Source organism: Monodon monoceros, unplaced genomic scaffold (assembly GCF_005190385.1).
Source record: "Monodon monoceros isolate NGI ecotype Baffin Bay Population unplaced genomic scaffold, NGI_Narwhal_1 Super_Scaffold_12, whole genome shotgun sequence".
NCBI lineage: Eukaryota > Metazoa > Chordata > Mammalia > Artiodactyla > Monodontidae > Monodon > Monodon monoceros.
In genome coordinates, this window is record NW_021703768.1 from 152,360,136 (window position 1) to 152,431,189 (window position 71,054).

Below are 71,054 nucleotides of genomic sequence, written 5' to 3' on the forward strand. Positions count from 1 at the left end.
ATTCCTATTTTTTTAGTGTTTTTATTATGAAAGGGTGTTGTATTTTGTCAAATGTGCATTCTGCATCTATTAAGGTGACATTGTGGATTTTGATTTTTAGTGTCTTTATATGTATACTACAACAATTGATTTTCAGATGTTACACTTTGCATTGCTAGAATTTATATCTCTTGTCATGGTATATAGTTATTTTAATACATTGATGGAGATGATTTGCTAGTATTTTGTTGAGTATTTTTGCATCTATATTTGTAAAAGACATTGGGGCATAGTTTTCTTTCTTTGTGATGTTTTTGTTGTTTGGGGACCAGGATAATAATGGCCCAATAAAATGAGTTGGTAAGTGTTCCTTCCTCTTCTATATTCATAAGAGTTTCTGAACTATTGGTATTAATTCTTCTTTAAATGTTTAATTGAACTTACTAGTGAAGCCATCTGGGCTTGAGTTTTTTCTTTGTGGGTAGTTTTTTATTCCTCATTCAATCTCTTTACTTATTATAGGTTCTGAAGTCAGTTTTGATAGTTTGTGTCTTTCTGGGAAATTTTCCATTTCATCTCAATTATCTAATGGCATACAATTATTCATAATATTCCTTCATAATCCTTTTTTTTCTTGTAGTTCAGTGGTTATGCCCCATCTTTCATTTCTGATTCTACTAATTTGCATTATCTCCTTTTTTCTTAGTCTAGCTAAAAGTTTGTCAATATTGCTGATCTTTTCAAAGAATCAACTTTGGTTTCATTAATTTTCTGTTGTTTTTCTAGTCTTAATTTCATTAATTTCCACCATAATCTTTATTATTTCTTTTCATCTTCTTGCTTGAGGCTTAGTGTATTCTTATTCTAGTGTCTTAGGGTAGAAGGTTAGGTTACAGGTGAGATCTTTCTTCTTTTCTAATATGGGCATTAACAGCTATAAATTTCTTTCTAAGCATTCCCTTAGCTGCACCCCATAAGTTTTGGTGTGTTGTGTCTTCACTTTCAATCATTTCAAATTAGTTTCTAATTTCCCTTTTGATTTCTTCTCTGACCCATTGGGTATTTAGGAATGTGTTGTTTAATTTCCACGTTTGTGAGCGTCCCAAATTTCTCTCTGTGATTGATTTTTAATTTCATTTTATTGTGGTTAGAGAACATAATTTGTATAATTTAAATCATTAAAAATTTTATTAGTATATCACCTCTTCTAAAGACTCTTACATCTGATCTTGAGAAGAATGCATGATTCTGCTGTTGTTGGGTAGAGTGTTCTATATGTTTTATGGGTCTAGTAGGTTTATAGTGTTGTTCAGGTCTTTTATTTCCTTGTCGATCTTGTGCTTACTTGTTCTACTCATTATTGAAAGTAAGTTATTAAAATTGTTAACTTTGCCATTAATAGTCCCTTTATTGCTGCCAGTTTTTTATTTATATATTTTGATGTTCTGATGTTAAGGGCCTCTATGTCTGTGATTGCTATATCTTCCTGATGGATTGATTCTTTTTTAAAAAATTAATTAATTAATTAATTAGGCTGTGTTGGGTCTTCATTGTTGCGGCTTTCTCTAGTTGTGGCGAGTGGGGGTTACTCTTCATTGCGGTGTGCAGGCTTCACATTGCAGCGGCTTCTCTTGTTGCAGAGCATGGGCTTTAGGTACGCGGGCTCAGTAGTTGTGGTGCCCAGGCTTAGTTGCTCTGCAGCATGTGGGATCTTCCCAGACCAGGGCTCGAACCTGTGTCCTCTGCATTGGCAGGAGGACTCTGAACCACTACGCCACCAGGGAAGTGCCTGGATTGATTCTTTAATCATTCTAAAATGTTCCTCTTTATCTCTGGAGACATTATTTATTGATTGATATTTTAAAGTCTGTTTTGTCTATTAGCATAGCCAGTTCAGCTTTCTTATGGCTGCTATTTACATGATATATCTTTTTCTATCCTTTACTTTTAATCTATTTGTATCTTTGAATTTAAAGCATGTCTCCTATAGATAGCATACAAGTGAATCTTATCTTTTTATATAGCCTGACAATCTCTGCTTTTGGCTGGATCATTTAATCTATTCACAATTAACATTATTATTTATACAATTGGATCATGTCTGCCATCTATTTTTTTCTATATGTCTCATGTCTTTTTTGTTCTTCTATTCATCCTCTACTTTCTCTTGCATTACGTGACTATGTTACGTTATGTAATATTTAAGTTACATGCTTATATATGTTACATAATTATGTAACATTTTAAGTTCTTTAATGATTTTTTACACTATATTTTTATTTCCTTAGTGATTGCCCTTGGGCTTACATATACATCTTAGTCAATCAGAATCTATTCAGATATATAGCAACTTAATTCCAATGAGATATAGAAGTGTTACTACTATATAGCTCTATTCCTTTTCCCCTTTTTTATGGTATTATTTTTATACACAATTTCATCTATAAATATTAAAAATATAACAATATATTGTATAATTATTACCTTATATAATTTTATGTCTTTTAAACAAGCTGAGAAAAGAAAGGAGATCAAAGATATAGTTAATAGGGCTTCCCTGGTGGCGCAGTGGTTGAGAATCTGCCTGCTAATGCAGGGGACACAGGTTCGAGCCCTGGTCTGGGAGGATCCCACATGCCGCGGAGCAACAAGGCCCATGAGCCACAACTACTGAGCCTGCGCGTCTGGAGCCCATGCTGCGCAACAAGAGAGGCCGCGATAGTGAGAGACCGGTGCACTGCGATGAAGAGTGGCCCCCGCTTGCCACAACTAGAGAAAGCCCTCACACAGAAACGAAGACCCAACACAGCAAAAATAAATAATAAAATTAATTAATAAACTCCTACCCCAACATCTTCTAAAAATAATAATAATAAAAAGATATAGTTAATAGCTTTTGTCATATTAGCCTTCTAATTTACCACTTCTGGTTCTCTTATTTGTTCCTGTGGCTTCAAGTTAACATCTGCAGTCATTTCCTTAGCCCAACAGATTTGTTCCCATACTCCTCCTGTGAGCTATTGTTTCTATATGCTAAAGGACCAAAACACAAATATATACACATTATTTTATACAAGTTTTTTTAGTTCTGTTAGGAGTAGAAAGAAAAGGAAATATGCATTTATACTATCTTCAATATAATTACCTTTACCGGTGTTCTTTGTTTTTTCATGTGGAATTAAATTACTGTCTGAGATTACTTGCTTCCAGCCTGAGGAAATTCCTTTGGTATTTCTTGTAAGATGGTTTTTCAGGAAACAAATTCTCTCAGATTTTGTTTATATGAGAATGTCTTTGTTATGTCTTCATTTTTGAAACATAACATTCTTGGGTATATGATTCTTGGCTGACAATTTTTTTTTTAATTGAACACTTTGACTATGTTATCCAAATGTCTTCTGGCATCCATTGTTTCTGCTGAGAAGTAAAGAAATCTTACTGAGGTTACCTTGTAAGTGATGATTTATTTTTCTCTTCTTGATTTAAAGATTTTCTCTTTGTCTTTGGCTTTCAGCATTTTTCCTGTGATGTGTCTGCTTGTGAATCTCTTTGTGTTTATCCTACTAACAATTCATTGAGCTTCTCAAATGTGTAATGTTTTTCCTCAAATCTGGGAAATTTTCAGCCATTTTTTCTTCAAATATTTTTTCTGCTTTCACTATCTCCTATCCTTCCAGCACTCTCATTACACATATGTTGATGAACTTAATGTTGTCCCACATTTCTATGGGCTCTATTCATTTTTATTCTTTTTTATCTCTATTCTTCAGCTGATATAATTTCTGTTGATCTATCTTCAAGCTCACTAATTTTTCTTCTGATAGTTCAGATCTGCTGTTGAGCCTACTATGGTGAATTTTTCATTTCAGTTATTATACTTTGCTCTAGAATTTCCATTTGATTCTTTTAAATCATTTCTACCTCTTATTGATATTTTCTATTTGATGAGATATTGTCAACATACCTCCTTTACTTTAAGCATGGTTTTCTTTAGTTCTCTGAAGATATTTATAATGGCTACTATGAAGTATATGTCTGTTAAATCACACATCTGTCCTTTCTCCAAGCAGTTTCTGTTGCCTGCATTTTTCTCCATGTAATGGTCAGATTTTCCTGGGTTTTTTTTTCCATCTCATGAAATATTTTTGTTGGAAACCAGACATTTTAGGTAATATATTATAGCAATTCTGGGTACTGATCTCTGTCCTCCGTGTCCCCAGGACTTGTTGTCATTACTTGCTGTTTATTTGTTTAGTGACTCACAATTTTAGTGAAAATTTCTCCCCTTCAGTGTGAAGACTTGGAGGGTGCAGCCTTAGGCATGTGCAGACTCACCCTGGGAAAATAATGATTTTAGCCTCTTTGTCTCTCTCCCTGCCCATACCCAGATGTTGAGCTACACTAATGCTGACTGATTGCTCTGTTGTTTTTAGTAATGCCCTGGGGTTTAAATTGCTGCACAGTCTGATCAAATTAAATTTGGGTTCCTGAACAGGGATAGATTTTGAAGTCGGTGTTTGAGATTTGTTCTGACAACAAAGAACCTAAGGAGAGCTATTCTTAGTGGTCTCATTTCCTGGTTGTCTCTGTTAAACTAGGCACCCTGTGGCTTAGCTTATAGTTCTAATAAATCTAGCAGTGTCCCCTTTTATTGTTTTTCACCACAAGCTCTATTATTTTTTAGCATAATGCTAAACAGTCTTTAGGCTTGAATAATCCTACTTTCTGTTGCAAATAAGCTCAGTTCCTTTTGGACAAGCTTCAAAGTATTCTGTTTGACACCTACCTCTCCCTCTGAGAAAAATCTTTGAGCCTCAGCTCTAGAGCTGGGGGTGGGGACAGTGGCATGCTTTTCTCTGAGAAAAACATCTGCTTTAAGAAGAGGGTACTCCGTGGAAGAGGAGGGCAAGCTGCAGCCTCTGGTCTTGGTTTGCCTCTCCTGGTATGGAATCTGCACTTCACATGCTAGCTGGGGTGAGGGCCATTAGGGCCATTGTAATCTCAGTGGACCACACTCAAGGTAGAGCCCCTCTTGTACAAGTAGAGACTAAACAGAATATGGGAGCCCCCACCTCTTGACCACATTCACCAGGAACTTAGCTTCTACAATGGACAGCCAAGGGCAAGAGGAGAAATGTTGATGCCCTGCCCCTCCCGGGCCTCCAGTTGGGGGATGAGGAAGAGGGTGCCATGTGTTCTTGGCTGCACTGTCTGGAGTGGAGTTTCCACTGGGGGAAGGGGGCTGGGGGAAGGGAGGGAGGGAGCAGGTTGTGCTTCAGTTGCCATAGACTCTCACTGTTTTTACCAAATTTTAGCAGGTTTTCTTGAATAAATATTTCTTCCTTTTCTGTATGCTTCAGGCCATTTCTAAAGAATTTAAATGTTTGTTTTAAAATAATTTTCAATAGTGTCCATAGAGCTCCTCATACTGCCATAACAGTGGAATCTGTGCTACCATTTTTACTTGGTTCCTATCTTTTGTATGTATCCCTGATGAAGTTTTTGAGTGTTATGCCCCTGTCCCATTTCCCCCATACACTCTATGGTTTCAATTGTGGAATTTTTGTATGGAATGATGAATTTTAAGAACCCATATGTTGAATTAAAACAGAGTTGATTGTGGGTTGGAAGTAAAAGATAAACCACACAAATAAAAAACAACAGAAAGCAGGTGTGGCTATAACAATGTCAGACAAATTATACTTAGTTAAGATGTATTTCAAGAGTTAAAAGTTACAAATATTATACACAGCTAAAAGGGTAAATTCAATAAGAAGATATAAACAATCTTAAATTTGTATGTCTCTAATAATATTCTTTCAAAATACGTAAAATTGATGATAGGTGCTACCAAGTCACACTGTAAAGGGCATGGATAGAGAAGTAAAGGATGGTGACCACCCTTGCCATCTATCACATTAATAGAAGAGAAAAAAAATAATAAAAAATACTTGATTAATCCATTAAAAAGCAAAAAAAACTTCATTAACTCATAGAAAACAAATACATAAACATGTAATAATATAAATTGAAATTATGTAAGGCAAAAATTAACAAAACTAAAAGGAAAATTGACAAATCCTAATTATAGTTAGAATTTTAGCATACCTCTTTCAGTAATTGAAAAGAACAAGAAAACAAATAGAAAGTTAAGGAGATAGAAGATTTGGACAGCATGATTAAGCAACTTGATCTAGGAACGTGTATAGTGCCATGCTACACAAACAACCTTTTCAAGGTTGGTAAGTTTACCAAGATATACCACATACTGAGCCTAAAGGCAAGTTTCAACAAATTTCATAGTATTGAACTCAGTGAGAATACATTCTCTGATCACATAAAATTAAACTAGAAATAAAAAGTCCCCAAGTATTTGTAAATTAAACAACATACTTCTACATAACCCATAGTTCAATGAAGAAATAACACTGGAAATTAGAAAATTGTATGATCTGATTTACAATAAAATAAAGGAAAACTACAAAACATTATAGATATAAATAAAATAAAAACTAGATAAATGCATGGGCATACCATATTCATAAGTGAAAACTGTTAAGATGACAATTCCTCAAAATTCCTCAATGTAATTCCAATCAAAGTTCTAGCATATTTTTCATTTTTTAAAATTGACAAGCTGATTCTATAGTTAATACAGAAATGCAAAAAGCCAATAAAAAGTAAGACACTCTGGGAAAAAAAGCATGTATTTCAAGGACAAACACTACTACATATTAAAAGTTATTATAAAACCACAGTAATTACAGCTGTGTGGTACTGGGCAAGACAGGTAAGCAGACAAATGAAACATAACAGTCCAGAAACAGATTAATCCATATAAGGTGACATGGTTTATAATAAATGTGCATCTGCAATGCAGTAAGGAAAGGCTGGTTATTTCCATAAAATAATCTAAATCAACTAAATAGCAATACAAAAAACTCTTGATACCACTCTTACACCATACACAAATCAATTCTAGATGAGTTGTCAATATAAATGTAAAAAGAGAAAACTAACACATTGAGGAAAAAAGTTGAAGAAAATACCTTTATGAGTTTGGAGTAAGCAGAAAATTTTTAGAATAGAACACACAAAAGTGCACAACAGAAAAAATTATAAAATGTACTACATTAAAAATAACTTCCATACTCCAATAAAAATTAATTTAATAATAACTTCCATTTACCAAAGGTAATGTTAAAGTAATGCAAAGGCAAATCACTGAGTAGATGATATTTGCAATGTAAATGCTTAACAAAGCATTTGTATCCAGAATACGTAAAGAAGTTCTACAGATTAAAAACAAAAAAACAACTACATAAAAAAATATTCCAAAGAACTGAACAGAAACTTCAAAACAGAGAGTATCCAAATAACCAATATACACATAAATGCAAATTCAGCTAAAATGAGAAGACTTCCAATTCCACCATGACAAATTATCCCTCTGACTATAAACAACTAGAAAACCATACAAAATGTATCAAACAATGCTTTTCAAATATTGGACAACAAACCAGGTGAGTTCTACAAGTAGTCCAACTGTCTGACTGGATGAGTCATGCAAAATTTTCAACTTTCTAGATCATGGCACAAGGAGAAGAAACCCAAAAAAAGCACAGTAGACCTGCTGAGTTAAGACAACATACCTTAAAATTAGGGAGGCCAAGGCAGCTTGAATTTGTGGTACAGGGTTCAGGACAAGATTAAGTTATGCATAAGAAGTACTCCTTAAATCTGTAAATGAGTCACCTCAAGTTTTTTGCTGAGTGTTAAGCTGCCTTTGCCTTTGCATAGGCAAAAATCCAAGAGGCTGGGAAGAGGGCTATGAACCAAGCATTTCCAAGAACACACAAAGGGCTGGAAGCAACAGCCAGAAGAGACCTTTTTGAACACTTGAGACATTCAGTAGAAACCCGAAAATAATAAAGCCTTAGTAAGAGAATACTACATCTCCATAACAAAGCTTAAAAATAAGTGTCAAAAGAAACAAGATGATCTACAAATAACTTGACTGTCTACCAGAACAAATATTAATACCCTCAGAAGGAACATAACAAGCCCAGACATTCATAAGTATAATATATAAAATGTAAAACATCCAATAAAAATTACTAGACATGCAAAGAAGCAGGAAAATGTGACACAAAACCAAGAGAAAAACAGTCAACAGAATACAAACTCATAAATGAGAGCAATGATGGAATTAGCAGACAGTGGCTTTAAAAGTTATAAATAGAGAGGAACCAAGACGGCAGAGTAGAAAGATGTGCTCTCACTCCCTCTTGCGAGAACACCTGAATCACAACTAGCTGCTGGACAATCATCGACAGGAAGACACTGGAACTCACCAAAAAAGATACCCCAGGGCTTCCCTGGTGGTGCAGTGGTTGAGAGTCTGCCTGCTGGTGCAGGGGACACAGGTTCGTGCCCCGGTCCGGGAAGATCCCACATGCCGCGGAGCAGCTAGGCCCGTGGGCCATGGATGCTGAGCCTGCACGTCCGGAGCCTGTGCTCCGCAACAGGAGAGGCCACAACAGTGAGAGGCCCGCATACCACAAACAACAACGACAAAAAAACGATACCCGACATCCAAAGACAAAGGAGAAGCCACAATGAGATGGTAGGAGGGGTGCAATCACAGTAAAATCAAATCCCATAACTGCTGGGTGGGTGACTCAAAAACTGGAGAACAATTATACCACAGAAGTCCACCCACTAAAGTGAAGGTTCTGAGCCCCACGTCAGGCTTCCCAACCTGGGGGACTGGCAATGGGAGGAGGAATTCCTAGAGAATCAGACTTTGAAGCCTAGTGGGAATTGATTTCCCCCAGGACTTCGACAGGACTGGGGGAAACAGAGACTCCACGCTTGGAGGGCACACACAAAGTAGTGTGCGCATCGGGACCCAGGGGAAGAAGCAGTGACCCCAGGGGAGACTGAACCAGACCTACCTGCTAGTGTTGGAGGGTCTCCTGCAGAGGCGGGGGGCGGGGGGGCTGTGGCTCACCGTGGGGACAAGGACACTGGCAGCAGAAGTTCTGGGAAGTACTCCTTGGCGTGAGCCCTCCCAGAGTCTGTCATTAGCCCCACCAAAGAGCCCAGGCAGGCTCCAGTGTTGGGTTGCCTCAGGCAAAACAACCAACAGGGAGGGAACCCAGCCTCACCCATCAACAGTCAAGTGGATTAAAGTTTTACTGAGTTCTGCCCACCAGAGCAACAGTCAGCTCTACCCACCACCAGTCCCTCCCATCAGGAAACTTACACAAGCCTCTTAGATAGCTTCATCCACCAGAGGGCACATACACAGCAGAAGCAAGAAGAACTACAATCCTGCAGCCTGGGGAACAAAAACCACATTCACAGAAAGACAGACAAGATGAAAAGGCAGAGGGCTATGTACCAGATGAAGGAACAAGATAAAACCCCAGAAAAACAACTAAATGAAGTGGAGATAGACAACCTTCCAGAAAAAGAATTCAGAAAAATTATAGTGAAGATGATCCAGGACCTCGGAAAAAGAATAGAGACAAAGATCGAGAAGATGTTAGAAATGATTAACAAAGACCTAGAAGAATTAAAGAACAAACAAACAGAGATGAACAATACAATAACTGAAATGAAAACTACACTAGAAGGAATCAATAGCATAATAACTGAGGCAGAAGGACGGATAAGTGACCTAGAAGACAGAATGGTGGAATTCACTGCTGCGGAGAAGAATAAAGAAAAAAGAATGAAAAGAAATGAAGACAGCCTAAGAGACCTCTGGGACAATATTAAACTCAATAACATTTGCATTATAGGGGTCCCAGAAGGAGAAGAGAGAGAGAAAGGACCAGAGAAAACATTTGAAGAGATTATGGTCGAAAACTTCCCTAACATGGGAAAGGAAATAGCCACCCGACTCCAGGAAGCGCAGCGAGTCACATACAGGATAAACCAAGGAGAAACACACCGAGACACATAGTAATCCAACTGGCAAAAATTAAAGACAAAGAAAAATTATTGAAAGCAACAAGGGAAAAATGAAAAATAACATACAAGGGAACTCCCATAAGGTTAACAGCTGATTTCTCAGCAGAAACTCTACAAGCCAGAAGGGAGTGGCATGATATACTTAAAGTGATGAAAAGGAAGAACTTACAACCAAGATTACTCTACCCAGCAAGGATCTCATTCAGATTTGATGGGGAAATCAAAAGTTTTACAGACAAGGAAAAGCTAAGAGAATTCAGCACCACCAAACCAGCTCTACAACAAATGCTAAAGGAACTAGAACAAATCATCTCAAAATTTGTATGGAGACACAAAAGGCCCCGAATAGCCAATGTAGTCTTGAGGGGAAAAAACGGAGCTGGAGGAATCAGACTCCCTGACTTCAGACTATACTATAAAGCTACAGTAATCAAGACAATATGGTACTGGCGCAAAAACAGAAACATAGATCAATGGAACAAGATAGAAAGCTCAGAGATTAACTCATGCACCTATGGTCGACTAATATATGACAAAGGAGGCAAAGATATACAATGGAGAAAAGACAAATCTCTTCAATATGTGGTGCTGGGAAAACTGGACAGCTACATGTAAAAGAATGAAATTAGAACACTCCCTAACACCATACACAAAAATAAATTCAAAATGGATTCTAGACCTAATGTAAGACTATAAAACTGTTAGAGGAAAACATAGGAAGAACACTCTTTGTCATAAATCACAGCAAGATCTTTTATGACCCACCTCTAGAGTAATGGAAATAAAAATAAACAAATGGGACCTAATGAAACTTCAAAGCTTTTCCACAGCAAAGGAAACCATAAACAAGATGAAAAGACAACCCTCAGAATGGGAGAAAATCTATCTATCTATCTATATATATATATATATATATATTTTTTTTTTTTTTACGGTACGTGGGCCTCTCACTGTTGTGGCCGGAGCACAGGCTCCAGACGTGCAGGCCCAGCGTCCATGGCCCATGGGCCCAGCCGCTCCGCGGCATGTGGGATCCTCCAGGACGGGGGCACGAACCTGTGTCCCCTGCATTGGCAGGCGGACTCTCAACCACTGCGCCACCAGGGAAGCCCGAGAAAATATGTTTAAATGAATCAACAAAGGATTAATCTCCAAAATATATAAACAGCTCATGCAGCTCAATATTAAAGAAACAAACAAATCCAAAAATGAGCAGAAGACCTAAATAGACATTTCTCTAAGGAAGACATACAGATGGCCAAGAAGCAAATGAAAAGCTGCTCAACATCACTAATCATTAGAGAAATGCAAATCAAAACTACAATGAGGTTATCACCTCACACCAGTTAGAATGGGCATCATCAGAAAATCTACAAAAAACAAATGCTGGAGAGGGTGTGGAGAAAAGGGATCCCTCTTGCACTGTTGGTGGGAATATAAACTGATACAGCCACTATGGAGAACAATATGGAGGTTCCTTAAAAAACTAAAAATAGAATTACCATATGATCCAGCAATCCCACTACTGGGCATATACCAGGAGAAAACCATAATTCAAAAAGACACATACACCCCAATGTTCATTGCAGCACTATTTACAATAGCCAGGTTATGGAAGCAACCTAAATGCCCATCGACAGACAAATGGATAAAGAAGGTGGAATATTACTCAGCCATAAAAAGGAACGAAATTGAGTCATTTGTTGAGACGTGGATGGACCTAGAGACTGTCATACAGAGTGAAGTAAGTCAGAAAGAGAAAAACAAATATCGTATATTAATGCATGTATGTGGAACCCAGAAAAATGGTACAGATGAACCGGTTTGCAGGGCAGAAGTTGAGACACAGATGTAGAGAACAAACGTATGGACACCAAGGGGGGAAAAACTGTGGTGGGGTGGAGATGGTGGTGTGCTGAATTGGGCGATTGGGATTGACATGTATACACTGATGTGTATAAAATTGATAACTAATAAGAACCTGCAGTATGAAAAAACAAACAAACAAACAAAAAAACAACTAATACTAAAGTATCTTTGGGTTATTTGTATGGAAATATGTTAATATAAATGTTTCAGACATTACATGAAATTTCTAAAAATATTATTTGTTCTGATATAATGTTATAAGTCTTAATTCTAGTTATTACGTTAAAATGCATATCTCAGAGATAACTAAATTTCCTTGACAAGGAAAGATATATTGACTATTACATTATTATGAACTTTCATGAATTCTTTAACCGTGGTCATTTTTAAGTCTTTTGGCATTTACAGACAGTTCTGGGTGTATTCTGATGCTTTTGCAAAAATGTTCCTATAAAAGGGACAAGGAATTCATGGAAAAGACTCTTGACAAGTACAGGTGTCTGTTAACTGACTATACTGCTGAACTGCATGAATAAGCATTTTCAGAACTCTAATGGAAAACTGATGAATTCATAAAAGTGCTAACAAAAGACCAAGATGAAAAATAAATTAATTACATGGGACTGAGTGAACTGATGAGGATGATTACAATTTCTGTGACTTTCTGGGTTTTTTTCTTTTTGTTTTTGCGGTACGTGGGCCTCTCACTTTTGTGGCCTCTCCCGTTGCAGAGCACAGGCTCCGGACGCGCAGGCTCAGCCATGCTCACGGGCCTAGCCGCCTGCGGCATATGGGATCTTCCTGGACCGGGGCACGAACCTGTGTCCCCTGCATCGGCAGGCGGACACTCAACCACTGCGCCACCAGGGAAGCCCTGTGACTTTCTGTTTGAAAAAAAAAAAAAATCCCACAAGGACTCAAGAGGCAAAAAATATACAAATCAATTTTCACTGCAAAGTAAAGGAGCTGTTACAGTGGAGGATTACTGGACTGAATGTCAATATTATGACATAGTGTGAGTGTGTTTCATGTTTGGTAATTGCAATCATTGTTGCTTTTGTTGTGGTCATCCATTTACAATGCTTGGTGTCAGTTTATTTATCTCTTGTAAAAATAAAACACGGTGTGTGTGTGTGTGTGTGTGTGTGTGTGTGTGTGTGTGTGTGTGTGAAAAAATAAAAATACAACATAAATTAATTTAAAAAGTTATAAATATGTTGAAGAATTTTAAAAGAAAAACAAACAAACACAATGAGCATGGAACTCGAAGATATATAAAAATATCAATTGGAATTCTGGAGCTAATAATTATAATATCAGAAATGAAAATTTCGTTGGAAGGGTTAAATAGCAAATTAGCAGAAGGAAAAAACAGGGATCTTGAAAAACAATAGAAACTATCCAACTGAAACACTCTAGAAAAAAAAGGCTAAAGGAAAAACAAACAACCCCAATTTTTAAGGTGGGCAAAAGACTTGAATAGACATTTCTCCAAAGATGTACAAATGGCCAGTAAGTACAAGAAAAGATGCTCAGCATCACTAACCATGAGGGAACTGCAAATCACAATGACAAGAAGATACTATCTCACACCCGTTAAGGATGGATACTATCAGGGGAAAAAAAAAGAAATAATAAGTATAGACGAGGATGCAGAGAAATTGGAAGCCTTGTACACTGTTGGTAGGTGTGTAAAATGGTGCAGCTGCTATGGAAACAGTATGAAGTTTCCTTTAAAAATTAAAAATAGAATTATCATAGGATCTAGCAATTCCTTTAGGAATTTAAAACAGAGACTCAAAGATATATATATATATATATATATATATATATATATATATATATCTTTGATATATATGTTCCAGTGATCCCACTCCTGGCCATATATCTGGACAAAACTATAATCCAAAAAGATACATGCACCCCAATGTTCATAACAGCACTATTTACAACAGCCAAGACATGGAAGCAACCTAAGTGTGCATCAGCAGGTGAATGGTAGCAACAGGTAAAGAAGGTGTGGTATATATATACAGTGAAATATTACTCAGCCATAAAAAAGAACAAACTAATGCCATTTTCAGCAACATGGATGAACCTAGAGATTATCATACTAAGTGAAGTAAGTCAGGCTGAGAAAGACAAATATCATATGATATCGCTTATAAAGGGAATCTAAAAAGATGACGCAAATGAACTTATTTACAAAACAGAAATAGACTCACAGACATAGAAAACAATATTAAGGTTACCAAGGGGAAAGGGGGGAGGGATAAATTAGGAGTTTAGGATTAAAATATACACACTACTATATATAAAATAAATAACCAAAAAGGACCTACTGTACAACACAGGGAACTATACTCAATATCTTGTAATAACCTATAATGGAAAAGAATCTAAAAAATAAAATAAAATATATATATAGATCACTTTGCTGTACACCTGAAACTAACACAACATGGTAAATCAACTGTATTTCAATAAAAAATTTTTAAAATAAAAATTGAAAAAAATTCTAAATTTTCTGTTTAGTGTATTTTACCACAATTAAAAAAAAAATAAATGGTTAGAAAATAATGAAGAGACTCTCAGGAAACTATGGGGTAATATCAAGTTGTTAACATTCATAATATTCATATCATCAAAGTCCCAGAATATAGAAGAAGAAATACTTTTCAGACATACCAAAGCTGAAAGAATTCATCACTAGCAAACCCAGAGTAAAAGAAATGTTAAAAGAAGTCCTCCAGGCAGAAGGAAATTGATACCTGATGATACCTGATGAAAATATGAGATCATAAATAATAAATATATAATATTTTTCTTTTTATTTAAATGTCTTTAAAAGATAAGTGACTAGCTTATACAAAAGTAATGACAATATATTGTGGGGTTTATGATACGTACAAATAAAATGAATGACAACAATAGCATAAAGGCTGAGAGGGAAGAATGGAGGTAAACTGTTGTAAGGTTTTTATATTATACATGAAGTGGTATATTTATCAGTTTAAGGTAGACCACTATGAGTTAAAGATGTATACCATAAACCCTAAAGTCAGAAAACAAAGAGATGCACAGCAATGATAACCAGAACAATAATAATGAGAAGTGGCAAAAGACTCATATCCAGAATATATAAAGAACTACAAATAAATAAGAAAAAGGTAGTACTAAGAAGCAAAAGACTTGAAATCCAAATGGACCATTATAAAAATGTGCTCAAACTCAACATTAATTAAGGAAAAGCTAGTGAAAATCATAAAGAGATGCCACTACAAACCAACTAGAATGGCTAAATTTAAAAATTAAAACTGACAGTAAGTGTCAGCGAAGATGTGGAGCACAGGGAGCTAGTTATACTGCTGTGGAGTGCAAAATGATACAAATAATGAAAAAGATAGTTGGTACCATCTACAAAGTTGAAGATACATATACTACGACCTAATAGTGTCACTCCTAGACACATAACTTAGAGAAGAGGGCACATGTACACCAAAAAACATATAAAAGCATGTTTGTAGCAGCAAAAGTTGGAAACTGGTAACAACTCAAACTTCCATCAACAGTAGATGGACAAGTGAACTATGCTGTATCACACAGAAGACTATGCAGCAATGAAAATGAGTGAAGTATAGGTTTTCATAGCACTACACATTAATCTCACAAAAGATGCTGAGCAAAAAAATATATGTGTGATGAATCCATTTAAGTAAGGTTAAAAAACAAGTAAAACATATTTGGGCAATAAAATGATAAAAGCAGGGAAAAGATAAAGCCAGGATTTGGGGGTTAGGGAGGGCTTCTGGAAAGCTAGTGCCATTCTATATACCTTGATCTGGAGGGTTGAAACATAGGTGTTTGCTTTAAAATTTACATTTATAATACATTGATATATACTCTCCATATATTAAAACTAGACAAAAATTGAAAGAAAATCAATATATGGTTGAGAAAAAAAATCTAACTTCGTTTATTTGGTTGCCTACTTTCCCCAACATTACTTATTAAACCATCTATATGTGATTACAATTTAATATATTCCATTCTTACTTGCACTTGAGATTTGGTAACTGTTGTTATCAACAATAGTTTTTGGCAAGGATGAATGGACTTTTGCGAGGGGTGGGTAAAGGGGAGGGATAGTAAAAGTGTAAATAAAAAAGCAAGAGTGGGAGATAGTCATCCTCATGGGATTTGTTTTTAAATAGGAAAATTCTAGAGACAGAACCGAAAAGAGAGAGGAAGCCTGTGAGAGGTTTGCCAAGTCAGAGAGCAAAGTGTCACCTGATAAAAGGACTTATGAATGAGCTCAGAGCAAAACTATTTGGAGGAAATCTAAAGAGGACATGCCTGCAGGATGGAGGTTGGTTATACTGGGTGCCTGGCCCAAGGGTACAGCCTCCATCTACACCACGTAGACGGTAACATAAAGTTTGCTGAATGTTCTCAAATATTTGATATATTGCTATTTTAAAATATGTTTATTGCTCATTTTTCTTACTTTAAACATAGTATTTATTTTTTAACATCTTTATTGGAGTATAATTGCCCTACAGTGGTGTGTTAGTTTCTGCTTTATAACAAAGTGAATCAGCTATACATATACATATGTCCCCATATCTCTTCCCTCTTGCGTCTCCCTCCCTCCCACCCTCCCCATCCCACCCCTCCAGGTGGTCACAAAGCACGGCGCTGATCTCCCTGTGCTATGCGGCTGCGAGTGGCATGGACATATATACACTACCAAATGTAAAATAGATAGCTAGTGGTAAACATAGCGTTTATTGATGGAAGAAAATCACAGAAAAATACGTAGTGCCACATTTTGTCCAACCTTGACAGCAGGATTCATTCCCTTTTTAGCGCACAATTTAGGACTGGTCGGAGCAGCCCCAGGGCTGGCATGAAGGGCTGCGGTTGATTTGGAAGTGGGGCACGGACCAGCCTTCCCTCCACAGTGCAAAGCCAGCAACCCTCCTGTCTAGGCGGGATTCTCCCTAGGCTGCAGGGCGGGACTGAGAGGTGCGAGGGCTGCTTTAGGTGCCAGGCCCTTTCCCGGGAGCCCCGCCCAGGCCCCGCCCAGGCCCGGCCGCAGCCCCGCCCCGGTCCCGCCCGCGCCTTGCAGCGCGCCCACACTCAGAGCCCGAGCCGCGGTCGCTCATCTGACCCGAGCCACAGCGGCCGGAGATGCAGCGGGGTACCGCGCTGTGCCTGCGCCTGTGGCTCTGCCTCGGACTGCTCGACAGCGAGCGTGGTGAGCCCTCCGCCTGCCCCAGTGTACAGCTGGCCACGAGGGGGGACATTTTCCCTGGGCAAATGGTGGGACCTCACCGATGGGAGACGGGCGGGGGACAGGGCCCGCGGGACCCTCCGGCACGAGACAGGGTCGGGAGCCAGGGATTCAGACACCGGAAGGAGCACGGCGAGTCGGGCCGGGCTTGCCGGGATGAGGAAAGGGCGGGGACGGGGCGCGGGGCTGCACCGCAGCTTAGAGGTGGTGCTCAGTCCCCGACTGCGGTCCACAGTCTGTAGCTCAGCTCCCTTGGACCTGGGCCCCTTCGCGCTGCACCCTCAGCCTGGATCCTTCGCTTGCTTACACGCTTTCCCGCGGAGTCCAGGCACCGTACTGTTCTGTCCTCGAGCCCGAGAGCACTGGGGATTGTACCCCCGCGCAGAGGCTGCAATCCCCGCCGGGTCGTAGACCTGGGTGCGCACTTCCTGACACCTCTAGTCTGCGCTCGAGATCGGTCCTCCAGAGGGAACTCTGGTTGGTGTCTACCTTCCGCAGGCCAAGGACTGCGGGGGCAGGGGCTCGGGATCGTGGGAGATAGGCGCTGTGTGGCGGATTGGGCGCAGGTGCCTGTTGGAACTTGAGGAGAATCTTGAGTCGGCAACTCGTAAGTGATCAGCATGGCAGAAGAGGCAGAAGGCCGGCCCTCGCCGTGTTTGAGGGGTAGGACCCTGGAAGGCCAATCTAAGGATCTTGGATCATAAGGCAGGGGCCGACAAGGACGGGTCTTAAACACAGGAGAGGCAAGGTCTGATTTGTGATGGGAACATGACTGGAGGTTGCTGCTGAGGGATTGGAGGGAAGAGAGTGTGGTGGATGACGGAGGGAGCAGAGGCGTATGGTTGTTCGGAGATGTCAGGATAAAGCAGCAGGAAAAAGGGGAGGATGAGCTGGAAGCCCATGCAAGATCTGGTGACCGTGGAAATCAGAGGGTGGAGGAGGGGTAATGGGTCCCCAGTGGTTGAGGGAGGAGTTCTGGGAGGTCTGAAGGAGAGATGGGGACCTCGCTATTTTTAAACACCATGGGCATTGAATAGTGGCTTTACATGCTTCATTTCTTTTAATCCTCACAAGGGAGTGTTAGACCCGTTTTACAGATGGGAACACTTAGACCAAGGACACTTATAACTTCCCCCAAAGTCCCCGGGAAGCCAGTAGTAAGGGAAATTGTCAACCCAGGTCTTTGGAATAACAGAGCTCTGTTCTCTGTGCCTATATGGGCTGAAGAGCTGAGGATAGTGGAGGTGAGGAAGGCGTGGGTGAACCTAGGGGGAGGAGGAGGGAGGAAGACATCTATCTGGCCTCCAAGTCAGGGCAGGTCTGAGCAGAGGGGCTGCCACTTGGCCCTTCCTCGCTTCCCTGCACCCTGCCCAGGACCAGGCTCTCACAGGTGCTCAGCATGTGTTAAGTGACTGGATGAATGTGGGGAAAGAGTTGAATGGCGCCATGGCTGGGCTTTGGGGCAGAGGAGTGGGAGATCCCACCTTGAGGCGACATCCAGCAAGCACTGGGTGTAGTGTCCAAGGCTCAGGAGAGAGGCTGGGCTGGAGAGCTGGAGAGGAAGCAGACCAAAGGGTCTAGGATGGGAACCTCTCCCCCAAGGAGGGGACCAGAGAGGGAGAGGCTTCCAGGGAGACGGGAAACATTCGGCATGCAGGGTTTGAGGAAAACCAGGAGAGGCTTGTGTCCTGGTGCTCCTGAGTGGAGCAGAGTGGGAGTTGGAGGAGGGAGCGGGGATGAGGTCAGTCTTGCAGTGAGTGCAGGTGATTCTTACCAAAGTTGGGCAATGAAGGGGAAGAGAGAGAATGAAGCTAAGGGGCCCATGGAAGGGGGTGGACTAGGTCATGGCTCGTGGGGAGATGTCCCATGGAAAACAGACCATTGCCGCTGTCCCTGAGCCTTGCATTTGTACCACCCATTTCTGGGCTGAGGAGGGCCCTAAGAGCTGCCAGCCTGATGGGGGATACTGGAGCAGAAGCATAAACACTCCAGTGCAGCCAAGTGTCAGTGCAGCCAGAGTAGGAGGCCAAGTGCTGGCAGGTGAGCAGCCTGGCCGTGAAGCTGACTTCAAAGATGTGATGTTGGTCCCAGAGCGAGACTCTTGTCCTAACTCTACCCCTAAATTCCTTGCTATATTACCTGGGCTCCTCTCTTCCTTTTCTTGTGCGTCAGTTTCCCCATGCATAGGAGTGCAACAAGCTGACAAGCACTGAGGGGCTGTGCTTGGGGTTGGGCTTTTTGCCCCAGTAGTGTCCCTGTAGAGAAGGTAGGTGGCAGAGGTCACCTCCAACAGACTTTGTCTCTTGGAGCTTAGTCTAGAGTGAGGCTATTTGTGCCTCTGAACAGTGGGCAGTCAGCTCAGGGATATGTTGGGGAAGGAGGCAACTGCTGGGAAGCTTGGTTGGCCCAGCCTGAGGATGCTGGCTCCTGCCATGGGCTGAAGCACACATGACCATCCCAGCTCTTCGCTGTCCCTGCTCCTCAGCCCTGAGCCAGACCCAGGTGTGGACAGAGGTGTGGGGGTGGGGGTTGTGGATGCAAGTCAGTGCAGGCAGAATGTGGGGGCTGGGCTCATCTTACTTGGTGCCTGTGGATCAATGGCTCAGTGCTCTGGGGACTCAAGTGTAGGTGCTGCTCACATCCCCAGCATGCCGGAGGCACCGGGTCAGTGTGGCTGAAGGCTCTCTGCCTCCCCAGAGCCCAGTGCCCACGTGGCCAGGCACCAGACTGGGCATGAGGTATACAAGGGGACTGTCTGGCCAGCTCCTTGCTGTGCCATCCCCACCCTGACCCCCATGCAGTGGCACCCCAACCTGGGGAAGGGGACTGCAGTTCTGTGCAAGTTGCAAGGTATAGTGTCTGCTCTAGGCAGTCTAGGGAGGATTTGGACCAAGCACATCCTGCAGGGGTTTCCTGAGCACCAGACTAGCAGGAACACAAACATGGTATCGTAGCCCAGGGGCGAAAGTGCTCAGTGACCCAGTGGGGCCCAGCTGGTGGCTCTGGGCTGCTTCTAGCTTGGGGCTTCCTGGAGGGGTCTGCAGACTCCAGGGAAAGGGATTCCAGGTAGGGCAAAACCCCCTCAAAGGCCCAGAGGCAGAAGAGTCAGATGGTGATCAGATGAGGCTAGACTCCTAGGGGCGGAGGGATGAGATGGAGGAGACAGGCAAGTGGAGGTGGCAGGAGCCAGCAGCACACCTGGAAAGGGGAGGTCTGAGCAGGGAGTCACCTGGTCAGATTCCCCTGAAGGCATCACCGGAGGGGTAAAACCAGATGCAAGCCCACAGCAAGGAGGCTGTGGGTGAACCCAGGAGATACGCCAGGGAAGGAGGTAGCAGGGGATGGTGGAGAGAAAGGGACAAGTGCCAGTCTCTGGCTTAAGCAACAGAACAGGTCATGAAATTGTTTACCAGATGGGGACCCTGAGAAGAGGAGGAAATGTGGGGAAAGATGAGACACTCCACTAGGGAGGCAGGGCCTCAAGTTGAAGGCAGGGAGGAGGAAAGTTGGGAGCACTTGAGTGTGATGAGGCAGAGGGGAGTCGGGGAACCCAGGGAAATTAAGTGGGGTCTCAGCCGTGAGGGGAAGTTCTTCTCTTTGTCTAGCTTACACCCCCCCCGCTGCCACTTGGGTGTCCCCCCACTGCCCTGCCATTGTAGATTTCTCTCCACTAGGGCCTAGCCTGTGCCCCACAGCCCTGAGATACCCCTCAGAGAGGGGGGATGCGTAGGGAGAGGGGTCCGGAGAGCCTCTCACACTCCTTGCACCGACCTCTGAGCAAGACACAGCCGACGTGTCCAGCTGGAGCCAGGGATTCCTGAGTTTCGATCCTTTTCAGACACTGGCTTCCTCTGGGATCTCGGTTTTCCGGTCACGCCAAAGGGAGAAGCCTGGGAGCAGGAAGATGCGGGCTTTGGCTCTGGCTGCCGCTGAGGCTGGGTGTGGCTGACAGCAGGCACGCTGCTGCCTGGCTCTGGTGCCCCAGGCCACCCCCATCCCCGAGGCCTGGCTGGGGTGTGGGTGGTCCAGTGAGCAGGCACAGGTTTCAGGGTGGCAAGTGGGGGAGCCCCGCCACGTGGCCAGCGAGGTCAGCATGGGTTCATGGGAAAGGACTTGTCAGCCACAGGAGAGGACATCCTGCCTGCATTTCCCTCTTCCTGCAGCAGGAGCCCATGGCCCAGATTTAGCAGCGCTGGGGGGCCACCTCTGAGCCAGCTGGGCTGTCTGATAACACCACCCGTCCCGCTGCCACAGAGCAGAGCCCTGATCCCAGAAAGGCCAGGGCAACTGCCTGGCACAGTTGGCTGCACCCACAGCTGTGCTGCACTGGGAGCTCCACATCTACCAGGGTGCCCTTCCTCCCCATCTCACCCCCAGGGGGTACTCAGGCAGCCCACGGTCCCACTCAGCCTCTCCAACACTCCCTGCTTCCCAAAATTGCCTCTATGCTGCTTCAGCAGGACCACTCTAAAACAAAGATCTGAGCCTTCCTTGGGCCACCCGCCCCCTCCGGCCCCTCTTGGGCTGATAGTACAGGCCCTCCTGCTAGGGTCCCAAGGGCAGCCGTATGTAGCCTGACATCCACCTAGCCTGCACCCATCACATACCCCAGCCTCAGCACATGACCTTTCTCCTGCTCCAGATACGTGCAGAAGCCTACTGAGAATTCCAGGCAGAAGGTGATGCCGCTCCAAGTGGGAGGGGTCTACTAGGGCAGGAGTGGGGCTTCATTCCCACTCCCTGTGTGCCCCAGGAGCACAGAATGTAGGCTTTCAGGTAGGTTCAGGGGAAGCTCTTATCCTTATCCAACCTAAAGCACCATCCTCAAAGCTATCCTGAATTCTACCAAATGGAGTTTCGTTTGTATGAAGCAGCACTTATGTGCACACATACACGCACACACACTTGGAGTGTCTACCAGTGAAATGGTTAATCAAATTTCTTCACACTAGCGTGTGTGAAGATTTTAACCTTGTGACATAGGCTATTGTGCCCATTTTAAAGATTAGAAAATTAAGGCCAGAGGAATGAAATGGCTCATTAGATGCTAGAGCAGCTTTGAGGGAAGTGACAAGTGTCTGGTGTCTGGTGCTAGATGGCACAGGGGCTGAGGGGCAAGAAGGGGCAGGCGTGGCAGGTGTTGTCCACATTCCCCAGGGAAAGCACTAGAGAGGTGGGCATGTGGGGTCCTAAATTTCTGACCACCTCATGGACATTTTCACCTTGATGTCCTGTACAGCTTTCAAAAGCAGCATGCCACTAGACACATTGCTTTCCCCCAGGCCTACCCCTGGCAGATGTGCCTACTTCAGGGCAGGACATCTGCACCTCCATCCCTCGCCTCCACACCTGCCCACACACTGTGTTCTGTCGCTTTGTTCCCTGGATCCTCAAAGCCAGTCAAGAGCAATCCAGGGTCAAGTCCATGCTGGGGATGCCACCCTGGAAAGGCTCTCATCCTTGCACTGAGGAACTGTCAAGTGCAGTGAGTCAAGCCGCTGCATGAAGCTGTGGAAACATGCAGAGAGGCCCCTAGGAGGGGACTTAAAATTGCGACCCTGGGGCTGGAGCAGGCACCAGGCAGGTGACGAGAGTGACTGGTGAGTCCCTTGAGAAGATCAGATTCCATCCCTAAGTAGTGGAGAGGCAGGAAATTGTTTTAGGCAGAAGAGTGATTTGTGTTCTAGAAGACTCCTTTGACCACTGGGAAAGGCCTGGACCAGTGGGGAGACACTGGTGTGGTGAGCCAGAGGAGGGATTTTGAGGCTGGCCAGGCAGTGGGGTGGCAAAGAAGGGGACTGGAAAAGGCAGCCCCAGAATGTCTAGGGGTGGCACTCAGGCTGGAAGGCATCTACTGCTAAGCATCTGAGCTCTGCGAGTGCAAAGCACTTTGCCAAGTGGCAGGGAGAGGAGAGGGGCAGGCCTGGTGCTTCCAGCCACGCTGCTGTTGGTGCTGGTTCTGAGGAAGTATAGAGTAAATAGCAGCTTCCCATAATCCTGTCCCCCAGAGATAACCTCTGACTAGCAAGTTAACCTCTGTGCCTTCGTTTTCTCATCTGCAAAATGGTAAGAATAGTACCCACCTCAGGGGGGCAATAGAGGGGTGTGGTATGCACAAGTGCATAGGCTGTGCTGGCATACAGAAAATGTTTGCTCTTGTCTGTTGTTGTAACAGGGTATATTGAGGTAAGCAGAATTTGGGGGTCAAAGTATATGAGCATTTTTTTTTATTACTGTGAGTGCCTGTTTGTCCACATCCTTGCCAACACTGGGAATCCTCTATACTTTTAACACTTGCTCATCTGTGCCCTGTGGCTCATTGTTCTCCTCAGTGGGTGGTGTGGTATGAGGGCTGGGGGCGCCTGGCAGGAGACATCTGGGAAGCAGAGTCCTCTGGGGCTGGAGCTCAGGAGAGCTGCCAGGGAGGGTGGGGGGTTCAGAGGTAGGCTTGAAGCCCTGGGGTTGTGCCACCTCCAGGAGGAAGGAGTGCACCTTGAGCAGCTCCAGTTAAATGAGCCACCAAGAGCCTAAGGCTGGACCTGTGACCCGGGGCCTTTCTCTGGGGCCTCATTCCTCCACACCATGCTCCATCTGTTCCACCTACCTGACAGTCCAAGGTCACCTGCACTCTGGTCTTTGCACATGTCCCTCTGCCCTCTGTGCCCTCCTCCTGGGCCAGCAAGCTCCTGTTCAGTCTACAAAGCCTATTTCAACTCACAGGAGCACTCCCTCCCACTGGCAAGGCTTTCTCTGACCGCCCCCCACCTTGGCACTTTGACCAAAGCACAGAGTCACAGTGAGATGCAACTGCTGTGACATGCAAAACAGTGGACAGGCAGTGACAGTGAAGGTCTCAGTGTGCCTGAGCCAACAACAGTTTATCCTTACAATGGTTCTTAGTGTGGTATTATGGTGGTCTGTGGTTCCCAATAATCTTGGGGACAATTCTCATAAGTTTGGAGCAGGAGAAGTGACTTGCCCGAGGTCATAGTCAGAATGACATTGTAGGGTGTGCAGCTGGGCTCACGGGGCTTCGGGCACTCTCTCTAGGTACAGCCCCTCCCATCTCAGCCCTTTCAGTCCTGCAGGGTGGGAGGCAGGAGGACTGATGGACTATTGACCTCACCCTTGACCTCTGGAGGCACAGAGGCTGCCATCCAGGTGGTGGTTGGGGGGACTCCAAGACAGAACACCCCTGAGCCTTCTTCCAAGGTCTATGCACAAGCCTGACCCCAAGAATGAAGGGAGAGGGCCTTAGAGCCGGCTCCCCAACTCGGCCCAGCCCTGGGACTGATGCATGGAGACCCCAACCTGGCCTCACCTGCCCCCAATGCTTTCCCCTCAGCTTGCCTTCAGTTTGCAGCCATGGGCCTGGCCCTGGCTGCCTCTGTCCTCCAGGGCACAAATGCTAAGGAGAGTGTGGACCAGACTAGCAGGACTGCAGTACAGCGCCTGTCACCCACCAGGTGACCATGACATTTCCTTGAAATAAGGAATTGCAAATGCAAAAACCACTACTGCTACACTCTGCCAGAGTATGTAGGGGCACCCCTGAGCTTACACACCATCCTGACATCATCCCTGGGTTGGTTGCGCTGAACCTGAGGACAGAGCCATGGGCCAATGACATCCTGGCCCCCAGGAGCCACACAAAGGTACAAACGTTCCGCGTGTGGTGGGTGAGGGCCTGGTGTGCTCAGCAGGTGGATACTGGGTGTGGCTGGTGTCTTGACTGTGTGGCAGAAGAATTGGGAGGTGAAGCTGGTTAGAAGGGGTGGCCTGTTGGGCAGGGCATCACCCTGGAGGCCGGGCCAAGGGCATTCACAGCTCCAGAGGGCCACAAGGAGCCAGTGAAGGTGTCCGCTGGGCTGAGCGACAAATTGGAGGCCAGGAAGGAGACTGCTAGGGAGCAGAGAGGTAGGGAGACTGGCACTCGGGGTGACAGTGGGAGAGAAGGAGATGGAGAGATGTGAGGGCTGAGTCCCAGGCAGGGATGGGCCTGGACTTGGCCAGACTTGGGCTCCTGCACAGCTGCTGGTTATCACTGATGTGGAGCCTGGAGCCTCAGTTTCCTCATTGCTGACTGGACTCGTGATCCCTCCCTCCCTCCCAGGCTACGTGAGGATCAAATGAGGCAGTGACTGCTGGGCTGTGGTTCAGTGCCTAACCCACAGGACTTCCCACCCCTCCTGCCTGCCCCTCACCCAGGATCCTGGTGTGCTGCTTCCACAGCCAGCGCCTGTGGCTGACCCCAGGGTCCCACTGCCCAAGGCTGCTGACAGCACAGAGAAGAGGAGGTATGCTCTCTGGCCTCCCTGACCTCGGCCTGGCGCCTGCCCGGATTGCTCTGCTCAGGCTAGGGGGCCAGGGCTGCTGGCCAGGGGAAGGAAGAAGCCAGTTCCTGGGTCAGGAACAGGAAGGCAGGGGGAGTGCAGCAGAAGCCAGGATGACAGTGCTTCCTGCTTCGGGAAGGGAAGGACAGCGGGGACAGACAACAGCCAGGCAGGAAGGATGCGCCTTCTTTGGGGTTTCAGGTGGGGGCTGGGCAGCACAGAGCCTCTGGGCATGGCAAACCAGGCCTGAATCTGCCCCAGCTGCTGAGGAGCCTGGGGTACAGATGGTCACCAGGGAGCCTGGCCTTTAAATCCAGAAACATCTTTTCCAAAGGAACAACAAGGTTTGACAAAGTTCCAACCCAAAGAAAGACCTCAGAGGTTTGTTTAGCCAACCAGTCAGCCATTCATCCCTCCTTCCATCCACCCATTCTTCCATCCATCCATCCATTCATCCATCTATCCATCTGCCTGTCCATCCATCTATCTGTCCATCTGTCCTTCCATCTAGCCATTCTTTCTTTTTTCCACCTTTCCATCCATCCATCCATCCATCCGTCTGTCCATTCAGCTAACCATCTTTCCACCCATCCATCCATCCACTCAACCTTTCATTCGCCCACTCATCCATCCATCCATCCATTCGTCCATCTGTCCATTCATTTATTCATTCAACAAGGATCTATGGAGCCTTGACTCTCTGTCAGTGCTAGGCATGGAATGGGGTAGAAAAGAGGACTGTTTGGGTCCTAACCCCATTGAAACTGTCTAGTAGAGGAAATGAAAAAACATAACTTAAATAAAAAAGTAAATAACAAAATTACATATTGTGATAAGAAGAATGAAATAAGCAACCAGGAGGTTAAGGTGGAGCTTAAAGGAGGACTTAGGTTTTGGAGGGGGTGAGGAGGTCACGTCTAGCTGAGGCCTGAAGATGATAAAAAGCCAGCTGTTCAAGGCATGTGAGAGGAGACAAATCAGGAGGAGAGGTGTGTGTAAAGGCCCTGGGGTAGGAAGGAGCATTCCATGTCATAGAACAGCCTGGAGGCCATGGTGGCTGGAGGACAAGAATAGGACGTGAGAGTGGACCAAGAGGGTGTGGAGGCGGGAGCGGGGGCCAGGCCACGGTCAGAAGTTTGGATTTTCTTTAAAGTGTAGTGGAAAGTCACTGATGAAATTTAAGCAGGAGCATGATTTGTCTCCTTTGCGTTATTAAACTATCACTGTCAACTGTGTGAAAGATTGGAGGAGGGCAAGAGTGGGCCAGGGGCTACTGTGGGGGCGAGTGCAGTTGGTTAGGCTCCAGCAGGAGAGTGGGGGCTGGCTCTGGGATGCTTTGGTGGTGGGTGGATGGGCCGGGGTGGGAGAGGTGGGCATCCACAGGAGCTCCCATTTGGGGAGATGGGAGCTATCAAGGAGATAGCTTTGGCAGGGGTGGAGAGGATGTGAGTCTGCAGTTCAGCAACAGAAATGTGGAACTCAAGGTGTCTGTGGGATGACCAAGTGAAGTGGCAGCTGGATACTTAAGGCTGGAGTTGAGCAAAGGGGTCTGGGCTAGAGGTAGAGATTTCGCAAGTATATGGACGCTTAGGAGAGAGACTGGTAGAGAAGAGAAAGTGAGGAGCTGCAGCACTTGGTGTTGGACAGAGGGGACGGAGGACGAGGGGAGAGTGAGCTCACAGAAGCTAGCAGAAGAGGGAACAGCTCTGCTCCCTGCCCTGGAGGGCCTCCCACAGCAGCATGGAGGTCACAGGATACCTTGACCAGTGGCTCCATGAAGCAGGGGAGGGGGCTGCACCCCGTGGGAAGATGAGCAAATGTGAGAGCAAGGAGTCAGCGAGCAGAGCTTTTGCTAGGAATGGGAATAGAAAAGAGGAAGGGAATATAGGATCAAGGAATTGAAGAGTTTTTGTTTGTTTATAAGATGCGGGATGATTCCATAGAGAAAAAGTGGTAATCAGGAAAGAAAGAAATTATCCACAGTGGTCAGATCTGGGGGGTTGGGATCCCTAGCTCGATGGAGGGCTTTGCCTTGGGAGCAGGAATGTCAGAGAGTTTCCAGGGCCTAGGGCAAGGGTGTGGGATTTAGATGTGGGAAGATGAGGTGTCTCCATCTGATGGCTCTACTTCATTAGTGCTGAGAGTGAGAGAGAAGGGAACCCCCTGAACTGCAGCCCGGGGGTCATTTAGGGTCTGCCAAAAGGAAAAGAAAGGAGAGGCAGCAGCATGGGGCTCTGGCTTTGTGCTGCAAGCCGAGCCACTGAGGGACATGGGTGCTGCAGGGTTGTGGTGGAGAGCAGGGGCAAGGGAGCATTCAGAATGATGGGCCATGGGACATGCAGTGCCAAAAGAGAGGTGAGGCCAGGAGGAGGTAGCAATGCAGAGGGGTCCTTGGCCTCAGAGTTTTGATGAGGTTGAAGAGCTTAGCAGTGGTGAGACAGTAGCACCTGGCAGGAGGCAGAGGAGGCAAAGAGAGAAGTGTAAGAAGATAGGCACTCAGTGATGGCACAGATTCTGGTGGGGACCAAGTCCAGGGTATGCCCAGGAAGTGAGGGGCTGAAGGGAGGAGGGAGGACAATGGAGATGAGGACTGCAAAGGCCAGGGTGCTGGTGACTCACCCGTGTGGATGTCGAAGCTATGAGGAATGGCCTGAGTTGGGGTGGAGGGGCCTGAAGAGCCCAGAGCAGAGAATGAGGGGAAGTGACCAGGACAGCAGCTGATGGCAGCTTTAGTGGGGAGTGGTGGTGCTGCTGGAAAAGGGGAAGTGACCGCAAGGAGTTCTCTGATGTGTGCAAGGGGAGCAATAATCACCCCAGGGGCAGTGGTGTCCTCAGGAAGCCAGGTTTCAGTTAAGGCAGGAAGGATGGAGGAGGACAGTGATGTCTGCAGTGAAGACTACTGATCACACAGGGTCCAGTGGAAGTGACTGAAGAAAGAGAAGCACTGGGGAAATTCAGGGCATGTGGCAACAAAGGAAAGGCTCTCTCAGATGGGTGAGATGGTTGGCAAACACTATGGATCTTCCCGTTTAGCACACTGATGGAGATGCTTCCTTTGGTGGTATGGTGGCCTCTAGGGAGGAAGCTCCTATAGGCTCCATCCCCCATCCATCCACTCAACCCACCCACCCTCCCACATATCCATCCATTTATTCATCTGATCATCCATCTTCCATCCTACCATCCTTCTATCCATACCCTCAATCTTTGGTGTTCACCTCTTTTGTATTAAGGTTAGAAAGATGAATAACATACAGCCTCTGTTCAGGTGTGACCAGAAAACCACAGTTCAGTCCAATAAGTGTTCTAACACCATGAGCCTAGGAGGCCAACACTGCCTGAGTAACAGTGACTGCCCCATAGAGAAGGGACTCATGAACTAGACCCTAAAGAGGGAGCTCCACAGGAGGGAAGGAAGTACAAATGTCCAGGGCAAAAAAAATTAGCAGACAGAGACTTCAAGATATGAAAAGCCTGGCACTTTGGGACAATGGTGAGAGGTCTGTCCCTCTCAGATGTGTCAGGAATTGAAGCTGGAGAGAAGGGGAGTAGGCAGAAGGGAGAGGGCTGGGGTCCCCCACTTTATCTTAGAAGCAAAGAGGAGTTGCACAAGGAAGCTGGGCTGACAAATGCCATAGCTCTGTTGCCAGGGTGACAGGTGTGTGCCCTGGAGGAGCACCCCAGAGAAGGGGACCCTTGCTTGGCCTCCCCAGGGGCCCCAGGGCAATGCTGCAGGCCTCACCATGCAGGCATACATAACCCAGGGCAGGTGGGTCCTGGCCGCTGCACCTCTCCTCTGGTGCCCACATGCCAGCCTCAGGCCCGACTCCTGACTGGTCCACAGGGACAGCGAGTTCTTTCATCCCCTCACAAGTCCAAACCCAAGTCCATCATTCCCCTCTCCCCCCACTTATGTAGCTCAGAGGCCAGTTTGCCTGGCATGGCTTTATTCACTTTCCACTGCCTGGAAAATCCGACTTCTCTTTCAAAGCCCATCTTAGTGGTGTCAGCCTCAGATTCCTTCCTGACCCCTCAACACCAGAGCAGAGCCCACCCACTGTGGGGCTCCTCCACCCCAGCAGCCCTGGGGGTTCATGGTGGGGAGGTGTGATGCGGGGACTGGTACCACCCTGGGGAGGAGTGGACCTGGTGGCAGAGCCCAGGGCTACTTTCCCATCTCGGGGCCCCAGGGTGGGGCCACTGTCCTGAGTGCCAGGAGTGGGTGCACTGGATTCGAGTTAAGGAGAGACTTCAGTGTTCACAGCATCTGGCTAGATGGAAGGGCTGCCTTCTTAGGGCTGTGGTGTAGTCCAGCTGGAGGGTCTCAATTTCCCTGGCTGTACTAGATACTAGTGGGATTAGATGCTGGATGAGGGCCTTCTGCCTCTGACCTACGGTGGTGGGGTACCTAGAAAAGTTTGGCCAGCAGGAGGCACAGAGGGAGAGGCCAGCCAGGCCCTGGCAGCCAACTTGTCCAGGTGATGCTGAAATGAGACCTTGGGGTGCAGAGTGTGCCGTCCTGGTGCCTCTTCCTAGGGCAGCTTGGGGTCAGGGTGGTGTAGAACCAAGTATGGTGGGGATTCCCCCAGCCTCTGCCTCCCACAATTAGCTGCCAGGGCAAGACCCCAAGCCTCAGGGAGCTGGGCTAGAAAGGGCAGAGGCGCTGAACCTGTAGGACTGGGGGCTGGGGCAGGATAGTGGGCTGTGCCCCCCAGGAGGACAGGGACTTGGGGGAGGGACAGGACGCAGCCCTGGGCCTCCGGCCACACAGTCCTCTCTTCCTGTTGTCTCAGGATGGTCCTGGCAGGATGCATCTGCTAGAGTTCCAGGTCCAGACCTCCCCTGGGGCCTGCTCCCACCCTCCCCCAGGATCACACACACACACACACACACACACACACACAAATTCACATGCGTGCACACGCAGACATGTCAATGACACACACACAAAAGTCACACACAACACTCACATATCAGTCCTATAAACACAGATCTATGCACACACAGAGACAACACACACGTGTGCATGTGCACACACACATGCAAACACTACACACACTATCCTGCTGGGAGGAGGATGGGGAGTAAGGAGCTGCGTGGGCAGCAGGGCCAAGGTCCTGGAGGGCCGCAGGAGGGTGTTTAACCAGGCGAGGCAGTTATCTGTTTGGGGATTAGCCCTTTTGGAGGAATGGGGGGCTGAGACAGGGAGAGCAGGGAGAGGAGAGCTGGGGCAGCCAGAGGGCGCCTTGGGGGTGAAGAGAAACTGATGGAACCAAGGACATGTGAGCTGGACTCAATGGGACATGGGAGAGGGCGAGGTCACAGGCAGAATTCCAGGGAGAAACCGAGGCCTGAGTTCTGGGCATGTTTGGCGGTCTGCACTGTGCAGGTCTCCCTCACAAACAGTAGCTGTGCATCTGGGGGGAGGAGCCTTCAGGCAGAAATGTGGGGGTCGCAATGCCGAGGAGATGTGCTCCAGGCCTCACCCAATGTAGGATGAGGCCTGTGGTCTCCCCTATTGACTTCACCTTGACAGCTCTGCTCATGCGGGGCTAGAGGTTCAGTCCAGGGCTCAATCAGGGCTCACTTGGGGCTCGGCCCAGTCTGCAGCCAGGGGGCAACCTGAGGTGGAGGTTACCAGTTGTCTTGGGGCCTTATAGGTACTGCTCAGGGCTGAGAGCCTAGGCAGCCCCTGCCCGGGGAGGGGCCCATCAGCACCGGATGGATGTCATCATGTGAACTCATGACCCAGTCCCATGCTAACCCTATCTCACACCCCAGGCCTGGCGAGTGGCTACTCCATGACCCCCCCAACCCTGAACATCACGGAGGAGACACACGTCATCGACTCCAGTGACAGCCTGTCCATCTCCTGCAGGTATTCAGCCCTCAGCCAGGAGGGCAGGGGACTGGGTCCCTCCTACCTGGCAGGCCAAGGAGACTACAGAAGGCCAAGCAGATGGTGGCGGAGCACCCAGAAGGCAGCCTCTCCCCAGGGCAGAGGCCTCGAGGCTTAGGGTTGCTTCCAAGTGGCTTGAGTTGTAGGTGCCTGGAGGCATAGACCATCCCCTGCTCTGCAGACACAGGCACCCTGCACCCACCCCCATTTCACCCATACCCACCCCTCTTAATTTCATATGGACCACAGATCAGTCACCCTGCATCCACCCTTGGGTCACCCCACACTGACCCCAAGCCACCCCATGCCCATGCCCAGGTCATCCTGCATGGACCCCAGGTTGCCTGCACCCACCCTCAGCCACCCTTCACTGGCCCCAGGCCCACCCACACAGACCCCAGACCTGTTATCTTCCCTGCAGCCCCAGCTATAATCTGAGGCTCAGGCTTCTCTGCAGGACAGCCTGCCACATGCAGGCCCAGGAGCCAGGCAGAGGCCCCAAGGGTCTCAGGGAGCACCCTGCCCCAGGTTCATGGTATGTGCCCAAATGCTGGTCTGCCCTGACCTCTGGGTGAGATAAGCTATGGGCCAGGCTTGGCTCCTGAGGAGGTTCCACAGGGACTGTCCCCCAGGGCTGCAGCCTGGGCCCCTCTTGATGTCCTGCATCCTCTGCCAGGGGGCAGCACCCCCTGGAGTGGGCCTGGCCAGGGGCTCAGGATGCACCAGTCACAGGGGAGAAGGACGGCGAGGACATGGGGATCGTGCGAGACTGTGAGGGCACAGATGCCCGGCCCTACTGCAAGGTTCTGCTGCTGCAGCAGGCCCACGCCAATGACACGGGCAGCTACCGCTGCTACTACAAGTATATCAAGGCTCGCATTGAGGGCACCACTGCAGCCAGCACCTACGTATTTGTGAGAGGTGAGAGGGGTCCAGCACTCACCCATGTGGCCACTCAGGAGCCACAGGCAGGGTCCTGGGTCCTGGAGGGGTGGCTGGCACCTGCACCCCCACCCCCAGCCTTTGAACCCCATGGGGCTGCCCTGCAGCCTCAGACCTGGGCAGAGACCCCCCCTGAGCCCCACCTTCCCCTCCCACAACATGCCCCCTCTCCTCAGACTTGGAGCAGCCATTCATCAACAAGCCGAACACACTCCTGGTCAACAGGAAGGACTCCATGTGGGTGCCCTGCCTGGTGTCCATCCCCGGCCTCAACGTCACGCTGCGCTCGGTACAACCCCACGCCAACACCCACCCTGGATCTGGCCCTCCAGTCCTGTCCCTGGGAAACTGCTGCTTCTCTGGCCAAGAGGAAGGGGGCAGCTGGGCGCTGACAGCCACCATGTCTCTACAGCAAAGCTCAGCACTGTGGCCTGATGGGCAGGAGGTGGTGTGGGACGACCGCCGGGGCATGCGTGTGCCCACTCCCCTGCTGCGCGATGCCCTGTACCTGCAGTGTGAGACCACTTGGGGCGGCCAGGCCTTCCTATCCAACCCCTTCCTCGTGCATATCACAGGTAGGGGCTGCCTAGGGCTGTAGGGCCCTCCCCCAGCAACCACTCCCTATGTCCTGGGAGGAGAACTGCAGGAAGAGGACAGGGACCCCCCATTTCACAGTAATGAAGCTGTAGGTGCCATGGTTTGGCTGGTCTCAGTGGGTGCCCTGTACTCTGTGCACGTTGTCCTATGAGGGACATGGGGGTCACTGTGTGTGTGTCACCAGGAAATGAGCTCTATGACATCCAGCTGTTCCCCAAGAAATCACTGGAGCTGCTGGTTGGGGAAAAGCTGGTCCTGAACTGCACTGTGTGGGCTGAGTTCAATTCGGGTGTCACCTTCGACTGGGACTATCCAGGGAAGCAGGTGAGGTCAGCAGCCCTGCCAGGGGCTGTGACTGAATCATCCCCAGGAATCCCCATCACTACCCACACTCACCCTGGTCAGGCACACACTTACCTCTGTGTAGAAGAGGTGCAGACTCAGTCCTGCCCCAGGAGCCCCTGTCTGATACAGAAGTTTTCCTATCCTGAGGAAAACTCTGGGTCTGGGTCCAAGGCTTCTGGAGCTATTGCTGGCTGGGCTGGGGTGTGTGCCTATGGGGGTTAGTTCTCTCAGAGCCAGCCTGCTCTGACCCTATGCTTCCCCTGGTCCTGGGCAGGCAGAGCGGGGTAAGTGGGTGCCGGAGCGGCGATCCCAGCAGACTCACACAGAGCTCTCCAGCATCCTCACCATCCACAACGTCAGCCAGCACGACTTGGGCCCATATGTGTGTCTGGCCAACAATGGCATCCAGCAATTCCAGGAGAGCACTGAGGTCATTGTGCATGGTACGGCCTGTCAGGTCATTGTGCCCAGCATGGCCTGGGCTAGGTCAGTTGTCAAGCCTGGGGAACAAGGGTTCTTGTGCAGTGTGGGCCCAGGGTCATAGGTCATGGTGCACCTGAGCAGTGTGGCGTCCAGCCAGAGGGAAGGGAGGGCCGTGAGTGGACGGACTGCCCGGTTCCCACACCCCAGAAAGCAGGACATCTGGCCACTGGGGGTGGCTGTGAATCCCTGGGTGGTGGTGGGTCAGCGATGCTGGCCCCAGCTTTACCCTGATGCCTCCCGTCTGGCAGAAAAGCCCTTCATCAGCGTCGAGTGGCTCAAGGGTCCCATCCTGGAGGCCACGGCAGGAGACGAGCTGGTGAAACTGCCCGTGAAGCTGGCAGCATACCCCCCGCCGGAGTTCCAATGGTACCTCCCTCGCTCCTGCCCCTCACTACCCACCAGGTCCAATGCAGAAAAGAACCACAGGGAGGGAAGGGCAGCATTCTCCCCATCACGGCCTACTCCTTGAGACTTGGATGGGGAACTGTCCCCGCTATCAGGGCCTGCACCCTGGGCAGGGAACCCTTATGAAGATTCTAAGGAATATGCACATAATGCGATATTTTGGCTAGAGGAAAGTTTGGCCTGAATTGCCGCTAAACTGTGAAAGAGTGTAAATACCGGTCTCCTGTTATGTGTGGGTGTGTGTGGGCACAGCATAGGGCTTTATCTAACTGTTTCCTGCACCCACTCAGCCTCTCTGAGGGCCCCCGCTGGAGGGTGTCATAGAGGGATGACTTCAGGTTTCCTAGGCCCCTCTCCAAACAGGTTGCCACACCCAGGATCCTTCTAACCAGAATTTTGGAGATGTCACAGGGGTTTCACAAATTATTATGGTGCTGGGCCCTGGGCTGATCTGTGTGGCAGTGAGCTAGAACTTCCGGAAGGCCTTCAGGCTCCAGATCCCCAGTTCTGATGTGTGACCTGAGAGTATGGTCTCCCTTGCAGGGTATGCCAAGTGTCAGTGAGGGGTCCCTCACTGGTGGCTTCACCCTCACCGGGCACTCCCGGAGATCTCCCAGAGAGCTCAGGAAGGCATAGCACCCCACCATGCACCCTTCGGCCATCTGAGCAGTCCACTTGGCCTGACCCTGGGAGGTCACACTCTAGCCTGACCCTTATCGTACACATGAGGAAAACAGGCCAGGAAAGGGGAATGGCATTCCTGCCCAAGCCCTGAGCCTCCTGGGAGGAGTCTGCTCCATTCTTTCACAGTTGGCCAGAGGAGCCTTGCCTTCCCAGCCAGGAGCACCTCCCACCAGGCAGGATGACATTTGCTGAAAGCCTGGAGCTGGGCAAGCAGAAGCCCAGACATTCTCAGCCAGCATCCCACTTCATTGGCCATAGGCTGGAAACAGGCTTCTCCTGGGAGAGCCCCCAGATGCCCTGGGCCTGCGCCTTCTGTGACCCTACCTCTGAGGCCACAGGCTTTGGGGTCCATCAGGGGCATCTGATGCAGGACCGGGACCCTTGAGACAGGGTCCGGAAGGGCGCTGATGCAGTCTGGAGCCTCCCTCACAGGTGCAGTCTCTTGGAGATGCCTAGGGCCCAGTACCCTGCCCTCCAAGGCCAGTAGTACTGACCCTGTCTAGGAGGGTGGCCAGCTCTGTTGCATCAGAGATCTGGCCCAGGCCTGATCCTCTGGCAGCTGACTGCCTCTCACCATTCCCACCACATCTGGCCTTTCTTTTCTCATTTGGCCAATACCTTCCTCCAAGAAGTGCTCAGCTGGGCCCACTGTTCACTGAGACACCTGCCCCAGGGCACTAACGGTGACCATAGCTCCACAGGGGCCAACTCTTCCAGGTAATCGTGTGATGATTATGAGTAAGTGAATGGATGGATATCTAGTGGACAGACAGACAGGCTGGTCCTGGTTCCCAAAGCAGCCTCTGTGTGTCCGGCATTGGGCTGACCCTAAAGGCCATATCTTGGGTAGGCCTGATGACACCTGCAAGAAGGTTCATTTGGTTTCCCTGGTTTTCAGATGAGGACACAGGGGCTTGGGTCAGTGAAGCAGTTCACCTTGGATCACAAATGCGGCAGGTGGCAACCAGGATTCTGCACCAGAGACCAGCAGGCCTCGCAGCCTTGGTCCTGCTCTGCCCTGTTGTGTGACTCCTGGCAAGTCACGTCTCTTCTGACTGGGCTGTGGTGTTGCAGCTGAGGGTCAGACCCCCGCATCCCCCTCACTGTTACTCTCTGCCCCGAGGGCTGTGCTTCTCCTAGTGATCCTCTGGCTTAGTAAACCAGGGTAAGGCACCTGCCTAAGGGAGGGCAGCTTCCAGGCAGAGTCCAGAGCTTGGGTTGCAGGAGCACTGCCTGCAGTACTGGGGAGGAGTCTCCTTTGGGATGTGAGTTTATTTATTCATTCACATGTGCGTCGAGCACCTACTTGTGCTGGGCGCTGCTGTGCGTGTAGGGGATATGGCAGTGAGGTGACAGTCCCGGTGCAGCTCAGTAGGGGAGACGGACAGTTAACAGACATACGTGTGAACACCAGCGTGCAGATGAGCAGGCACAGGCCCGAGGGCCGGCTCCCGGTTCACACAGCTTCTCTGACGAGGGGGTGACATGAATGTAGGAGAGAGGGAGACTTGCAGGTGTCTAGCATCCAAGCAAGGCAGGACAGTGAGTTGCATAGCCCTGGGGAGGGGGCAGGGCAACAAGAAGTCCCCATATCTGGAGAGCTCCTAAAAGGGCAGAGCCAGGGTCAGGGCTCCTGGACCCCCATGTGGTAAGGAGCTGTGCCCCTTGGGGACTGCACCTCCACCCCTTCACAGCACACACCGGTGAAGCCTATGAGAGACAGACAAGGCCCCCTGGGGACTGCAGTCGTCCCTGAGCCTATAGGTGTTGTGAGACCCGGTAGGTTGAGCCCGGAGACCATCCCCATAGCATTTAGGCCATCTGTTCCCCAGTCCAGAGTCAGCTGCCGCAGCCCGCACCCCTACTGCTCTTCCCAGCAGCCTGGTCTGGTACAGGAGGGGCCTCTTGCTCCTGGCCACTCCTGCCTCCTGACAGTATATCTCAGTTGTAGGGGCTGGGGTGCTTCATGGAAGGAGTGCCAGGACAGGGCCAGGGTGGTGTCCGCAAAGCCCCCTGAACTCCCTTCCTGGTCCAGGTACAAGGACAGAAAGGCAGTGTCAGGGCGCCATAGTCCACACGTTCTGGTGCTCAAGGAGGTGACAGAAGCCAGTGCGGGCATCTACACCCTCGCCCTGTGGAACTCCGCGGCCGGCCTGAGGCGCAACATCAGCCTGGAGCTGGTGGTAAATGGTATGTGTGGGCAGGACAGGAGAGGAGATGGTGGATAGGCGGGTGTGGTGGGGGAGGCTGACTGATTGGCTGTCTGCCTGTGTCCCCAGTGCCTCCTCACATCCACGAGAAGGAAGCCTCCTCCCCCAGCATCTACTCCCGCCATAGTCGCCAGGCCCTCACCTGTACTGCCTATGGAGTGCCCCCTCCTCTCAGCATCCAGTGGCACTGGCGGCCGTGGACGCCCTGCAAGACCTTCACCCAGCGCAGCCTGTAAGTGTGGCTCCACCCTGTCTCCCCTTACTTCCCAGCCCAATCTCCAACCTCAGTCATAACCCCCACTTACTGTCCACAGCCCTCCCCAGACCCCTGCTCTAAACCCGAACCCTATCGCGATTCAGGGATTGTAGCCAATCCCTGACCTCACCTCGCCTGAGCAAGGCTCGCTTATATCAGTCAGGCCGGGCTGGACACTGGGGATGGTCCAACCCACCCACCTCCCTTGAAAGCAAAGCCCTCCTGACACACAATTGCATATCTGGAGAGGACCTCTGGGCACCAGGGAGGACACCTCTCACGAAACAGGCAGACCTAGGCTAGTTTTGTGAGACTTGTACCAAGCCCCAAGGCACACTAAGTATGTCCAATGCTCATCAGCTCATCTGTGCAGCGCTCACCATGATCCCTTAGAGAGGAGAAAAGTAAGGTCAGAGAAGGGATGTACCTTTCCTGAAGTCATGGAAAAATAAGCAGCAGATCTTGCCCCACTGCTGGGCCACACTGCCCTACCTGACTGGGCTCCAACAGGACAGTCTGGGAGAACAGAGAAAACTTGGACAAACAAGGACCTGGAATGGAGGGGCCAAGGTGGTCAGTGGTCTGGAAGGCACTAGAGAACCAGTGAATGGTGTTGAGCAGGGGAGTAACTAGTCACATTTGCCTTTTAGCAAGAGATCCTAATGGGCAGGGTGCAGGGTCACAGGCTAGGGAGAGACAGGAGCTGGGAACCCAAGGGAGACAGGGTGGCTTATACCGGCAAAGGGGCTGTGGCCCTGGCATGATCAGTTAGGAAGGTTCAGTCAGGGTGGCCAGTCCACAACATTCAAGGCTCATAAGAGATTCTTCTAGACCACGAGGTTGCAGGTCCCTGGCACCTCCAAATGTGCTTCCCTCTTACGCTCTACCGTTATGCTCTGCATGATTACAGAACCCTGGGGCCAACTCTGCTCCATTAGGGACAGACAAGAGCCTCCCTTGGGCCACCCCTTCCCCCCAGACCCCCATCCCAGCAGGAGACCAAAGGTGCTGGGATGCACAGCCAGCCCAGGGAGGGGCTGCAGCTCTAGAAGGGGTAGGGAGGGAGAGGGCTTCCTGTAACAGGATTGGTGACTTTGCTGCCCTAGGAGATCTGGGTGGACTTTGCAGGAAGGGACACATGCAGGTAGAAGCAGGAGGCACAGCAGACTAGAGGATAACCACAGAGCCACGGGCTTGTGGTGCTCTGCAGGCGCAGGTCCTGGCTTACTGGGGAAGGCTGTCTCTGGCAGCTCATGCAGGATGGGTCGCCAGGCCCTGAACAGTGTCCCAGGAACAAAGCCCCCCCACCTCACTTCAGCCCAAGGGCCAGCCTTACCCACCATGATGTGAGATGAATCTGAGTAGGAGAAAAGCTTGACCCTACCCCCAGTGTGGGCCCTCTCTGCCTGTATCCCTGACCTGCCCTTGCCCCTTCTTGTCTTTGGCAGCCAGCGGCGGCAGCAGCGAGACCAAATGCCACAGTGCCAGGACTGGAGGGAGGTGACCATGCAGGATGCTGTGAACCCCATTGAGAGCCTGGACACCTGGACTGAGTTTGTGGAGGGCAAAAATAAGGTATGGGCCAACCAGGCCACTGAGTGGCTGGGGGAGAAGAAGAAAGGAGGTGGGGTGGGGCCCTCTCCTGGCCTTCTAGGTTTCCACTGGGCTTGCAGAACTCTTGCGATAGTAGCTGAGAGTCAGTAACCTTTCTGCAGTGTCTCTGGGCATCAGTTTCCCTGCCTGCATGTAGACTGTGGGGGCCAAACCTCCAACTGCTTCCTAGACAGGGAAGCTGAGATTCAAGGCCATGGGCCCAAGCCACCCAGGGCTAGGAGGGTTGGGGCTGGGGGCCGGCTCCATCCTTACCAAAGGCTGCTGAGCTGCTGGCTCAGGCTGGGGGCAATGCCTAGAAAAGGCCAGGCAGGGGAAGGACTGAACAAAGGCACCCACTTCCTACAGTCACTTCCTGTTTTCCTACACACCTCCAGAGCCTCTTCCTGTTCCAGGCTGGCCAGGAAGTGCCCGGCTTGGGGTGGGGGGGGTGGGGTCTTTGGATGGTAGGCAGGGCCTATGGCCCTCTCTCCTCCTCTGCTTCCAAGCTTCCTACTCCCCCAGGCCAGAGTCCTTCTGGAGCCCTGGAACCCAGCCCCTCCCCTTGCCACTACCCAGGGCACTTGTGGGCACATCACAAAAGCCCTGGGGCATTCATGGGCACATCACAAGGATCTCACACAGTGACCAGCTTCTCCCCTTGGACCACAGGCTGACCCTTGATGTGACCAGAGCATGAATCCTAACTCTGGCTTGGACCATCCCAGTGCTACCAGGCCCCTGTCCCCTCCTCGATATGGCCACAGCCTGAGCCCATCCACAGCCAGAGGTCTCTCTGGTCCTGCCTAATGCTGCCCTCTGACCTCAGCCACAGTTGAGGCCAACTGTCCATAGTGCTGTTCCTTGGGTTTTCTGGGGAGCCACCTCTTGCTGCTGCCCAAGGGTCTCACCACCTTTTCTCTGCCTCACCATTCCTGGTACTGTCTCTGAGCTTTGGTCATCTCCAGCTCAGAGCCTCAGTTTTCCCCATTACTCTGGTGGGCACAGCAACCTCCATGCAGAAAAGGAGGTTGGGGTAGGGGAACTCATGCAGGAAATGGATCCTTATGCCTGACACATGTCCTGTCCAGACGGTGAGCAAGCTGGTGATCCAGGATGCCAATGTGTCTGCCATGTACAAGTGTGTGGTCTTCAACAAAGTGGGCCAGGATGAGCGGCTCATCTACTTCTACGTGACCAGTGAGTGACTTGGGCAGGCCTGGATGGAGGTCAGGAACCAGGTGGACACAGGAGGAGAACAGGCCTGGGAGAAGATGATATGCCTAGATTGGGGCCCATTGAGTTCTGGTGACCTTGAGGCACCCAGGAGAGATATCCAGGGTCCACTGCGCCCCTGGGTCTGGGCAGGAAGGATAGATTTGGAGGTCATAGGCATATGGACTGGGGTGGTAATCCACTGGGATGGATTGGCACCGTCTGCCCCCAGACCTGGAGTGCCTCCCCTACGGGTGCCCTCTCGTTCCCCACAGCCCTGCCTAACTCCACTTCCCTCCCACCCCCTTCCTAAGCCCTGGATCCTGCACAGCAGCTGGTTCCTATGTGCGTTTTGCCCTGGGGGGAAGGTCCATAGTTTCCTCAGATTTTCAAACTTGTTAGTGACCTCAGAAAAGCTAAAAAGATCATGGAAGGACAGTCACTGGGCCCAGAGGTGTAGACGAGGGCATGTGGAAGAAAGATGGATCCAAAGAGAACACTTTGGAGGGGAGAGGAGCCCGTAGGAGCTTGACAATGAATGGCCAGAGGGACAAAAGGAAATTGGGAGGCATTGCCAAAAGCTAATGAAACCAGATTGTTTCAAGGAGAGGACAGTGGTGGGGAGTGTGGTCAGCAGTGAGGGAGAATGGGGACTTAGGCCCCTGCTGAGCCTGGTAGCAAGGAACTCAATGATGATCTGGGATCCTGGGAGAGGTAGGGGCAGCAGCCAGTTGGGGCTTGTCTAGGAAAAAGCTAGAAGGAGGCAAGGCCGGAGGAGACCCTGGTGGAAATGACTTCAGAGAGCTAGTCTCTTGTAAGTGAGAGGGAGAAGAGGGCTCCAGAGTGGTGTCCCTTGCCCCAGATACATGTGATGTACACCCTTAGTTGAGAGCTGAGTGAGTCCAAAGGCCAATGAAAAAGGGAGAGAGAGCCCCTGGGCAGGGGGTAAGTGAGCCAACACTGTGACACAGCTTCATAGTAGTTCCTCCTCCCTCCCCAGCCATCCCCGATGGCTTCAGCATAGAATCGGAGCCATCAGAAGATCCTCTAGAGGGACAGGCCGTGCGCCTGAGCTGCCGGGCTGACAACTACACTTATCAGCATTTGCGCTGGTACCGCCTCAACCTGTCCACGTTGCATGACGCTCACGGGAACCCACTGCTGCTCGACTGTAAGAACGTGCACCTATTCGCCACGCCGCTGGCCGCCAGTCTGGAGGAGGCGGCGCCCGGGGCGCGCCACGCCACGCTCAGCCTGACCATCCCCAGCGTGGCACCAGAACACGAAGGCGACTACGTGTGCGAGGTGCAGGACCGGCGCAGCCACGACAAGCACTGCCACAAGAAGTACCTGTCAGTGCAGGGTGAGGCAGGCAGGGCCTGAGGGCAGGGCAGGGCGGCGCTTCCCAAGGAGCCTTCACCCCCAGCCCAGCATGCGCCTGGGGGGTCCATTACCGAGCCGGAGCCTGCAAGAGCGTCACCCTCCCCAGCCCTTCTGTGGAGGTGCGCAGCCCGGCCCACCCCCGAACTCAAATCCTGACCCTTCAGCTTCGAGAGTTCCCAGCCCTGGAGGGCCCCTTCCTGGAGGGCCCTCCCGCTTTCTGAAGCTCCAATTAGCTCCGTCTCCACCCCGCCCCCAGCCCTGGAAGTCCCGCGGCTCACGCAGAACTTGACCGACCTCCTGGTGAATGTGAGCGATTCCTTGGAGATGAGGTGCCCGGTGGCCGGGGCGCACATGCCCAGCATCGTGTGGTACAAAGATGAGAGGCCGCTGGAGGAAGAGTCCGGTAGGGGGATGGACGTGGGTAAAGGAGGGAGGGGGTCCGGAAGCTGGTGAAGCCAGGCCCCAGACCTACCTGAACTCGAACCTGCACCCCAACTCGCTGCAGGAATCGACCTGGCGGACTCGAACCAGAGGCTGAGCATCCAGCGCGTACGTGAGGAGGATGCTGGGCGCTATCTGTGCAGTGTGTGCAACGCCAAGGGCTGCGTCAACTCCTCCGCCAGCGTGGCCGTGGAAGGTCCGGCCTCCCCTTCACGCCCCTCCACCCACCCTCTGCCTGCCCTTGGCGCCGTCTTCTCGTGGCCACCTCACTGCTAGTTGTGCCCACCAGAAGGGGCACTTCCCGCAAGGTGCACCCTCTCCCTCCTCACAACACGCACACACTAGCCTCTTTCTGCCCACTCAGGCTCCGAGGATAAAGGCAACATGGAGATCGTGATCCTTATTGGCACCGGGGTCATCGCCGTCTTCTTCTGGGTCCTCCTCCTCCTCATCTTCTGTAACATGAGGAGGGTGAGCACTCCTCCCCCAGCTGAGTGTCTCCCCAGCTCCTCATGGGGTCTCTCTCCACCCTGGCTAGCCCTTAAGTTAAGGAATATTGTTCCACGTGGAAGCCTTGTATCCTGGGAGGCCTCCCTGTCCCCTCCATGCTGGGCTCTTACAGGACCAGAGGTTGTCTGTCCATCTGTCCCCTCCTATACTGAAAGTCCCTAAGGAGCTCCCATCTGTCCCAGGCAAAGTTTTACCCAAGCCAGGGTGGTATGGCCAAGTCAATGAGCTGTCCCCATCCACACCCCCAGCCAACCCATGCAGACATCAAGACCGGCTACTTGTCCATCATCATGGACCCTGGGGAAGTGCCTTTGGAGGAGCAGTGTGAATACCTGTCCTATGATGCCAGTCAGTGGGAGTTCCCCAGGGAACGGCTGCACCTCGGTGAGACCCCGCACCCAGCCTACTTCACCCACCCTGTACTGCTGGGCAGAGACAGCTTCAGCTGCTATGGGGCTGGGCAGGCTAGAGCCTTGAAATCCCTCCATTCTCAGAACTCATGCCAGAAAGTCCCACCTAGCCCCCACCTGGCCCGACCTGTCCATCTAGGCATGCATCCCCAGAACAATGATTGGGGCTCTCAATTCCCAGGCCCCCGAGGTCACTTCCTGCTGCTCTAAGCAGGGTGGGCCCATCACACCTGCTGGGAGAGGATGCAGGCCTTCCTGTCTGCCTCTCCTCTCCCTCTCTTCCCACTCCCACTCCCCATGCACTTCCTGTTTGGCAGAGGGGAGCCGAACTTTCCTCCGCCTCCTGGGCCTTCCTTCCTGGCCCTCCACAGGGGTTGTCCCTTCTGCCCAATCCTCTCCACCCTCACCCCCATACAGCTCACCTGGAACCGGCTCCCTGCCCCCACAGGGAGAGTCCTCGGCCATGGGGCCTTTGGGAAGGTGGTGGAAGCCTCGGCCTTTGGCATCAACAAGGGCAGCAGCTGTGACACTGTGGCCGTGAAAATGCTGAAAGGTGTGGGGTCAGCTGGTAGAAGGGGTGGCTGAGCTGGTGAGGATCAGCAGCTCTGGGTGGGCTGGTGGGTCTGTGGTACAGGAGGGGAAACTGAGGTTCAGAACAGATTCTTACCCTAGGTTCTACAGGGAGTCCATGGGAATTAGAGCTGAGCCTGGGGCTCATCTCTGAGTAATACTTACCAGTTCCACCTAAACCCTTTGCCTCAGAGAGGCAGGTGGGATGCGCTGCGCCCACACCAGCAAGAGCACTGGCCATGCCTCAGCTAAGCTAGTGGTGCAGAAAGAGGGTCGTGCAGGGGCTGGGTGGTGGGCTGGGCACCACGCAAAGCCCCCATGTTCCCTCCAGAGGGCGCCACAGCCAGCGAGCACCGTGCCCTGATGTCAGAGCTCAAAATCCTAATCCACATCGGTAACCACCTCAACGTGGTCAACCTCCTGGGGGCGTGCACCAAGCCCAACGGTAAAGAGCTCGGGTGCCCTGGCGGGAGGGTGAGTCCCCCAGGGTGCTCTGTCTTTGTAGGTGCGAAGGGCCAGCTGCGCTGGGAATGGGCGGGGATGAGGAGGGGCGCAGGAGGGCTTTGGGGCAGGGCCGTGGCTGTGGTGCTTGCCCTCCAGCGTACCCTCAGTCACCAAGCTCCTGGCTCCTGCCCTGCCCCAGGCCCCCTCATGGTGATCGTGGAGTTTTGCAAGTACGGCAACCTCTCCAACTTCTTGCGTGCCAAGCGGGAGGTCTTCAACCCCTACGCGGTAGGTAGGCGCCCCACCAGGGGCCAGAGCTCTGCTGGTGAGCAAGCAAGGCTCTTAGATAGGCTGGGGAGAAGGTGTGGGGAGTGCTTTTGCAGTAGATGGCCAGCCTCCTCCCCCTTGGACCTGCTTTGTGCATCACAGGAGAAGTCCCTTGAGCAGCGAAGGCGCTTCTGCTCCATGGTGGAGGGTGCCAAGGCTGACTGGAGGAGGCCAGGGAGCAGCGACAGGGCCCTCCTCACAAGGCTCCTGATGGGCAAGGGTGGAGCAGGACGAGCCCCTCCGGTCCAAGAAGGTAAGAGTCTGGCTTCCCCTTGCCTGAGTTGGCTGGCACACTCATACCTCATGATCAGGGACCCTGGGATAAGCCAGCCTGGGGCCCTCCTGGAGAGACTTATGTGGGAGAGCATGTAATGCACTCTGCCTTAGGAAGGGAGGACACCTCAGGAACAGTTTTCACAGAGACTTTTGATGTTTGATTTGGACATCTAGACATGAACAGGAGTTTGCCCTGCAAACATGGTGGGGAGCAGTCCAGGCAGAAGTAGCAGGAACAGAGGTCGAGTGTGGCAACAGTATTCATTGCTCTGGAAAGTGGTTAGTGGGTGTCACAGAGAGAATGGAAGCTGAGGGGCAGGAGAGGGGGCCAACATGCTTGTTATGCCTGGCCAGGAGGGATGCAGCCAGGTTCAGTGAACAAATGCTCCCTTTGGGGCTGGGTGGAAGATGGGAGCCATGGATAAGGACCCTCCTGAGCCAGCCTCGCTTCTTTGTGCAGCTGAGGACCTGTGGCTGAGCCCACTGACCATGGAAGACCTTGTCTGCTACAGCTTCCAGGTGGCCCGAGGGATGGAGTTCCTGGCCTCTCGCAAGGTGACTGCCCCGGCAGGCTCTTCAGAGGGGAGAAAGGCCAAAACTCACCAGCATGTCAAGCTTGGTCCCAGCTCACCCCACAGCACAGCTATGATCAAGGCGCATCTCTCCCACTTCGCAGAGTTATAAACTGAGCCCAAAGGGTGGAATTGACTTCCCAAGGTCTCCAGCTAGTCAGAGGCAGAGCTAGATATAGAATCAGTCTGTCCCGCTGCATAGCCTCTTCTGCTGTCCGCACGGTTCCACAAGCTCTCTCCATGGCAAGTCCTGGGGGCACACAGAAATCTGTTCTCAAAGAGCAGGGCTCAGGTGGGGCACCCTGGAGCTCTAGGTGTGCGTGTGGCCCCAGGGGCCTGCACTGATCACTGCATTGCACCTCATTGCACCCCTAGTGCATCCACAGAGACCTGGCTGCTCGGAACATCTTGCTGTCAGAAAGTGATGTGGTGAAGATCTGTGACTTCGGCCTGGCCCGGGACATCTACAAAGACCCTGACTACGTGCGCAAGGGCAGTGTGAGTGCAGACCACAGAGGAAGGATGGGGGTTGGGGGCCGTGGAGCAGTGTGGTGGACTCACTGCCATCCACGTGGAAGGTCTGAGGGCCTGCGCCTACAGGGGTTCTGGTGACCTTGCTGAGGCACCTGGAGCAGGTGAGTGGAGACAGGAGCTGACAAACAGGGACCACAGCGCTCCAACTGGCTTGTGTTTGGCCCCGTACCTTGGTCCATTAGGTGGGCACTGACTCCCCATGCCTGCCTACTAGGGGCTGGACATGCAGAGGTGGACCCTACATGGTGTCTGTCTTGGAGGTGGACAGACCTGGTGTAGCAGGGTCACAGCAAAGTACATGGGTGCTAGGTGCAACTTGTGTCTCATTGGTGGTGCTCAGAGGCAGGCATCTGAGCATCCATAGCTGATTAGGGTTTTGCCCCAGGGGAAGAAGGAAGAGGCTTAGAGGGAGGTCAACAGGCAAAATGGGTCCAGGCTATGAGAGGCCCACCGTGAAGGCTTTTGTCCTTCATTCTAACTGGCAGGGGTGTGGAGGTAAGAGTCAGGTGTGTGGTCCAGAAGCCCCCCCCCCCCGCAGGCTGTGAGGAGAGGGGAGTGGGGGTGCTGGGGTGGAGGCAGAGGCAATTCTGGAAGGGCCATGGCCCTCAGGGCTCCCAGGTAGAAGCCATAGGAGGAAAAGCACATCAGAAGCCACAGGAGGAGGGGTCAGGAATGATGCCATGCTTCCAGCTTGGGGACCAAGTGAGTGGAGAAAGGTGGAGCTGGTGAGGGTGTGCAGGGATACAGGTGTTCCTCAGGATGCTGGGCCGAAGGGTCTAGAGCTGGAGGAGGGCTGCAAGTCTTCCATGGGAGAGCACAGAGGAAGAGAGGGGCCCAGATGGACCCAGGAGAACAGTAGCAGGGCAGAAGCCTTCAAGGGAGGAATGAAGGCCTCTGCATCCTACCTGCAACATGGGGGAGGGGGAACAGGGCAAATTGCAAGAGCCATCTGAATACACACAAGGTGGATGTAACCAAAAAGACTTTCTTGGGATGTGACTCCACAGAGTCCTGGGGAGACTGGGGGCAGGAGGAGGGCTGCCCAAGGGTTTGGCCTCTTCCCTCTCTTCCCTCTCTTCCCTCCCCCACTGGGGACACATGTTCCTCCCCCAGGCCCGACTGCCCCTGAAGTGGATGGCCCCCGAGAGCATCTTCGACAAGGTGTACACCACACAGAGCGATGTGTGGTCCTTTGGGGTGCTGCTCTGGGAGATCTTCTCCCTGGGTGAGTGCAGGGCAGGGTGCAGGGGAGGGGGGAGGCAGGATCACAGGTTCCAGGTCACTCCACCAGCCCCTCTGCACAGGGGGCTGCGCAGCCCAGAGGTGCACACCTGGAGCGAGCAGCCCAGGTCATTCTGAGGCAGGTGGTTGGAGAGCCCCCTGCCTCTCCCCTTCACCTCCAGCCTATGCCAGGGCAGAACCCTGTGTTCACTCAGCAGCCCCTGGGGTCAACACAGGTCACAGACGGTAACACCATACGAGTTCCCCCAGATCTCTCCCTCCCTGGCTGAGCCCCTTCCTCACCTGCCATTAGGGATGCTGCTCCTGCTTTGGCAGGGCTGGGAGCAGCTGGGAGGAGACAGGTGCTCACTCAATGACCACACCTGCAAGAACCTCACATGGGAACCTGGGCCCTGCTGGGACCAAGGTGAAGCCCCCCCGCACCAGGGTAGGGGTGAGGCAGTAAACAAGTGGGAAAGTGAAAACACTGAATGGCAGCCGTGACTGATGCTGTTACTAAAAATAAAAGAGCATGGAAGAGCGCAGGAAGGACAGCACTGTGTGTGAGCCAGAGGGGCCAGGAGGGCCCAGGCTGATGAAGGTGGGTGGAGTAGAGGCAGGTGGGCCTGGGAGGATAGCAGTCCAGGGTGAGGGGTTAGCCATGGCCATGGTCCCCGCGTGTTGGAGGTGGACATGGTGTAAGCAGGTGGCATCGGGAGATGCAGTGAGAGCTAGGAGAGGTGGCTCATGCAGCCTCTGCAGACCCGCTGGGATGAGGACCTGAAATTTAAGTCTACTGGGAGCCATGCAGGGTTTTGAAGGAGGGATAGAGCAGTCTGACTCTTGTCTTAAAAGGGTTGTTCCACTGCTGTATGGCTTGCAGGAGCTGTTTTTCCCGTGGTCAGTAGAGGCAAGGAGGGAGCTAGGCAGGGTTAGGTCCTGTTTGCTGGTACAGCCACAGGACTTAAGGAAGAATTAGAGAAAGCTTCTCCTAAGAGGGGTCATCGTGACAGGGCAGCTCAACTGGCTCGTCAAAGCTCTACTGACCCTGATGATCCCAGGATGGGACATGTTTTCGCTAATGTGCCTGTGATAAGCAGTGATGCTCATGGCAGCTCTAGCAAGCGGGTGCCACCGTCCTCTTAACCAGGTGAAGAACTAGCAGTGGGGGAGGGGAGCAGCAGGCCTCTGCCATGGAGGACCAGGACAGAGGCGATTTGGGGTCTGGGCTGAACAGTAGTAGCCTGCTCCCCACACACCCACCCATCCTGTTCCTGCCCTCAGGGGCCTCCCCATACCCTGGGGTGCAGATCAATGAGGAGTTCTGCCAACGGCTGAAAGAAGGCACCCGGATGAGGGCCCCAGAGCTGGCCACTCCTGCCATGTGAGTCTCTTGGGAAGCCGTGAGGCACTGGGGGGCCAGAGGGGTGGGCGGGCATTAGGAAAGGGGAAGAGGGGTTGTGTACGGGCACGGGAAGGGCGGTATGCAGGCAAGGGTGGGAGGTGGGAGGTTGTTCAGTCACAGGGGTGGGGGTGGAGGCCTGCAGACACAGTCTCTCACTCCACCACTGGTCCATTGACAACTCTCCTCCCTGCAGGCAGGAGGGACAGCCCTACCTAGGCCCTGGGGAGGGAGGGAGGCAGAGCAGGTGTGAGGGATCGTTCGGCAGGGGGCTTGGGGTTTGCTGGGGTAGGGTGAGGGGTGCGCTCAGAACACAATCCAGCATCCGGCTGTACCTGCAGACGCCGCATCATGCTGAGCTGCTGGGCCGGAGACCCCAAAGAGAGGCCTGCATTCTCAGATCTGGTGGAGATCCTGGGGGACCTGCTTCAGGGCAGGGGTCATCAGGTGAGCCCCCACTCTCCCTGTCCTGCTACAGCAACCTCTGGCTCCAACCCAGGGACCATCACATGGATGGTCAGAGCCCAACTTTGCCCATGAAGAGCCCCAGGCTGGTCCTCAGGGAGCCTACAAGGAGCCCTGTCTGCCAGCAGAATAGTGATGTGTTCCTCTACCTCCCTCTCTGTCCCTCTGCCCCCTTCACCTGCCTTTGACTTGTATCTCCCCCACAGGGGTGGGGAACAAAGGCAGCTCAAGGCTGGCTCAGGGCAGCTCAGGGCCTCAGCAAGTGCCCTGGGACCTGGAGGAGGGAGCAGGGAGCTGCCTGCTGCCCCAGCCTCAGGGGCTGGAGACCAGCACTTGGGTCCACTTCTGCCCAGGAAGAGGGTGGGAAGCACTAGTGCTGGTTCTTGAGGCTGTGGAGCAGCCGGGGCTCTGGAGTGAGGATGCTCTTGTTGTGCCTACCTCCTCCTTAGATGGGGCACCTGGGAGGGCTGTGGAGAGAATTTGCCTGCTCCTTTAGTCCTTGGTGCCCTTGAGCACAGCACTTGAAGGGTGAGGAACTCCAGCAGTCCTGAGTGCAGGCGTGGGGCTAAGGGGGCACAGGGGCCTCTGACCCTGGCCATTTGTGCCATTCCTGCCAGGAAGAGGAGGACTGCGTGGTTTCCTGTGGCTCTCAGAGCTCAGAGGAGGGCAGCTTCTTGCAGGCGTCCACCACGGCCCTGCATGTCATGGAGACTGATGCTGACATGGAGGACAGCCCACCAAGCCTGTACCGGCACAGCCTGGCTGCCAGGTTAGCCACCCTCTCCAGGTCCAGGGGTCCCCCAGGCAAGGGGGACATAGTATGTTTTATCCTCATCAGTCATCAGGAAAAGTGAACTACAAGGACTTGAGAGGCCATTGTATACCAGCTCAACAAAGTGACATTAAATGACAGTGCCAGTGTCGGTGATGCCCTGGTGGACCTGGTCAGTCTCGGGGCCCCTCCAAGGCCATGCAGCCTTGCGACTTTGCTTTTCTCCACACCTCCTCAGTTCTCCCCTCTGCCATCCTCTGCTTGCCCGCACTCTTAGCCCCTGAGAGGCCCTGCCAATTTCAAGGAAGTGCCCATCTCAGGCACAATGCCCTGGCCAGCTCCACACTGCAGGGAAAGAAAGTGGAGCTGGTGGGGAGAGGGGCGAGTCTCAAGGGCCACTGGTAGGGACCCTGGGAACAGGGCAGGTCACTCGTTAACCTGTATTTAGGATTTAGAATGCAGCCTAAGTTCCCAGAGTTTGGGGTCGGAAGTCTCTTGCCAGTGTATGTCTATAGTCCAAGAAAGTCGTGTATCCACATTCCCATTGACGTTGCTGGGAGAAGGGCTCTGAGACTCCCCACCCCATCTTCCCCAGCATAGAGCAAAGCCAGGCCTGGAGGACAGGAACACCCAGCTGGTTCTTGCCAGGCTCCTTCCACCAGCCGCCGAACAGGCACTCGAATGTTCACACACATACACGCACGTGCAGGTCAGGCAGTAGCTTGCAGCACCGGGACTGCCTGCCTTGTACAGGGTAGCCCATCCTGGGGTGAAGTCCTCCTCCAGTCTCTCTCAAGTTCCATGTCACACATAAGCTGGGTGCCCTCCACTCACCTTCCACACCCTCCCCACTGGAGAGAGGTGCAGAATGAGAGGTGGAAAGAGCTTTCAGGAAGGGTGCTGGAGTGCGTTTCTCAGCACTTAACGTTTTCTCCCCACAGATATTATAATTGTGTGTCCTTTCCGGGATGCCTTGCCAGGGGGACTCAGACCCAGGGTCCCTTCAGGATGAAAACGTTCGAAGAATTTCCCATGACCCTGACAACCTACAAGGCCTCAGTGGTAAGTGGGGTGGGTGCACCTGTGCACCCCAGGTCAGGCCCACTGGGTTCTTTCCACAGGGAGTCAGATGTCAGGAAGTCCTGAGGCCAGCAGCAGAAACCAGCTTGAAAATGTCAAGTCCAGGTTGTGCCTCAGGCATGGTGGGGTCTGGGCACCCATGCAGTGCCACCATGTCTCTGCTGCTTTCACCTGTGCTTTCACCTCCCTCACAGAGGGGCTCACCTCCCTAGCACCCCCTTTCTCTCCCAGCAAGGTAGAAACCCCAGTAGGAACCCAGTGGAAAGATGACTCCTTCTAGATGGTTCTCCTGGGATCGGCCTGAGTCAGGACTCCCCTTTGGTGGTCATCAAGCCGCATGGCCAGAGAGGAGGAGATTGTGTCACTAGAGGAGGAGGCTGGGGTAAGGGGCATGGAAAACCACCTGTGTTCTCAGATGCGGTCAAGCAGAGTAGACCTCTTACAGCTCCGTGAGGCTGAAGGCACAGACAGCCTCCCAGCCTCCCTCCAGATGGGGTTGGTGAGTGAGCGCAGGCCCAGGGGAGGCTGAGTGCAGAGGCGGCAGTGGGTGCCCTGGACCAGAGCCAAGCAGACCCGGGCTCCCATTCCCAGGGCCAGATGAAAATGCTGGGGGACCTCCATCTTTGACAAGAGTGCAGTTCCCCTCCATGGAAATCAAAATGAAAACCACGCCAAGTCAGGCTAAAGGTGACCTAGGCCCCCTAAACCTGGAATGTGTCTAAGGATCATTTTTCTATACTATGAGCTGCCAGATCCTTTCGATACTTCCTTGTTTCTCCCTGTGCTCCTGCTCTGCCTGTGCCTTGAGCGTGTGTATAGCCACCTTTTATGTCTCCCAGTGGGGTGTTCCAGTTTTGCCACCCTCCTGAGTAGTGAGGCATGGCCCCACCAGGCCTCAGTTTCTCCCTCTGTGGTGGGGGCATGTGACCCTAACCTACAGGCCCTGGTGATGGAACGGATGCCTGTTTCCCGCACACGTGGCGCAGGATGAGTGTCAGGTTGGCAGCGGGGCAGGTCCTTGGGGCCCACAGCCTTAGCTTGTTTTCTCTGCACAGGATAGCCAGACGGACAGTGGGATGGTGCTGGCCTCCGAGGAATTTGAGCGGCTGGAGAGCAGGCACAGACAAGAAAGTGGGCTCAGGTAGGGCTTCTGGAGCCTCCTCTACTGGAAGGGGCCAGGGAAGGGAGGCCAGGCCGGCATGTGCCTGTCACTCTCTTACCTGAATCCTTTCATGGCTCTATAGTGCTTTTCTGTGTGTTCAAGGCAGGCCACTCTGGGACTTGAGGCCTTTGTCCACCAGCCTTACCAAAGGCCCCCTCTCCCCGATCACTGTCCTGACCCAGTATGCCTGGTGCTGGTCCCCAAACCTCCCTGCCATTCGAAAGATGCTCAGACAATATCTCTTTGTGAAACCAGGAAAGATCCACCATGCCCAATGCGTGTAACACCCTTCCCCCAGCCAGGGGAGGCCACAGATCATGTGACCTAGAGCTGGCTGGTGTCCTACTTTGATAAGAATATGGTTACAGAGAAATCCTCCTGTGTGCTTGCATAGGGGGGGTGACCTGCATAAACAGTGACCTCCATTTGCCCAAGAAAATAGCCCCTGTCTCTAAAAAAACAAACAAAAAAACTGAATATTTAAACTTTTAAGGGTATATATAAAGTAGTTAAACGTCTACTTATCTACTTTACTAGTTGACTTGCTCATAGCTGTTTAAATGACAGGACCTACAATATTATATAAAACAGTGCTCTTTTCTGCTTTCTTCAGATCCTTGTGTTCAGACCGTTCACTTCCACCTTTGACACCTGTGTCTGTCAGGGTCCCCTTTTTGGGTCATCTGACACAGTTTTTCAGAGCAAATCTTGGCTTCTGCCTAGGCTGTTTTTGAATCAATAGATGTTGTCTCTGAATATTTTACCCTAGACCACAGGTGTTAATTTGTATCACATTAGGATAGTTGATGCCATTTTTTGCCTTTCTGATAGGTATAGTTAAGACCTCTACAACTTAGCCAAATATCTGTTATTTTCCCAGAAGCTTACAAAGGGCATGTTTGCAGCACTGTGGACACTGGTGGTTGTGGGGTCGTATGCCTAAGGATAATTACTGCATCTGTATTATGCATCTTGGCATTTTTTGTTTTTGTTGATTCTATCAGGTGATCTCTATTAGTAACCTATGTTTGGAAAATTAATGCTAATTTCTTTACGGAAAGAGTTTCTGGCTGTTTCTTTACAGAACAGTTTTTTTATCTCCCCAAAAAGTAATTCAGTAAGAGAGTGAGCCAGAGGATGGTAGCTACTTAAATTCAAATCTCCACAGATCTTCCTAAAAACAACACATGGAACAAGGCCTCTCAGAGCCCATGCCTATGATATAACCAGGGGAGAGACTCCAGCTATGTGTGGGTATAGAACTCAGCAGCAGAACCAGCAGAGCCATGCCCAAGCCCTGGCAGAAGGAGGGCAGGATGGGGACTGCCCCGTGAGAAGGGAATGTAAAGGTCCTTGGGACGGTGGCCATGCAGACTGGGGAGATAACGGAGTATGAGCACTAGAACAACTGTCTTGGGAAGGCACTGCTTCTGAAAGGGCAGTGAGCAGGAAGTGAGTGTACATCTCAGGTGCCTGGTGGTGAAGGAAAAAGAAAGTTGCAGAAGATTCTTATGGAAGCAAGATTGTATTAAGAGTCAAGAAGACAGATACCCAAGGATCTGTTCATTACAGAAACTGCACCTCATGATAGAGGCAACAAAGTGCATTATTCTCTTCCCAGGTCCCCTTAGAAACACATTGTGATGAGCCACAAAGAGGTGTAGCAGGTGACTTCGCAGGTGCATTCACTTGACATATGGAACATTCTCCAAACAGGTGCAAGGATGGAATGTGCCTTGGAGGCATCTGTCAGGGAGAAGGAGGGAGTTTATCTTCCCAGTTCTTTCCTATCTCCTCTTAACCACTGGTTAGTACTCACCCTATGGGAAGTTAACTCACCCTCACTTCCAGGTGGTTCACCCAGCCCTTTCAATGGCCACTCAGGATGCCAGATCTCATTCCCTGTGGTGTGGCATTTCATCCAAGTCTGTAGGTGAAAGGAAGATCTGGAAACCCTGGGCTTGTGGTTGGTCAGTATGGATGAATGGCAGCAGCCAAGAGGGGGTCCAGCACTCCCTGCTAAGTGACTGGCTGGTCCCCAGTGGTGATACAGCATGGGACACAAACGGAGCCTTTGGAAAGAGGGATGCAGTTGAAGGAATTCAAGGTGATGTGGATCTGATACAGCACTCCTGAATGAGGAAACCTAGGGAGACACCCACATCCCTGACCCCTCTTCCATAGGGTAATCTCAGTGTGAATAATCATGAACAGAAAAAATAAGCACTATCCATATAAGAATAAAAAAGAAAATTAGAATTAAAAGTTTTCAGTAGCTGTAAACACTCCAAAAAAAAAAGCATGGAAAAACTGTGATACAACACATCAACATGAATTAATTTATAATTAAATAAGCAGCTGCACAATGAATCATAAATTCAAAAATTCAGAATAGAAATGGATGAACAGTGTGAAGATATCAAATGGGAGCTGACTAAATTCATGGAAGAAATTGAAATAAAACAAAAATCCTCTCAAAAATGAAGAGCAGAGTGCCCAAGGGACAATTAGATATGATCAGACTTACAGTGGAGGGCACATTTGATAGACATGAAAAGAAGTCAAGAAATTAAAACTGAAATAAGTAAAGAGGTAAAAAAGTGTCAGAAGGAACGTGAAAAATTTAGAAGTTGAATAGAAAAGATCCAACATATGTACAATTGGTGTCTCTGAGGAAGAAGAATGCCAACAGTGAAATAGAACTAATATTTTAAATATGTAATTCAAGATAACTCTTAAATAAAAGGAGACCTGAATCTACATATTGGAAGGGTACCTGGGAAAACTGGCCCAAGAAGAGTAAACTCTGAGGCATATCCTAGTTGAACTATTAGACTTTAGAGATAAACATTCTGGGAATTCAGGCAAAAAGGCCAAGTCACTTAAAAAAAAAGAGAGAGAGAGAGAGATTGGCATCAGGTTTTTCAATAGCACCATGCAAAGCAAAAACAGAAGCAAAAGCAAAGAAACAAATTTTCAAAAATCTCAAAGAAAATGAGTGCTAAGGAGGGAGAATCATAGGGCCATCAGTGAGGCAGGTGGGGACTGGAAGCAGCAAGGCCTCCTGGGCCAGGGGGAGAAGCTTGGATTTTATTCTGAGGGTGATGGGAAGCCACTGAAGGGTGTATCAAGAGGAGAAGGACACCATCTAACTTGAAGGATCTCTGAAGACTGGCCTATAGGGTGGCATGAGTGGGAGAAGAGAGATGTGCTAGGGCAGCCCAGAGCATGCAGTGATGGCAGCTCACTCTAAAGTAGGGGAAGAGCATGGATTGAGGGGCATGGATGCATTTTGGAATAGACAGGACAGGACTTCTGGGTGGGCTGGATATAAGGGATGAGGGAAAGGGAGGAAGAAAGGATGACACCCAGGTGCTTGAGTCATTGAATCAGCGTTGGTGTCATTTACAGAGATGGGCAAGACTGAGAGAGAAGCAGGTTTGGGGGGATGAAGTTGGGCTTTCTCCATTGTCCCACACCCAGGCTTGGGACAAAGAAAGCTCTGGTGTTTGCCAACAGTCACATCGGTTTGTTTTTGTATTTAAGTCAAGTCTGTGTGTGCTTCCATTGGCTTTTCTTATTGCTCCGGTTGTGTCTGGTGATTCCTATAAGACCCAACATGGTTTCAATCACTCTTCTCTTCTTTTCTTACTGACATCACCTTCCCTGTCTCAGCAGCTGTAAAGGACCAGGCAGGAATATGGATGTGACCATGGCACACCCTGACCCCCCAGGGAGGCGGCAGAGGCCAGACCCAGGGACCCAGGGCCAGATGTTCTACAACAGCGAGTACGGGGAGCTGGCAGGGCCACCAGAGGAGAGCGACGGCATCCCATCTGCCCAAGTGCCCTTCTTCACAGACAGCAGCTACTAAAGCAGCTTCGGGCAAGGTCCACTGGACCCTGGGCTCCAACAGTTGATGGGGACCATGCCTGGCCAGCGAGCAGAAGGCTGGAGGCCCAGGCCAGGAACTCATCTCATTCAGTCTGGGGAAGAGCAAAACCCAGGCCTCAGGGCTCTCTTGAACTCCATCACCATGCCTGCCCAGGACCACCCTGCTGATCCCTGGGGCCCTTCTCCCCTTCAGATTCAGATTCCACTTAGCTCAACATCCACAGGGGCCAGCCCTGGGTCAGGCACTCTCATGGGAAATATCTCTTTGGGTGCTTCCTCTCAGCATGGTGGGTGGTGTGATCCCTGATTTCTGATGAGGAATATGAGGTTCTAAGAATCACATAGTAATCAAGGTTCAGCTGTGGTCTCCCAGCACCCACCCAAAATGCTGCCCCCTCCATGCAGCCTCTCTTCCCTTGGGAATGGCTTTCTTCACTTGCCACTCCAAGGCTCAGGAGAAGATGCATATGGCTCAAAGATGCATTCCACCTCAAAGCAACAAATGAGAAATTTGTGGGGGGAATGGGGGTGTCCTCTCCTGAGCCTGACCAAACAGCTCAGAGTAGCCATCTCTGCAGTGCCGAGCCAGTTACAGCAAGCCTTCTTCTCCTGCGTGTTGAGAAGTACTATTCAACATTGTTTTTTTCCTTAGAACTTCAGAGACTATTTGAGCTGCTGTGAAGAATTTACTTTTTAAAACTTCAGTCTGAAGGGAGCCCAGGGAAGGTTTTTCTGAATCTGGATGATCCTTGCCTCTGACACCCAGTCAAGTGCTGTCATAACAGACCCCACTGTGGCCACCTCTTTCTGGAGAAAGTCCCCAGCCTCACCTGCCTACCCCAGAACTGGAAGAATCACCCGATGGTCTAGAGATGCCCCATTTGAGAATCACCTGGTTCTTCCCACTGGGACCTAGATCTGCCACCCAAGGCACCATCCAAGCTGTGAACATCCTTATGAGAGGCAAACACTGTGGGTTCCACCAAAGAAGGCTTTGGGGCTGGCCCAGAGGACCCACCAGCATAGCTCTGTACCAGGAGGCAATCAGTGGATGTCCCTGTGGCCCCAGGAAGGCCCTGTCTTCTGCCCCCTGATCTGTACCTGACATCAGTGCCCTGGGGAGTGAGTCAGGCAGGTCGAGCCTCTACTCTCACAGAACAGCAGAGGACCATCTGGAGGCTGGAGCCATTCTGCCCAGGGCCCACCCCCCCAGCCCAGTTCACACTCCCTAGCTACCCACACCCCTAGCAGGAGAAAGACCCTCATCCCAGTTAGCACCACAATGTTTGACACCCCCCCCCCACCCCATGAGACGCTTGCAGGACAGGCGGCCGTGCAGCGAGCAGGGGCTTGCCCGGCAGGAACCCCCCCACATTGTGTATTGTTCCTTTAAGATATGGTGAATGCAGGTATGACTGTCCCCAGTGGACCTCCTCTGATGTCACCTGCCTGTGAGATTTGGGTCTCAGGTTTACCTGGTGGAAGTCCAGAGGCTGTTTTCAATCAGAGGAGCAACTCATGATTTGCGTTCAGGGGCCCAGGCCTGAGACCCCTCTCACATGTGTACCACCTGTTTGTGTCACTTATTCTCCTATCACATAACTGCACACACAAAAATGTACTGGGAAGAAAATCTAGCCCCACCCCCCTTGTAGAACATATGCTCTGAAAATATAAAATATTTAACAAAAGATAATAATAAATTTGATGCCAGTCCTGAGCTACAGTGAATGGGTTCGCAGCTAAATCCCAGGTCTCTGTGATCAGCCTTCCTCCTGCTGATCATCAGCCCTACAAGGTCACAGGACTGGCCACGCAAAGGAAAGGGCAGCAGAGGCAGCTCAGCCCCTCTTCTCTGCCCAGTAGGCTGTGGAGTCTCCCAAAGCCACCAGCAGAGGGTGCTGGAGGCACCAGGACGCGGGGTTCCGCTCTGAGCTGGGAAGCGCCCAGCTTGGCTCCCGAGAGAGCTAGGAACGCGTTCCCCTAATGTTTACTTTGTGAATAAAGTGACAGTGCTTTGTCCCCACCTACTAGAACCAAATGCTGCCTCAGGCCCTAAGCACCGGTGGCCTATGGGCCTAAGAGCACAGCCCAGGCTGGGTGCCTGCCATCAGCTCCCCAAGTCTCACCCTCCACCCCAGAAAGAGCCTATGACCACCTCCATCACAGACCACAGACGGGGACAGGACAAGAGGGGTTCAGCGTGCACCCAGGGTCACCTCCATGACTGAGTGCACTCCTGGACTCCAATATCAGGGGGTTCTGAGCTAGGACCCTTACTTCAATCCCCACCCAGAGAGATGAGCTCCAGCCAGGAGAGTGTGGCAGGGCTCTGCCCTGGGATGTTTGTATGCCTTCCCTTCACAAGTGAGTGCCTGGCATAGAGGTGGCTTTAGATTGGGGTGTGACACTGGCCCTCTGGACACGGCCTCAGCAGGCTTCCCAAAGGAGCTAGCCCAGGAGTAGTCCCAGGGACTCAGGAAGGAAAACGGGCCATGTCACATGGACCCAGCTGTCAGCACAGCACAACGGGCACCTCACCCAAGTGAGCAGACAGAAGCCCAGCAAAGGTCAGGAGCCAGAGGCCACTTTGTGGCCAGGCCCTGTGCCTACCCTGTTCAGGCCTCTCTCACTCCTCGGGCACCTGCTGTGTTGCCTATACCCCGTGGCTGCAATGCCCACTGTCCCGGCCTCGTTTTCAACTTTCATGGGCAAAGTCCCTCCCGACAAAGGCAGCTTTTGGCAGTAGTGGGTTTGCTGTTATTTTTACCTCTATAATAATTCTAAATGTGAATACGGAAAAGACCCCCACTGAGTTTGGACATTTTAACTTTACAATATCATTGGTTGAATTTAACCACTTTCCCTTGGCGAATGTCTCAACCCAGGTGTCAGCCATCTGGATGCCTGCCTGTTCACCCAGCCCAAAGTGCACCCACATGTTGTGGGAACCAGTGCCCTCAGTTCCAGTTCTGCCCTTCTGGGCTACTCTGGTCCTGCCTGGGCTGGATACTCAGGGCTGCACTGAATGTCCCCACCTGCCCTCACTCCCCAGAGCACCAGAGACTCCAGGTGTGAATAGGAACTCGGCCAGCGAGGGCACCATCCAGGAGCATCTTACCAGGCAACAGTGTATTCCCACCTCAGGGTCCCTCAGCCCTTCCCACATCCCAGGAAGCTTCTCTTCTCTCCTCCTCTCAGGCCCCAGCCCTTCACAGGGTGCCCACCCACCCCCTTGTCCCACCTCCCCTCCTCCCCAGTCTCACACTCCTATTCATTTCTACCAGAGAGCCATGAGTTACCTCCTTTAGAAGGAATCAGGCCAAGGGAACACTTGAGTGTCCCTTGATTCTGTCCTAATGTCACCCCTGCTCCTTGGCATCGGGCCCTGCTCTGAGCCACGCATTGTCCTAGGCCCTGGGACATGGCAGAGTCCCTGTCCACAGTTCCCATTGTAAGTAGTGACATGTGGGTGGAGCTCTGCACAGGAGGAAGATTGGTGTGGAAGGCCTTGGGTCAGAAGGAAGGAGGGACCTGGGGGGATGGGTGGAGGTAAAGAGGAGAGGCTGGCAAGACCCCATCCTATGGGTCCTGGGACCCCAAAATTAGGAGTTGGTTTCTTGTTTTAAGGTGAAGTTTAGAGAAAGTGGTGATGAGCTCTGACTTACATTTATGCTCTGAGAAACACACCTCCTGAAGGAGCAGAACAGGACCTCCTGGGAGCTGGGTGAGGCCTGGGTGGGGAGAGTCTGGGCTGTGAGGGGCAGAAGAGGACAGCTTTGGAAGACGCCAGAAGGGCAGAGGAATTCTGTTCTTAGTTGGGTCCTTATCCAGGTTAGATATGTGGAAAAATCCCTTTTCCTAAATGGTCTTCTACAAGAGCCAGTCCTAAGACCAGCTCCACCCACATTGCCTGAGGCCCAGGGTGTTCTCAGTCCAGGAGGAGGGTCTAGGCGCCTAAGTACCAAGGGAAGAGCCTAGAGGATGAGCAGAGGATGGGGACACAGAGCCTGACCCACACCCAAGGAAGGATCTTCCTGGCTTCCTCAGGACTGGGAAGTCCAAATGGAAGAAGAAATAGTTCAAAAGAGAGGAGAGAGCCAGCACTGGAAGCACCCAGGATCTTCTGGTTGAGGTGGTAGTGCTGATGTCCTGGGGGAAGACAGAGGGACACCCAGAGTGGGTAGGTCAGGACTCCAGCCCTGTCAAGCTGGGCTACAGAGTCCCTGACCTTGATGTTCACTATCAGTAGGGGGAACCCAGGAAACAGCTTCCAGCACGGACACTGGCCTCCCCCACCCCCATGGTGGATCCTCCAGGCCACTTGTCCCTAGGAGGGCTGAGTCAACTCTTGAGGCTGGGCACCTCAGCCCAGATAATCAGCTACAGAGAGTGTCCAAGGTGCTGGCCAGTGCCCATGTCATGGGGTCCACCCCACCAGATGTCCACATGCAAGTTCAGAGAGGGAACTTCAGTATCACCAAGAAGGAGGCCTGCCCTGTGGACCCCTGAGCGAGACCTGGGTGCCATGAGACGCCAGGCAGAGAGCCTGGGCCAGGCTGTGCTCTGAAGGCTGTTCACAGCTGAGAGTGGAGAATGTGGCACACTGAGGCTGGGTGGCCCTGGGCCAGCCACTGCCCCTTAGGGCCTTAGTTTCTCATTTGTGACTTGCCACCTGATGATGAGATAACAATTGAAATGCCCCTAGGAGTGACCACACTAAGGAGGAAGCCCTGCCCTCACCAAGTCATGTCCTTCAAAACCAACATTAAAAGTCAACTGGGAAAGACACTGTCTGCAGTGGTATCCAACCCCAACACCTCCTCTCCATGGACTCACCCACCTACCCATCCCCCAGATACCCACTGCTCAATCCACCCACCCATCCATCCACCGACCTGTCCATCCATCCACCCACCCATGCATCCATCCATCTATCCATCCATACATCCATACATCCATCCATTTCCCCACCCATCCATTCATCTGTGGCTGCATAAACGGGAACTCAACCCACCCACAAATGCCCCTTTCAGGAATCCCAGAGACCTTTTGGGGCTTCAGCCAGGGAGGATGGGGACAGAGTTATTCTCAGCTAATCAGTGAGGGCTTCAGTGAGGAGAACAGACAGGGGAGGTGGGAAGCCTGTTTTTAGAAGGATTAGGGTCAACCTGATGTTAAAAGAAGAAAATGTATCCCTTGTATGAGACCAAACTGGGGAGTTCAAGAAGTCAGTGAGCAGCCTCTGAGGATCTGCTGGAGCAACTGGCTGTAGGTACAACTGCAGGGCAAGTGAGTCGTTCCTGTCCTGGACCGCAGTGGAGTGGGTGCACCTCTGTCTCTTCAGAGCCAGATAGAAACCTCTTTACTTCCCAGCTGGAGCCATAGGTGGCAAAGTTTGTCATAAGCCAAATGTGGGAGGCAGGAGGGATAATGGAGGGGCTGAGGGAGAAGCCCAGCAAAGGGAGGGAAGCCCAGAGAGGTTGGGGAGAGAGAATTGAGGGCTTTGGAAGGTGGTGGGGCAGCATCTTTGAAGGCCTCGGTCACCCTCCATGGGACACGGGGTCCAGTTAGGCAGGTCAGAATGGCTCCCAGGGTGATATCTCTGGGCTGCTCTGGGCTACTGCCAGAAGTCCATCAGAGCTGGTTTGCATGCAGCAAGACAGCCAGGTGTGGACCACCTGGAAGGAGGCTGCTCCCTCTCCCCAGAATGGAAGGCCTGGTCCCCTTGGGCACAGATAGGTATCATGGTTTCCTCCATGGCCTGGAGAGATGGGAGTAACAGAAAGGATTGCTATTAAACCCTTGGGTTTTAACCTGTTGAATCAGCTTCAAAGAGTCCTCACTTCGGGATGGCAGGGAACATTTCTGTCTGTGGGTTGGGCCTTGATCTGGAGTCTGGGCTGGGACATCCCCTGGGGTTTGATCCACAAGCTCCCATTCCTCACCTGGCAGGCAGCTGCTCCCAGTCCCAGTGTGTGGAGGCAGCACAAGGTGCTGGTCAGTGGGGGACCTTCCAGTCCTGAGGGGCAGTAGAAGGCATGGGAAGAGAGCCAGGTGTGCAGACACACCTGGAACTGGCCTGGGGACCCCTGGCAGGTCACTGACTTTCTCTGAGCTGCTTTTCTTCTGACTCGTAAGGGTGATACCATTCCATTTAAGGAATGACTGCTGGCTACACCTTCAGTCCATGGATTGTAGGGCTCCACTCTAGCCCAGGCTGAAACAGGTGGACTGGACTTAATTATACAGGACACAACTTGGCCATAGCCACTCCAGTCAGCACAGCCACTTAGAGCAGTGCAACCTGGAGGAACCTCATGGGAGATTCCTGGGGATAGTGGCTTGTCCCCCAAGCCTGAAACAGTGTCTGAGGTTTGGTACTGCTGGCTGCCAGCTTGTCACCCCAGGGGAGACACCTATCTGAAAAACCAGAATTTCAGTCTTTGCTTAAGCTATCACTTTCACCAATGCCGGGAACCCACACAGCAAAACCATGTGGATGGCAGCTGACCCTGTCCACCCTACCCACAGCAGGGTTTTGCGGGGAGGAGTGCCGTGGACAGGAAAGAGGAAGAAGGAAGTAGTTGAGGGAGCCCGATCAGTATTGACCCAAGGGAATCTGCCCATGGAGACCGGAATAGACATGTTGGTAACACAGTTCAGAGCCCCAGGGCCCAGATGACTGAGCTATGAGGAAGAGAAAGGAGCCCACAGTGGGTTATTGGGATAGATTCATGGCATGACCATGGGCAGGACACCACAGCTCTGAGCCCCGCAACTCTCCTGCTCTGGCCCTGCCCCCAGCCTTCTTATCTTCAGCCACTCCGACTTGTATAAGAGAAAGCCCCAAAGCCTTGCTGGGATGGCCTCATCTGGGCTCCCAGGAGAGCCCTGGATACGTCGACCTGAGTCATGGTGACTACTCAGAACAGGAGAGGGAGGGGTCTCCTGGTTGGTTGGTGTGGCAGTCCTGGCCCAGGAGGACTTCTCTGGGAGGGGACAGGGTGGCCATATGGGCAGGGGGAGTCTCTGAGACCAGGCTATGGCAAAGGGGCCCCAGGATCCTGGGAAGCCCCTGAGGACTGCCCATCCATGCCCAGCCTCCGTGGGAAAGGAGCACAGAGGAATGAGGAAGGGCACCATGAGGGCTGTTTCCAGGCTTGTGTGTGCACCAGCTTCAGATATTGACAGAGGAGAAGTTTATACTTGAGGAATATCACAGGTACAAGGAGAGTACACCATAGTGAGTTATCGTAAAAAAAAAAAAAAAAGTGGGCATTAAGGACCCTCCAACGATGTACACTAACCAAGGCACCAGCTGCCCACTGGTGTGAAAGGCGCAGCTGGGTCCACCGACCCAGAGTGTCCACACTCCTCACTGAGAGGTGGAATTGGTGCCCACAGTCCTTTCCATTTTTCTTAATAATTTACTTAGCCAGGTTCTCAGACAGGGCTCAGAAACACAGATGCTGGTCTGGCAGCAAGAGAATGAGAAGAGAATAAGAGAGCTCCTGGGACCTCATGGGAAGGGGGTGCCTTGCAAGGTGGCCCCAGCCCAATGTGAAGGGGCTGCTGGCCTTGCTGCCTGTGGCACAACACAGCGACAACTGCCAGACACCCTCCCCAGGTGTTTGCTGAAGTCAGAGCCACAGGGGAGGCCCAGGCAGATGCTGCTGGCTTCTGCTCGCCTCTGCACCCTCGCCCTGGGCCAAGTGGGCTCCAACATCCCTCTGGGCACCCTCTACTGACCTGGAGGGGAGGAAGTCATGCAGATCTTGGAGGATGTGGTGGCTTGAGAAGTACCCTCAAACTATCCAGCTCTTAATTCCTGAACCTTTGAATGTTACCTTATATGGAAAGATAGTCTTAGCAGATGTGCTGAAGTTAATTAGCTTGAGATGAGGAGATTATCCTGGATTATCCAGTGAGCCCTGAATGCAATCACATGAAATCTTACAAGAGGGAGGCAGAGATTTCACACACACACATATAAAAGGAGGAGGCAATGTGACCATGAGGCAGAGATTGGAGTGGTGTGGCCACAAGCCAAGGAATGCTGGCAGCCACCAGAAGCTGAGAGAGGCCCATAGAGCCTCTGTGACAACGTGCTAGGTGTTCTCCAGTTACTTCTACTCAGGGTTGATGGCTTCTCTGTGAGATACATGAGGCCCAGAGCTGAGGACCAGCGATGTACTTAGGGCCATGGAAAGGTTTTCATTTTAATTTCTCTTTAAATCAAAAAAATGTCAGAGTAATGAATATGTGTATATAAAATAATGGATCCAGCCTGGATTATATTTTTTTAATTGAAGCACAGTTGATTTACAATGCTGTGTTAATTACTGCTGTATAGCAAAGTGATTCAGTTATACATATATATACATTATTTTTCAAATATTCTTTTCCATTATGGTTTATCATAGGATATTGAATACAGTTCTCTGAGGTATACAGTAGAAACTTGTTGCTTATCCACTCTATATATAAAAGCTTACATCTGCTAACCCCAACCTCCCACTCCATCCCTCCCCCAACCCCCTTCCCCTTGGCAACCACAAGTCTGTTCTTTATGTCTGTGATTCTGTTTCTATTTCATAGACAGGTTCATTTATGTCATATTTTAGATTCCACATATAAGTGATATCATATGGTATTTGTCTTTTTCTTTCTGACCTCACTTAGTATGATAGGTCTATCCATGTTGCTGTAAATGGCATTATTTCACTCTTTTTTATGGTTGAGTAGTATTCCATTGTATATATGTACCACATCTTCTTTATCCATTCATCTGTAGTTGGACATTTATGTTGTTTCCATGTCTTGGTTATTGTGAATAGTGCTGCTATGAACATAGGGGTTCATATATCTTTTAATTATAGTTTTGCCCAGATATATGCCCAGGAGTGGGATTGCTGGATCATATGGCAATTCTATTTTTAGTTTTCTGAGGAACCTTCATACTGTTTTCCACAATCATCCTGGATTATATTCATCTTTATGCTAACACAGTCATAAACTGTATTTTTTAAACAGTTTTTATGGAGGAAGACACCCACTTACTAAGGCAAAAGTGCCCGGGGCCCACAAAAGGCACAATGCAGGCCTTCCTCCTCTTATAAGCAATTGTCACGGGGGCTTCCCTGGTGGTGCAGTAGTTAAGAATCCACCTGCCAATGCAGGGGACACAAGTTCAAGCCCTGGTCCTGGAAGATCCCACATGCCATGGAGCAACTAAGCCAGTGTGCCACAACTACTGAACCTGTGCTCTAGAGCCCATGAGCCACAACTACTGAAGCCTGTGTGCCACAACTACTGAAGCCCACGCACCTAGAGCTCCTGTTGCTCTGCAACAAGAGAAGCAACCGCAATGAGAAGCCCATGCATCGCAATGAAGAGTAGCCCCCAATCGCCACGACTAGAGAAAGCCCACGTGCAGCAGCGAAGACCCAACACAGCCAAAAATAAATAAAAATAAATGAATTTTAAAAAATTGTCATGGATGTTCCCATAGGGTATTTTTGTTGGCATGTCTGCTTATATTTGTAGGACTAATTTCTTGAATTAGATTTGCACAGAGGGAGAGTAATGAGGTCCGGATTTGAAGAGTTTAGATCCCTGAGGTCTCTTCAAATCTCAAGAGGGATTTCTATTGTCTGCAGGCCTTTGTAAACACTGACAGTTTTTTCCCCTAAAGTCTTCTCTTGTCTTCTATCAATAAATCATTGAAAATTTCAGAACAACTTTAGTCATTACTTGTTTGAGAAAACATGGGTCTTGCTTTATCTGTGCTTGATTTGACAGTGGTCATTAGAAGTGAAAAGCTTTGCTCCCATCAGTGTGAGGAGAGCAGGAGAATGGAGCTGCTAGGGAGACACCAGAGACATTTTCAAATTTAATTCTTGTCATTTCCCATTAAGCATAGTAAATTCAACACATGTATTCACTTTACTCTCTCCCAAATTTCTACTGAAAATGGACTTAACAATAATTGTTTTAAGTTGTAAATCCACAAGGGCAAAGAAAATTGGAGATAAAACAGTAACAAAACATGCCAACAAATTCTTGAAAGATAAAAAGTGGATAGAGGTCTCTTCAACTGAACTGATTATACACATGCAAAAGAATGAAGTTGGACACATACGGATGTGTGCTCACTCTCTCTTGCAAGAGCACCAGAATCACAACTAACTGCTGAACGATAATTGACAGGAAGACACTGGAACCCACCAAAAAAGATACCCCACCTCCAAAGACAATGGAGAAGCTGCAATGAGATGATATGAGGGGCACAATGAGAATAAAATCAAATCCCATAACTACTGGGTGGGTGCCTCACAAACTGGAGAACAATTATACCACTGAAGTCCACCCACGGGAGTGAAGGTTCTGAGTCCCACATCAGGCTTCCCGACCTGGGGGTCCAGCACAGTAGGAGGAATTCCCAGAGAATCAGACTTTGAAGGCTAGCCAGATTTGATTGCAGGACTTCAACAGGACTGGGGGAAACAGAGACTCCATTCCTGGAGGGCAAACACAAAGTAGTGTGCACATCGGGAGCCAGGGTGAAGGAGCAGTGACCCTGTAGGAGACTGAACCAGACCTACCAGCTAGTGTTGGAGGGTCTTCTGCAGAGGTGGGGGGTGGCTGTGGCTCACCATGGGGAAAAGGACACTGGCAGCAGAAGTTCTGGGAAGTACTCCTTGACACGAGCTCTCCCAGAGTCTGCCATTAGCCCTACCAAAGAGCCTGTAGGCTCCAGTGCTGGGTCGCTTCAGGCAAAACAACCAACAGTAAGGGAACTCAGCCCCACTCATCAGCAAACAAGTGGATTAAAGTTTTACTGAGCTCTGTCCACCAGAGCACCACCCAGCTCTACCCACCACCAGTCCCTCCCATCAGGAACCTTGCACAAGCCTCTTAGAGAGCCTCATCCACCAGAGGGCAGACAACAGAAACAAGAATTATAATCCTGCAGTGAGTGCAGTGAAAACCACATTCACAGAAAGATAGACAAAGTGAAAAGACAGAAGACTATGTACCAGATGAAGGAACAAGATAAAACACCAGAAAAACAATTAAATGAAGTGGAGACGGGCAAACTTCCAGAAAAAGAATTCAGAGCGATGATAGTGAAGATAATCCAGGACCTCGGAAAAAGAGTAGAGGCAAAAATCGAGAAGATGCAAGAAATGTTTAACAAAGATCTAGAAGAATCAAAGAACAAACACCTAGAAGAACTAAAGAACAAACAAACAGAGATGAACAATACAATAACTAAAATGAAAAATACACTAGAAGGAATCAATAGCAGAATAACTGAGGCAGAAGAACGGATAAGTGACCTGGAGGACAGAATGGTGGAATTCACTGCAACAGAACAGAATAAAGAAAAAAGAATGAAAAGAAATGAAGACAGCCTAAGAGACCTCTGGGACAACATTAAGTGCACCAACATTCACATTAGAGGGGTCCCATAAGGAGAAGAGAGAGAGAAAGGACCGAGAAAATATTTGAAGAAGAGATTATAGTTGAAAACTTCCCAAATATGGGAAAGGAAATAGCCACCCAAGTCCAGGAAGTGCAGAGAGTCCCAGGCAGGATAAACCCAAGGAGAAACACGCCAAGACACATAGTAATCAAATTGACAAAAATTAAAGACAAAGAAAAATTATTAAAAGCAACAAGGGAAAAATGACACATGACATACAAGGGAATTCCCATAAGGTGAACAGCTGATTTCTCAGCAGAAACTCTACAAGCCAGAAGGGAGTGACAGGATATATTTAAAGTGATGAAAGGGAAGAGCCTACAACCAACATTACTCTACCCCGCAAGGATCTCATTCAGATTTGATGGAGAAATCAAAAACTTTACAGACAAGCAAAATCTAAGAGAATTCAGCAACACCAAACCACCTCTAAAACAAATGTTAAAGAACTTCTCTAAACAAAAAACGGAGCTGGAGGAATCAGGCTCCCTGACTTCAGACTATACTACAAAGCTACAGTAATCAAGACAGTTTGGTACTGGCACAAAAACAGAAAGATAGATCAATGGAAGAGGATAGAAAGCCCAGAGATAAACCCACGCACATATGGTCATCTTATCTTTGATAAAGGAGGCAGGAATGTACAGTGGAGAAAGGACAACCTCTTCAATAAGTAGTGCTGGGAAAACTGGACAGGTACATGTAAAAGTATGAGATTAGATCACTCCCTAACACCATACACAAAAATAAGCTCAAAATGGATTAAAGACCTAAATGTAAGGCCAGACACTATCAAACCCTTAGAGGAAAATATAGGCAGAACACTCTATGACATAAATCACAGCAAGATCCTTTTTGACCCACCTCCTAGAGAAATGGAAATAAAAACAAAAATAAGCAAATGGGACCTAGTGAAACTTCAAAGCTTTTGCACAGCAAAGGAAACCATAAATAAGACCAAAAGACAACCCTCAGAATGGGAGAAAATATTTGCAAATGAAGCAACTGACAAAGGATTAATCTCCAAAATTTATAAGCAGCTCATGCAGCTCAATAACAAAAAAACAAACAACCCAATCCAAAAATGGGCAGAAGACCTAAATAGACATTTCTCCAAAGAAGATATACAGACTGCCAACAAACAGATGAAAGAATGCTCAACATCACTAATCATTAGAGAAATGCAAATCAAAACTACACCAGTCAGAATGGCCATCATCAAAAAATCTAGAAACAATAAATGCTGGAGAGGGTGTGGAGAAAAGGGAACCCTCTTGCACTGTTGGTGGGAATGTAAATTGATACAGCCACTGTGGAGAATAGTATGGAGGTTCCTTAAAAAACTACAAATAGAACTACCTTATGACCCTCCCACTACTGGGCATATACCCTTAGAAAACCATAATTCAAAAAGAGTCATGTACCAAAATGTTCATTGCAGCTCTATTTACAATAGCCCGGAGATGGAAACAACCTAAATGTCCATCATCAGATGAATGGATAAAGAAGATGTGGCACATATATACAATGGAATATTACTCAGCCATAAAAAGAAACGAAATTGAGCTATTTGTAATGAGGTGGGTAGACCTAGAGTCTGTCATACAGAGTGAAGTAAGTCAGAAAGAGAAAGACAAATACCGTATGCTAACACATATATATGGAATTTAAGAAAAAAAATGTCATGAAGAACCTAGGGGAAAGACAGGAATAAAGACACAGACCTACTAGAGAATGGACTTGAGGATATGGGGAGGGGAAAGGGTAAGCTGTGACAAAGTGAGAGAGAGGCATGGACATATATACACTACCAAACGTAAGGTAGATAACTAGTGGGAAGCAGCCGCATAGCACAGGGAGATCAGCTCGGTGCTTTGTGACTGCCTGGAGGGGTGGAATAGGGAGGGTGGGAGGGAGGGAGACGCAAGAGGGAAGGGATATGGGAACATATGTATATGTATAACTGATTCACTTTGTTATAAAGCAGAAACTAGCACCCCAGTGTAAAGCAATTATATTCCAATAAAGATGTAAAAAAATAAATAAATAAAAAATAAAAACACTCTTTTAGAAGTAAAAAAAAAAACACACAAAAAAGAAACTTCTCTAAGTGGGAAACACAAGAGAAGAAAAGGACCTACAAAAACAAACCCAGGGCTTCCCTGGTGGCACAGTGGTTAAGAATCCACCTGCCAATGCAGGAGACACGGGTTCGAGCCCTTGTCCAGGAAGATCCCACATGCCACAGAGCAACTAAGCCCATGCACCACAACTACTGAGCCTGTGCTCTGGAGCCCCAGCTACACCTCCTGAGCCACTTGATACAACTACTGAAACTCACGTGCCTAGTGCCCGTGCTCCACAACAAGAGAAGCCACTGCAATGAGTAGCCCATGCACTGCAACAAAGAGTGGCCCCTACTCGCCACAACTAGAGGAAGCCCGTGCAGCAATGAAGACCCAATGCAGCCAAAAATGAATAAATAAAATAAATAAATTTATTAAAAATATAACCAAAACAATTAAGAAAATGGTAATAGGAACATACATATCAATAATTACCTTAAGTGTGAATGGATTAAATGCTCCAACCAAAAGACACAGGCTCGCTGTGTCTACAAGAGACCCACTTCAGACCTAGGGACACATACAGACTGAAAGTGAGGGGATGGAAAAAGATTTTCCATGCAAATGGAAATCAAAAGAAAGCTGGAGTAGCAATACTCATATCAGATAAAATAGGCTTTAAAATAAATAATGTTACAAGAGCAATCCAAGAAGATATAACAATTATAAATATATATACACCAACATAGGACCACCTCAATACATAAGGCAAATCCTAACAACTATAAAACAGGAAATTGACAGTAAGACAATAATAGTGGGGGACTTTAAAACCTCACTTACACCAACGGACAGATCATCCAGACAGAAAATTAATAAATAAACACAATCTTTAAATGACACAATAGACCAGATATATTTAATTGATATTTATAGGACATTCCACCTGTAAACAGCAGACTACACTTTCTTCTCAAGTGCACATGGAACATTCTCCAGAATAGATCACATCTTGGGTCACAAATCAAGCCTCGGTAAGTTTAAGAAAATTGAAATCATATCAACATCTTTTCCAACTACAACGCTATGAGATTAGAAATCAATAACAGGGAAAAAACCATAAAGGACACAAACACATGGAAGCTAAACAATACGTTACTAAATAACCAAGAGATCATTGACGAAATCAAGGAGGACATCAAAAACTACCTAGAGACAAATGACAACAAAAACACGATGACCCAAAACATATGGGATGCAGCAAAAGCAGTTCTAAGAGGGAAGTTCATAACAATACAATCCTTCCTCAAGAAAGAAGAAAAATCTCAAATAAACAATCTAAACTTGCACCTAAAGGAGCTAGAGAAAGAAGAGCAAGCAAAACCCAAAGTTAGTAGAAGGAAAGAAATCATAAAGATCAGAGCAGAAATAAATGAAAGAGAAACAAAGAAAACAATAACAAAGATCAATAAAACTAAAAGCTGGTTCTTTGAGAAGATAAACAAAATTGACAAACTTTTAGCCAGACTCATCAAGAAAAGAGGGAGAGGACTCAAATCAATAAAATTAGAAATGAAAAAAGAGAAGTTACAATGGACACCGCAGAAAAACAAAGCATCCTAAGAGACTACTACAAGCAAGTCTATGCCAATAAAATGGACAACCTGGAAGAAATGGACAAATTCTTAGAAAAGTATAACCTTCCAAGACTGAACCAGGAAGAAACAAAAATATGAACAGACCAATCACAAGTAATGAAATTGAAACTGCTATTGAAAATCTTCCAACAAACAAAGTCCAGGACCAGATGGCTTCACAGGAGAATTCTATCAAACACTTCAAGAAGAACTAACATCATCCTTCTCAAACTCTTGCAAAAATTGCAGAGGAAGGAACACTCCCAAACTCATTCTACAAGGTCACCATCACCCTGATACCAAAACCAGACAA

The 71,054-nt window shown here is 49.8% G+C and overlaps 1 protein-coding gene across 7 annotated transcripts; it reads left to right on the forward strand.

The window, feature by feature from the left end:
* Positions 1-17,022: 17,022 nt before the first annotated feature.
* FLT4 (fms related tyrosine kinase 4) lies at positions 17,023-57,463 on the forward strand. 7 transcript variants are annotated; one of them, XM_029217980.1, is made up of 30 exons: positions 17,023-17,089; positions 31,240-31,336; positions 32,034-32,278; positions 32,476-32,588; positions 32,712-32,874; positions 33,081-33,220; positions 33,516-33,684; positions 33,973-34,090; positions 36,849-37,003; positions 37,093-37,255; positions 38,728-38,854; positions 39,961-40,069; positions 41,085-41,447; positions 41,724-41,870; positions 41,973-42,104; positions 42,273-42,379; positions 42,667-42,802; positions 43,277-43,381; positions 43,730-43,843; positions 44,042-44,130; positions 44,272-44,422; positions 44,906-45,000; positions 45,393-45,515; positions 46,665-46,776; positions 48,057-48,156; positions 48,516-48,621; positions 49,257-49,408; positions 50,353-50,473; positions 51,547-51,632; positions 55,329-57,463. In XM_029217980.1, the coding sequence occupies exons 1-30, from the start codon at positions 17,023-17,025 to the stop codon at positions 55,525-55,527; spliced, it is 4,104 nt and encodes a 1,367-aa protein (XP_029073813.1). In that variant the 3' UTR covers positions 55,528-57,463. The 7 variants fall into 7 exon arrangements, with proteins under 7 accessions (XP_029073813.1, XP_029073810.1, XP_029073811.1 ...); XM_029217977.1 differs by lacking the exon at positions 17,023-17,089 and having other exon boundaries at positions 31,153-31,336; positions 36,759-37,003; XM_029217978.1 differs by lacking the exon at positions 17,023-17,089 and having other exon boundaries at positions 31,153-31,336.
* Positions 57,464-71,054: the final 13,591 nt, after the last annotated feature.

What these genes read in the sequence shown, in the direction of transcription:
- FLT4 (XM_029217974.1), top strand. Translation starts at nt 31,215, where the DNA reads ATGCTAACCCTATCTCACACCCCAGGCCTGGCGAGTGGCTACTCCATG. An exon ending in CCTGGAGCTGGTGGTAAATG is followed by an intron (nt 37,004 to 37,092) that starts GTATGTGTGGGC and finishes CTGTGTCCCCAG; the next exon opens with TGCCTCCTCACATCCACGAG. An exon ending in GGCGTGCACCAAGCCCAACG is followed by an intron (nt 43,844 to 44,041) that starts GTAAAGAGCTCG and finishes GCCCTGCCCCAG; the next exon opens with GCCCCCTCATGGTGATCGTG.